The sequence below is a fragment of the Cyprinodon tularosa genome, unplaced genomic scaffold, assembly GCF_016077235.1.
Source record: "Cyprinodon tularosa strain WSP-4 unplaced genomic scaffold, ASM1607723v1 ctg13, whole genome shotgun sequence".
NCBI classification, from domain to species: domain Eukaryota; kingdom Metazoa; phylum Chordata; class Actinopteri; order Cyprinodontiformes; family Cyprinodontidae; genus Cyprinodon; species Cyprinodon tularosa.
This window is the reverse complement of record NW_024038114.1, coordinates 2,294,471-2,365,645: the sequence shown is the minus strand read 5'-3', so window position 1 is coordinate 2,365,645 and position 71,175 is coordinate 2,294,471. Positions and strand designations below refer to the sequence as shown.

Sequence of the window (71,175 nt, the reverse complement as noted above, 5' to 3'; positions counted from 1 at the left end):
TATAGTTCTGTTTTGTTATGAGAAAATAAGCTGAAAAGGAAGGAAATGCTGTAAGGTTAGGTAAGGTTAACTGGTGGTTGGCAGGCAACTTGAATGCACATTGCCGCCACCTATTTTATACTCTATCTTTATCTGATATTATAAAAACAATTTATTATTAAATAATATCTTAAACTTTTTCAGTCTTAATTTGATAAATAATACACATTCTCCTACTATCACATTTATCCATCAATTATATTTTCTTTTCTTACCTATCTATATATTCATTAAATCAATATCCCTTTAGTATTAAAATTCTAAAATACATTTTTTTTTATTATGAACAGCTGGATTAATAATGAGATTCTCCTGTTCTTCCTCCATATCCAACCTTGTAACTATGTTTTCCCAACTAACATCTTTGAGTCCAAAAACCTTTTGCGTTTGTCTCTCAGTGATTCTGAGTTGATCTGTCTTGTGCTTGGCATTTAATGACATACACTATGTATAAAATTAGTTTCTGTGGTGTCAGAGTGAAGTTTCCTTCTCTATGTACTTCTCTTTGCTTTGGAACTTGATTCTGTGCTTGATTCATTTGTCTTGTCCTTTGTCCTTGAACTCTCTTCACGGCTCATATTCTTGACATTTTACCATGTTGTATCTCAACTGTTTTCTTTCTCACCTCACATCCTCCGTAGTTAACTCTGTAATGGCCTCCACAGTTGCAGCACGATTCTTCAGCTTCTTCCCTGCACTCCTCGATTCTGTGTTCTACAAACTGCTGCCACGTGTCCGTAGCGCAGACACCAGCAGCGCCTGAGTTGAGGTGGAATGAAAGGCCTAACTGGGAAACTCATAAAACTTATTTTAACTCTTTCTGGTAAAATTGGCTTTGCTCTCTATATTTTGTTAACCTTGCCTCATTTAAAAAAAAAAAATCTTTAATCCATCTCAACTTGTTAACTCCTTGTTAACTGGTATTCCTGTTATTACTCCTTTCACTGATTTGTTATCTCCTATTACTTTTATCTCTATCACCTCTTTTTTCCTTATGCATTCAACATCCAATGTTTAGTTTTTTTGGTCCCCACTTTTGAAAATTTTTAGCAAGATTCCATCTCTGAACTCCTTCACAATTTCAATTAGTCCGATCTTCTTATTGATTTCTCTGGAAATCATAATGGGGCTCACAGGACTCTGTTTTTCCTCAGTACCGAATCTAAGTATTATTTTTATCTCTTCACTCACTACCTTCCACTCCACTCACTCCTTCTTTAATCTGAAATTTTTTCCTCTAATTCCCATTTATGTTCTTGACTGTCAAGACACCTTTACTCCCTTTTACCTCCTCCTCGAACTCTATATCTCCCTTTCCCGTATGTAACTGTTGTCCAGTCTTTCACATTGTCATCTATATCTGAGTTACCATTTTGTTCCATTCCTGCAATGTTTTCAATGCTATTTTAACCCATTATTTTATTTACACATTCAACATGTTTTGTATCACTCAATAAATGTATCATAGTGATTATAAACAAAATCTGAGTTGATAGGAAATGTCAGATCTTAAATGTCATTGTAATTTAAAAGGAAGGTGATGCAACAATAAGGATCAATTTTGGTGTCTTATATAAGCTTTTTTTTAATTAGTGTTTGGTGTCTAATGTTGCAGAGAAAAAATATATGTTTTAGTATATACTTTATTGGCCTATAAATGTATAAATATTTACCATGTAAATCATATAAAACAGAGAAGGTGATTTCTTTATTTGGTGGGGTCCCCAGATAGTGCTTATCCTGTGCGGATAGGGCTTATTTCTAAGAGCCCTTTTATGGGGCCAAAATGGTAGCTTTAATATTTGCAAATGTGTGTGGAGAGTTGTGTGTCTGTATCTCGATTTGTGTGTGTGCAGTGGGATTTGAAAATGTGTAAATAAATCTGTAAATGTGTGAGGAGATTTGTGTGTCTGTACAACAATCTGCAAATGTGTAAAACTACTTGTGTGTAATCCGATTTGCAAATGTGTAAAAAATCCACAAATCTGTATTCAGATCTGCAAATGTGTACTGAGATTTGCAAATGTGTAAAAAATCCACAAATCTGTATTCAGATCCACAAATGTGTACTGAGACTTGCAAATGTGTAGATCAATCTGTAAGCACACACAGAGACACTTGTGTCTGAAGTATTTTCGCTTCAAGACCCAGAAATACAGACAAATCATTGGTTACAAGTCTCTTTACACACGTGATTTTTGCTACTCTTCTGCCGGGTGAGATGCACAAATGCGTAGAAGGATTTGTATGTGTATTTTTGCAATTTGTAACCCCTTGCGCAGGCTCGCAGGCTCACATGCTGCCCTGACCGCAGGCTCGCAGGCTCACAGACAGCCTCTACCTTTTTTTTCCTCCGCTGCGGGAGTTGACGTGACAATGATGATATATTGATACCATTCAGTCAGAAAAAATTTAATCTATTATCAAAGAAAAGGTTACGGAAAGAGGGCAGAAGCTGTGGGAAGAGCATAGAACTGGAAGGTGGCTTTATAGTATTCAAAGGAAAATTGGTGCAATGAGGAGAACGGAAAGGAATAGAAAAGAGGTTTATATCTAGATTAAGTTTCGAAAACACGGGGTTAAATGGAAACTTATTTAGAATGGGAACAGGAGGTTGTGGTTTTTGTTATCAAGGGGAGATGGTGGAGCATGTTTTGTTATAAATATTTTATGGAGAGAAGGGAATTATTAAGTTGGTTGCAAGAAAATAAATTACAGTTAAATATACAAGATATTTTGGGGAAAAAATCTACTCCTGATTATTTTTGTAATTTGATAAACAATTTTGAAAAAAAACGAAATTGATAGAAAGGATATAAGTTTATTTATGTAAATATTGTTAATATTTATTTTTATTTTTCAGTGGAAAAATACATAGCATCCCGATCCACACTCCACTGAAGTACATGGCGGTAATGTATGTGGCTGTATGTGAAGCAAGTTGTGCTGAACTGTTGCAGCAGAGAGAGGCTGTCTGTGAGCCTGCGAGCCTGCGTTCAGGGCAGCATGTGAGCCTGCGAGCCTGCGCAAGGGGTTACAAATCGCGAAAATATACAAATCCTTCTACGCATTTGTGCATCTCACGCGGCAGAAGAGTAGCAAAAATCACGTGTGTAAAGAGACTTGTAACCAATGATTTGTCTGTATTTCTGGGTCTTGAAGCGAAAATACTTCAGACACAAGTGTCTCTGTGTGTGCTTACAGATTGATCTACACATTTTCAAGTCTCAGTACACATTTGCAGATCTGAATACAGATTTGTGGATTTTTTACACATTTGCAAATCTCAGTACACATTTGCAGATCTGAATACAGATTTGTGGATTTTTTACACATTTGCAAAACGGATTACACACAAGTAGTTTTACACATTTGCAGATTGTTGTACAGACACACAAATCTCCTCACACATTTACAGATTTATTTACACATTTTCAAATCCCACTGCACACACACAAATCGAGATACAGACACACAACTCTCCACACACATTTGCAAATATTAAAGCTACCATTTTGGCCCCATACCCTTTAGAGGTTAAGTCTTAGTTTTGTATTGCACTCAACAATTTTCCTCATTATCCTTAAAATTACGGCCTTGTTACTTTTCCTTCATGATAAATAAGACACAGTTTTATACTTTTGTTCTCTTTTTTTATTTATGTTTTTTTCAAAGTTGAGAAATTATTGTGGAAAATAAGAGAAACAAACTGACATATGCTGTATTATTGTTCATTTCCAGAGACACAATATTTGTGCTCTGGGCTCCAAATGATTAGCTGATCTTACCTTTTACATAAAATAATTTCAAAGGCATTTTTGCAGCATCAGGCTCAATGCTGGATGTTAAAACCATATTTTTTTATGAATGTAGAGTGAAATTATCAATACGAAAGACCTATAAAAGAACAACTAATGAATTCTGTTAGCTTCTTATTCCATTAATGGAAAATATGTCCAGGTAAGATAAAAATAAGCCCCACCGTATTCCCGCTCCAGTCCAATAGGTGGCGATAGCGTGCCCTTTATCATCTTGTCTGCCAGCATCCCAGTAGTTCAGCATGGTAAATCATGTGGTAAACGCCTGCCACTCGGGACTTCAGATTAGTTCTGTGAATGTTTTCATTTCAGCCTAGGAGAGAGGGTTTGTCAACAACAAGTTAACCCACACTGAAGAAAAAGTCACAGCATTTGAAGAAAACGACTTAAAGGCTGATAAAGAGATGGACGATGAGCGCAGACGGATGGATTTTGCCCCGAAACCCAAAGTAGTTTTAAACCGAGCAGGTAAGAAACGGAAGCTGTGGTTTATGAATGAAATAGTTTAGGGTAGTGTTTCTCAAGCTTTTTTTGACTTGTATATCGCTTTGTGTATTTTATTTCACCATAAGTTCCCATCTCAGTCATAAGTATTGATGACTGTCCAAAAGTGGAATGAACAATAATTAATCATAAAATCTAAAAAAAAAAAAAATAAATAAATAAATAAATAAATAAATTATTAACTCAATCTTTTAATTTGAGCTAGCACTTCTTACGCATTTGATGCTTTTCATCTAAAAAAAAGAAAAAAAAAAAGAAAAAACATAAATATGCCAGGAAGTCAGTAAATAATCGAAATAAATACAGAAAATCATATTATAAACCTGTATTTATAAATCTGGAGCTCCTCTGAGTAACTCCCTTGTAATCACAATTAAACTTGGTGAACTGAGAAGAAAACACAAATTATAGTCAGGCTGACTTACTTTTACTTTGTTTTCATCAAGACACCTGAGCTGAGAAAAACAGCTGATCCCAGGCTGTTCCCTACATTCTTCTTTAAGCCTGTTGCCTATGATCCCTGACGTCAAACGTCAAACGTGTCCATGTTAAATGAGTCCAACCGACAGATCTCTATTTATTCACTGGGGGGGGTTGCTGATTGTCTGTTGGGTTGTTTTTTTTGTTTTTTTGTTTTTTTTGAAAAATAAAGAATATCAATGACAATCTCAAAAATACGTCAATAATGAACATTACAAGAAACAAGAAACAAATACTCCTATTAACTCCAATAAAAATTAGAGGCTAGAACAAGGAAGAGGAAGGGGGGGTATATATATATATATATATATATATATATATATATATATATATATATATATATATATTAAGGAGGGGGGACTAACTGAAATTATTCCAATAATTCAGACAATTTATTTGCTTTAAGGTTCTGCGTCTTTTTCAGACATCGGGAGGAAAGTTCGTTTTTGAGAGCAGAGAATGAGAGGGAGCATTTTGCATAACAACATTTATGGATATAATATATGGTTATAATCCTCAAAGTATTAACTAAGAATTCCACCTTTTTTCATTAATATATAAACCAAACGGAATTATTTGTAAGGAATTAAAGTCCACATTTATAGATCTAGAAGATAGAAGGATCTGAAGTTGATCCCATAGGTTTCTTACTCTTTATATTCATTTAACATATGATTAATAGTTTCAAATTGACTTGTACAGAAACCACAATTCCCAACATTGAATTAAAATCTCTCTCTTAAGTGCTCATTTGAAGGATATATGTCATTTATTATTTTAAATTTTAATTCTTTATATTTAGGAGGAATTGGGAAATTCAAAAATTTGTCCTAATTTTGGTTATCGTAGATTTGTTAAAATGTTGTAAGAGAAATGTACGTTTAGTTCCACCAGGGTACATATTATGTATAGAATATTGATTCAAGAACCTATTGGTGCATTTATTATCTCTAATGTCCACATGCTCAATTTGAAGCTTATGGAGTCTCGGAATAAAGAAATCAGATATACTGTTTTTAACTGACATAAGAAGAACATTAGGTATACTACGTAAAACTTTATTGTAAGTTGTTAATGCACAATATATCATCTTTCTTTTTCCCCCTTCTAGACCTTCATGGCGTCACTTTGAAGATAGAAGATCCAGGTGACCAGTTGCTCTGTGACCAAGAGGGGATCCATTTGGCGAAAGAACAACCCCTGCAGATTAAAGATGAGCAAGGGGAACAAGGACATAAGCAGATAAAGGTTGAACACAAAGAGCGAGAACATCTGCAGATAAAATGGGAACAAGAGGAACAAGACTGTCAGGGGATAAAGGCAGAGCAGGAGGAGCGAGAACATCAGCAGCTAAAGGGGGAGAAGGAGGAGCGAGAATGTCAGCAGATAAAGGGGGAGCAGAACAAACTCCACATTAGTCAGAGTGTATTAAAACAGGAAACTGATACCATGACAGGGATTCTTATAAATAAGGAAGAATCCCACTCTGAACCAGAACTAAAAGGGAACAAAATCCTTTCTCATGAATCCCATAATGCAGATATCCATTATCATGAAAACTCTGGTTCAAAGAGCCAGGGAAAGCAAACTAAAAACAAAAAAAGGAAGCAGACATCAAGAAATAAAACTCACCATCAGTATAGCCCAAAACCAAAAGGTTGCGAGAATGCTCACAAGAATATGTTTTCTTGTAACAGTCTTTTGACTAAACACATGGAAATTCACACGAGCGAGGAACCCTGTATGATCTCTGTTAAAATGAGAACTTGCACGGGTAAGAAGGTGCTCTCATGTGATCTTTGTGGAAAGACTTTCAGTCATAAAGGTAATCTAACTAATCACAAGAAAACTCACTCTGGTTCATTTGCATGCTCAACATGTGGATTGGAATGTGGTCATAAAACCTCTCTAACCGTTCACATGAAAACTCACACAGATGGGAGTCCTCTTGCATGTGACCTTTGTGGAAAATGTTTCACTCGAAAAGAGACTTTAATTGTTCACATCAGGTCTCACACTGGTAGTAAGCCTTTCTCATGTGGGACCTGTGGCATTGGTTTTATTCGTAGACCTGCTTTAACTGCTCACATGAGGACACACACAGGTGAGAGGCCTTACTCATGTGAGGTTTGTGGAAAAGGCTTTTTTATAAAGTGTGGGCTAAAACATCATCTAAAAATTCACATGGAAAAGAAGCCATTCCTGTGTGGGGTTTGCGGGAAAAGTTTTACTCAGAATTGGAAGCTAAGAGAACACAAAAGAACTCACACAGGTGAGAGGCCTTACTCGTGCGAGGTTTGCGGAAGAGGATTCTCTTCGAGTAATGCGCTAAACGGTCACTTGAAAACTCACACAGGTGAGAAGCCTTTTTGGTGCAAGGTTTGTGAAAAGGGGTTTGTTCGAAAGGGTGTGCTAAAGGATCACCTGAAAACTCACACAGGTGAGAGACCTTTCCTATGTAGAGTTTGTGGAAAAGGGTTTATTCGAAAAACTAGGCTTACTGAACATGAGAGAACTCACACAGATGAGAAGCTGCCGTACACGTGCATGATTTGCAGAAAAGGATTCTCTTCAACGACTGGGCTAAAATACCATTTAACTACTCACACAGGTCAAAAGCCTTTCTGTTGTGAGGTCTGTGGACAAGAATTTGCTCTGAAAAAATACCTAACTGATCACAAGAGAAATCACACGAGCGAGAAGCCTTTCCTCTGTGGGGTTTGTGGAAAAGGGTTTATTAGGAGAACCAGGCTAAATGAACATGAGAGAACTCACACGGGTGAGAAGCCTTACTTGTGTAAGGTTTGCGGAAGAGGATTTGCTATATCTTCTGGGCTAAAATATCACTTAAGAACTCACACGGGTGAGAGGCCTTTCCGGTGTGAGGTTTGTGGAAAACGGTTCATTCGAAAGAGTGCGTTAAATGTTCACAAGAAAATTCACTCCGAAGAGAAGTCTGTGTGACGGTGTTGGTGCCTAAAAAAATCACTTCTCTATATACAGTAAATCTCCGATATATTAAAAAACTCAAAGAACTGTTGCTTCTATCTACTTTTGTGTAAAGTTTTTGTAACTCTTTGGTGAATGTGTTCTCCATTTGAGAAATATTACTTGACTTTCTATCATTCCAACCCACAAAATAAGTAATAAAAGCGTTTGATTAATGCTGATGGGGTATCGGAGTAATGTTGATATTAGTCAATACTTAAAACTGCAATATTGGTATGGCATCAGAAAATACAAAGTTGTATCAGGACACCCCTGATATATGTATGTTGTTTATATTTACAAGGAACAGCAAATGAGCCACCTTTGAAGCTATTAAGCTTGTAATTGGAGTAAAATTAGCACCCTAGGAATTAGGGCTGGACCATAATTCAAAAGTCAGTGGTCAGTTCAAAGAACCATTTAATGCCAATGTTTTTGTTTTTTCCATGTACACAGTTTTAAACACCAAGTTTATTTTGTTTTCCAAATCTGATCTGAAAGCTTAGCTTTCTACAGGTTATTTAGCAGCCATAGCTGTCATGATCGGTATACGAATGTGACCCAATAATGCAGAACACCACGACACAGGAAACAGATGAAAAGTTAACAGAGTTTATTGAATACAATGTTAATGTAGTGTTCAGGTTCTGGTCCTGGGAAAGCGGGTTCACCGGAGTCTGTGAGGAAGACAGTTTGGTTAATTGGACACTTAGAGGGTTGTTCTTGGATTGCTTCTGGTTTGTACCTTGAGGGTCCTTGAATTGAGCTTGGAGAGGAAGGATGTTGGAACTGGAGAGAGTCTGACTTGCAGAGTCCGTTAGCTGCTTCAGCGTCTTGCTTCTAGGTAGGTAGCTGACCTTGAGTTTGGGTTTCCAGCTCTCATGTCCAGAGCTGCATGGGAACTCGAGGAAGTCTTCAGGTTTGGCTCTGAGGGCAGGCTCGGCGGGTTAAGCTCTACCAGAGCTTCACGGAGGAAGATCAGGTTTTCCTGGAAAGACAGAGACAAGATTAGGATCCTGTCAGGATCTCAGAGTAAGCAAAGTTCTCAGAGGTTCTGGGCTTAGGTGCTAACCAACTGGCTCAACACTGCGGCGTTGAGGCAAGGTCTGAAGACAGCTTAAGTAGTGGGTCCTCCTGATGATGGTAACGAGCAGCAGCTGTGCAGAGGGCTCTGCTCAGGAGGATCCACGGCGGACTCTGCTGGAGAAGAGAGGTACTTCTCCAGCTTCCAACAGTACCCCCCCCCCCCCCAACGACCGCCCCTTGGCGGTCCGGAGGAAGTAGATGGGCAGGAACGCTCGTACTCCTCGATCAGGGAAGGATCGAGGATGTAAGAGCCGGGAACCCACTGACGGTCTTCAGGTCCGTAGCCCTCCCAGTCGACGAGGTACTGCCAGCCGCGACCTCGCCGACGGGAGTCCACGATGCGACGGACGGTAAATGCAGGATGGCCATCGACTTCCAGGGCGGGTGGTGGGGAGTCGGATGGCGGGCACAGAGGGCTAGAGACTACGGGCTTGACCTGAGAGACATGAAAGGTGGGATGGATGCGTAGACTCGGAGGTAGCTGGAGACGGACTGCGGAGGGACTGATGACCTGGGAAACCTTAAACGGACCGATGAATCTGGGAGACAGTTTCCGAGACATTCCCTTGAGGGGAATGTCCCGGGTAGACAGCCATACCTCTTGTCCGATGGTGTACTCAGGAGCGGGACGTCTCTTAGAGTCGGCAAAACGTTTGGTGGTCTCTGATGATCTGTTGAGGGTGGTGATGGTTTCCTTCCAAATCTTTTGACAGCGGCGGATGTGTTGGTTGATGGTCCTGACTGCTATCTCCTTTTCATCAGCGGGAAAAAGTGGTGGTTGGTATCCATGACTGACCTGAAATGGTGACTGGCCGGTGGAAGCAGATCTCTGGGAGTTATGGGCGTACTCGATCCAAGGGAGATACAGGCTCCAGTCGGTGGGGTTGTTGGAAGTCAGGCAGCGGAGGGTGGATTCAAGGTGCTGATTCATGCGCTCTGTCTGGCCGTTGGATTGTGGATGATAACCTGAAGTCAAAGCAGACTTACAGCCCAGAGCTGAACAGAAGGCTTTCCAAACTTGTGAGATAAATTGAGGACCACGGTCTGATAGGATTTCCTGGGGAATGCCATGTAATCTGAAGACGTGTTTCACGAGAAGCTGAGCAGTCTGGAACGCCGAGGGGAGCTTCCTGAGAGGGACTAAATGACAGGACTTGGAAAAACGGTCAACGATGGTGAGTATTGTGGACATACCTCGAGAGACGGGGAGACCAGTGACGAAATCTATGGCAATGTGGGACCATGGACGTGAAGGGATCGGAAGAGGTTGTAGCAGACCAGAGGGTGGCAGATGCGAGGCCTTGTTTCTAGCACAAATGGGGCAGGCCAGCACATATTCCCTTACGTCCCTGTGGAGAGTGGGCCACCAGAAGCGTCTGGTGATGAGAGCGATGGTTCTACTGACTCCAGGGTGGGCCGAGAATTTGGCTGTGTGCATCCATTGAATGAGCCTGGACCTGACGGAAGACGGAACATAAGTTCTGTTAGCCGGACCGTTACCTGGGTCGGGTTCCGTGGCCAGGGCGGAGTTAATGAGATCGGAGATTTCCCAGTTCACGACTCCCACAGTACAAGAGGCCGGGAGGACTGGCTCTGGTGTCTCGGGTTGATCGACGGAGTATAGGCGCGAGAGGGAGTCTGGTTTCACATTCTTTGATCCGGGTCTGTAGGAGATAACGAGATTAAATCTGGAGAAGAAAATGGACCACCTGGATTGACGAGGGTTGGCCTGTTTGGCAGACTGGATGCTAGCAAGGTTCTTGTGATCTGTCCAGACTAGAACCGGGTGCTCAGCTCCCTCTAACCAGTGTCTCCACTCCTCCAACACCAATTTGATGGCTAATAGTTCTCGATCTCCAACACCGTAGTTCTGTTCTGCTGATGACAGTCTGCGAGAGAAAAAGGCACATGGATGAATCTTTTGATCTGAGTCGAGTCTCTGGGAAAGGACGGCTCCAACGCCAGAATCCGAAGCATCGACCTCCAGGATGAACTGTTTAGAAGGGTCAGGCTGGATTAACACCGGTGCTCTGGAAAACAAAGATTTCAGTTTGTCAAAAGCAGACTGAGCTTCGGGAGTCCATTGAAAATTCCTCTTAACCGAAGTCAAAGAGGTCAGAGGTTGAGCCGTCTGGCTATAATTTCTAATGAAACGAGGGTAAAAATTGGCGAACCCCAAAAACCTTTGAAGCTGTTTTCGAGTTTCAGGAATCGGCCAGTCCAATACCGCCTTTATCTTGTCCTCAGCAGGCTTAACCTGCCCGCCCTCGAGCACAAACCCCAAAAAGGTCACTGATGGTTTGTGGAACTCACATTTTTCTGCCTTGACGAATAACTTGTTCTCCAGAAGCCTCTGTAACACCAGGCGGACATGTTTCTTGTGATCAGTTAAGTTCCGTGAATAAATGAGTATGTCGTCTATATAGAGAAAGACAAACACATTTAAAAAAATCTCTGAGATCATCATTCACTAGTGCTTGAAAGCAGGCGGGGGCGTTTGTTAAACCAAACGGCATCACCAGGTACTCGAACTGACCTAATGGTGTCTTGAAAGCAGTCTTCCATTCATCACCTTCTCTGATTCTGAGGAGATGATATGCGTTTCTCAGATCCAGTTTGGTGAAGACTGTTGCCCCCTGAACAGGTTCAAAAGCTGAGGCTAGGAGAGGTAGAGGGTACTTATTCTTTATAGTGATTTGGTTCAACCCTCTGTAGTCAATGCATGGTCTTAATGAACCATCCTTCTTGCCAACAAAAAAGAAACCAGCACCCGAAGGAGAAGAGGACGGGCGAATAATTCCAGCAGCTAAAGACTCGTTAATATACTTCTCCATTGTCTCTCGTTCTGGTTTGGAGATGTTATATAAACGGCTGCTGGGTAACGGTGCTCCAGGTAACAACTCAATTGCACAGTCATATGGTCTATGTGGTGGAAGGGACATAGCACTGACCTTACTGAAGACCGGGGCCAAGTCATGGTACTCAAAGGGAACTGAAGATAGGTCAGGAGAGTCCATCTCTCCCCCCCCTCTAGGAGGCCCCACCACGGGGGCTGCCGACCGAAGACAAGTCTCATGGCATGACGTAGACCATGCCTCCACGTGACGTTCAGTCCAATTAATGCTTGGATTGTGTTTCTCCAGCCATTCGAATCCGAGCACCAACGGGGAACATGCGGAGGGAATGACAAAAAATTTGATAGTTTCACGATGGTTACCTGAGAGGAGGAGCTCGAGGGGTTGAGTTTGAGTAACTTGGTGGAGATCTTTCCCATCAATGGCAGAGACACGGAGAGGTTGAGAAAGGGGAACAGTTTCAATCATCAACTGTTGAACAAGGTTAGAGTCTATGAGGTTCCGTTCACAGCCTGAGTCAATAAAGGCAGAAAAGGAGAGGTTCTGATTATCACAAAACAAAGTGGCAGGAAGCATCAATCGAGGAGATTTCTTAGAGTTGGTTTGGCCCGCCAGACTCCTCAGATCCTCTGGCGGGCCCTGCCTTTTGATTTAGCCGGACAGGAAGCAATGAAATGTCCACTTTCACCACAATAGATGCAAAGTCTGCTCAAAAAACGTCTTTGTCTCTCCTCAGGAGTAAGCCGAGTGTGTCCCACCTGCATAGGTTCGACCTCCACACCATCAGAATGTGAAGCCTGAAAAGGCAGAGGGAGGGACTGGGCTCTTGGTCGCTCTGAGGGAGGAGAAGAAACAGTCATAGTATTTGAAGCAGATGTAGAGGCATGAGACCCAGAATTTCTTAACTTGGAGCTGCTTCTGGCTCTAATTCTGTTGTCCAATCTAATTGTCAGTTTGATTAGATCCTCAAGGGAGGCTGGCTCGTCGAGAGTTGCCAGTTCGTCTTTAATATTCTCATTTAAGGCCATGAAATAAGCTCCCTTCAGAGCACTTTGATTCCATCCGGAAGCTGCTGCCTTAACCCGGAAGTTGATCGAAAAATCAGCCACAGATGAGTTTCCCTGCTTAATACTGAAAAGAGCACGAGAGTCAATTGTTTGATCAGTTTCCTGATTAAAAACCTGGGAGAATTCAGAAATGAAATCAGAGTATCGGCAGTTGAGACTTTCATCTGAGGGAAATCTGGCCTGGGCCCACTCCAAAGCTCTTCCTGTTAGTTGAGAGAGAATAAAGGTTATTTTCTTAAAGTCCGTCGAAAAGCTGTTTGGAGAGTTCTGGAACAATAATCTGCACTGAAATAAAAATCCTCTGCAATCCTTCATACTACCAGATAATTTCTCAGGAAGGCTTGGGCGGAACTCTGATGACGTCACTGCTGGTGACCTCGGAGGGGGAACTGGACCCGGAAAAGGTTGCGCTGCCGGTGTGGCGTTAGCACTGTTCATGAAATTAGCATAGCTCTGAAGCTTTTGATTGTTAGTTTCCACGAGACAGTATAACTCACGGAGAGTCTGAGCTTGTCCATTAATTTGTGCATCTTGCTCCTCCAATCGACGGCGGATGTGTTCTGCTGGGCCTTGTGTTTGGCCGCAGTGTTCTGTCATGATCGGTACACGAATGTGACCCAATAATGCAGAACACCACGACACAGGAAACAGATGAAAAGTTAACAGAGTTTATTGAATACAATGTTAATGTAGTGTTCAGGTTCTGGTCCTGGGAAAGCGGGTTCACCGGAGTCTGTGAGGAAGACAGTTTGGTTAATTGGACTCTTAGAGGGTTGTTCTTGGATTGCTTCTGGTTTGTACCTTGAGGGTCCTTGAATTGAGCTTGGAGAGGAAGGATGTTGGAACTGGAGAGAGTCTGACTTGCAGAGTCCGTTAGCTGCTTCAGCGTCTTGCTTCTAGGTAGGTAGCTGACCTTGAGTTTGGGTTTCCAGCTCTCATGTCCAGAGCTGCATGGGAACTCGAGGAAGTCTTCAGGTTTGGCTCTGAGGGCAGGCTCGGCGGGTTAAGCTCTACCAGAGCTTCACGGAGGAAGATCAGGTTTTCCTGGAAAGACAGAGACAAGATTAGGATCCTGTCAGGATCTCAGAGTAAGCAAAGTTCTCAGAGGTTCTGGGCTTAGGTGCTAACCAACTGGCTCAACACTGCAGCGTTGAGGCAAGGTCTGAAGACAGCTTAAGTAGTGGGTCCTCCTGATGATGGTAACGAGCAGCAGCTGTGCAGAGGGCTCTGCTCAGGAGGATCCACGGCAGACTCTGCTGGAGAAGAGAGGTACTTCTCCAGCTTCCAACAATAGCATGCTAATGTTTTTGAACCAGAAACACTTCACTTCTGTTTAAAGTTTATGTAACCCACTGGCTGATAATAAATGGTTCAGTTGTTCTCTTACCTATTTTTGTTGTCTTTTATTCTATGTTAGAGTAATCTCACTTGATCAAACCTTAATGAATTGTATTATTACAAGATGAGGAATAAAAGTAAGCATGATTTTTACTGATATTGTATCGAATCTATATAGGTATTAGTCAATAATCAAATCTGCAATATAGGTATCACATGGGAAATGGGAAGAGTTGTATCAAGATATACTTTATTCCATAACTGGTTTAAACACAAATAAATAGCGTTGCTTTTATGGTCAACTCATTACACATCATTGCATAAATATGACAGAATAGTCCTTCAAAGTGAGTTTCCTGGTGTTTAAACAAATAAATTCTTTATATGCATAGTGAGGGTGTCTCAACAAAGCTAAATGGTAAGGAGCAGGATTTCCTTGATAAACTCGAAGTTTCCTATATCTTTTACATCCAATCGGACCTATAATCACACTTGTAAGAGCATCTTTTAATTCTCCTCTTGTAATGAAAAAAAAAAAAAACTACACTGATTTTTCTTTGAGATTCACCTCTCCCTGCTGCAGCCAGTAGCCAAATAAACCTCCCCACAGCCTTTTGAAGACACTTAAAACAATAAGAAGAAGATGACCATTTAACCCTTCATAGCGCAAATTACCTTTTTGGATTACCTGCATACCCCTTACAAATTGAGTCCCCCCCCTGTAAATTAAGTTTGAAAAAAAGTCAAGAAAAAGGTAAAATGTTAAAAAGTAAATTAAAAAAAATTATAACCCTAGTTAACAATTATATTTAGGTTTAAAAACTAAAAAATGTCAGTTCCAGTATCAGCATGAATGCCTCTAAGGTTATGTTGTACCAAATAAATGTTTTTTTTTCAAATAGATATTTTTCTTAATATATTCGGGCAAGCTGGCGTTTCTTGTTATTACATTGACATTCTTTTTTACCATCAAAATATCCATATTTTTTTTAATTTACAAAGGTATAAGGTATTTTCCTGGATTCCAATAACACTATTGGATTGAAATGTTGATTTTCAAAGTATTTCACCGAGTGCCCTATAAAGAGTTGAGCCTGTAATGAAAAATGTATCTATAATCAGAATATTGTTTAGATATTTTAGGAAATAATATTCTATAATGTATATTAAAAAACACAGCTATTATTATTATTATTTTTATTATTATTATTTATACTTTTCCTTTTAACTCGTATTATTTTTGTCCAGTAGGGGGCGGTACGCTCCATCACAGTTTGTTTTCCATCCTCTTCTGAACGAAAACCGGAAGCGGGGCAGTACTGCTTCCGTAAAAGAAAAGAAAATCAGAAAATGGACGAGATATGAAGTTGAGAAATGTCATTGCGGCAGTAGCTTTTTTTCCCGAGACAGTTATTTACCGACCAGCACACAGCTGTTGCGTTTTAAAAAATAAATAAATTAATTTCTTTCTTGATCAACATTCCAACAAAGCGATGGTGACGCACTAGTTAGTTACACCCTAACACACGTTAAAGAAGAGGACTACAACTATGATCAGAGCAGCTTTTATTTTTCCTCAGATCATCCTGGAGAAACGCATTTGGGCTGTAAATACATAGAGGATACCATGGAAAGAATGGCGGTTACTCCTGCTGAAGAAACATTTACTGACTTTGAAAAGGCTGAAGAAGAAACGGATGATCAGAGCAGACTGCCAGATTTCAGACGGACACCCCAGATAATATTACACCGAATAGGTATGAAACACCCTCAGTAAAAACCAGTACTGGAGATGAGGAAGGATGACATCCTCCTTCTTAAAAAAAAATCTTAAAAATCATCCCCCCATACCATCCCCTGTGACATTTTATTACTGAATGTGTAACATTTCTACTCTATATTAACAGTCAATATGACACAACATGTCATATGTAGCAAGTAGCAAGCCATCTTTTATCAGAATATGTCAGCAGATAGATACATTTTACACTAGAAACACCACAAAGACAGACATCAATGTCTTCAAAGCTGCTGTAATGAAAAATCATGAAAAAATCATTGAAAAAAAATCAGTCAACTTACATGCAAACAATGGGAATGTAACTAAAGTTTTATTTCTCAACATGTCTGCTGTGTGGAAACATTTTTCATTTCTAGCTTAGAATTGATTAAATTAAAACGATTCAAAAAGCATAAAGAAGAGGAAGCAAAATAAAATCAAATGATTAGAAATACTTATTATTTCGGTTAAAACATTTCTTAAATGGCATAGATGTTCACCCTTTATGGGTATCTCTCTTTGACTGGATAAACAAGTTTGCTTGCTTCTGGTATGATTTTATTCACCCTTTTAATAACTTTTACTGTTTTTCTGTCTCACTTTCCTGACCTTATATTCTCAAGCTGCCTTTTAGGATGTATGCAGCACATTAACCTTCCTGCACAGAGGAATTTATTGCAGCCTCTTTAAAAAAAAAAAAAAAGAAACAGCAATATGAAGATAATAAAATGAAAGCAAATAAAGCTCTGGTTTCAGAATAGTTTCAGCAGAAAATCCAGTTCAGTTTAAGCTACACAACATTTTCCTTTACAGTTTTTGAAAATTATAGTAGAAAAAGGCTCTCTTAAGCTCTATTTTGACCCTTATTTTCTTTCTTTCCATTTTCCATTTCAGACTTCCCTTTAAAGGATGTTGTAAAAGAAGAGATTACTGAAGAAGAGCATATTTTTAACTTAAAAAGCAGCTGTTGTTTAAAACAGGAAGAAGGAGGACAGCTGAGCAGAAAGGGAGAGCAAGAAGAGCTGGAATATCAGGAGATAAAAGTTGAGCAAGAGGAGTTTGCATTTCATCAGATAAAAGAAGAGCAAAGTGAGGAAGTACATCAAAGGATAAAACACGAGGAGATTAAAGATGAGCCGGATGAAATGTCTCCTCACCATGAAGACAAAGTACTTTGGGAGATAAATGAGGATCAGGAAAAGCTTCAACAACAGCTGATAAAAGAAGAACTGGACAGCGAAGATAAAGATCATGTTGTAGTGAAGCTGGAGACTGATATCTTCTTGGTGACTCCTATGAGCGATCAAAAATACCAACAAGAATTCAGTAGAGAGCTACTTACCTCCCAGCCCCAGGATCACAAAGGGAAGAATCATAAATACTTAGGATCAAAAAGAGATAAAGAGTTGAAGCAAAATAAGAGGTGTTTGAAATCTAGACAGCCAAATGTCAGCGCTGATTGTACAAAACAAAATGGGCCCCAAACAACTCAGGATCAACATTCGTATTCTTGTGGGATGTGTGATAAAAGGTTTATTGAAAACAGCTTATTGACTGAACATTTAAAAAATCACACAAGCGAGAGGCCTTTTTCATGTGAGATCTGTGGAAAAGGTTTTAGCCAACCAGGGCATGTAACTGTTCACATGAGGACTCACACAGGTGAGAAGCCTTTCTCCTGTAAGATTTGTGGAAACACTTTCAGTCAAAAAAGCTCTTTAATTATTCACTTCAGAGTTCACCGGGATGCAAAACCTTTCTCGTGTGATATTTGTGGAAGACCTTTCAGTCAAAAAAGCTCTTTAATTCTTCACATGACCTCTCACCCTGGTTGGAGGCCTTTCTCATGTGAGGTCTGTGGAAAAGGCTTCTGGAGAAAAAGCTCCCTACCCGTTCACATGAGAACTCACACAGGGGAAAAGCCTTTTCTGTGCAATCTTTGCGGAAAAGGTTTCAGACAAAAAAGTTATTTGGCTGCACACATGAGAGCTCACACGGGTGAGAGGCCTTTTTCATGTGAGGTTTGTGAAAAGGGGTTTACTCGAAAGTGCCATTTATCTGATCACATGAGGATTCACACAGGCGAGAAGCCTTTCTCCTGTGTGACCTGTGGAAAGAGTTACAGAATAAAATGGCACCTAACAAAACACATCACAACTCACAATGATCAGGACTCTTGGGTACAACCTGTGGAAGAAGATGAAGCCATGAAAACTGATTAAATTTAAACAAATTTGACAGTAATTGTATCAAACCTATGATTTTTGTCTTAACATATAATTTATTAAATTAAGAGAACTTCGCAAAATGGAAAGATTCTTTATTTGTTTCCAAAAAATGTCTGATTTATTCCCTAACTATACTTTAAGAAATAATATGTAAGAATTCCTATAAATCACCCAAAAAAGCATCATTTCTGTCAACAAGCAAGAACGTATTTTAATATCCTGTCCAGGGAAACAATAGCTGTGTGGTTTCTGAGGCTCTTTGGTTCTTTCAGTCGGCACCAACCCTCAAAAGCTGGACTGGTGTTCATCATTATCATTCTGCTAAAGCGCGGAGAAGAAGCCGTTTCTGAGCCCTATTATGGAGCTACGATATGTGGAGCTACTATATGTGGCAACATATAGTATGCCTGAGCTACTACAGCCTACTTTTCCTTTTTATACAGTCTTTTTGATCTAAAGTTGGAATTGTAATCAAAATAAATATATATTTTGGACCTGTCAAATGTATAAAACAATTATTCATAAACTACATATCTTGCAGTAAAATTAATACCTTTTTTCCAAACCAGTGTAGATGTTCTGTGGATATATTATAGTTAAAAAAAAGTTAGAAGATTTGATAAAAACGTATCTATGACCTTATAATATCTTATTTCCCTGTCAGCACAAACAGAGGCTACGCTGGCAGATATGAGCCCCTTGGAAAGAGTGGAGAAATTTCAGTTTTGTACCTTTCCTTATGATACATTTTGTTCTCAAAATGAAGTCTTGAATTTATTTTAAAAAAAAGTGAAAATACATTTTTTTAATTACTTCTATTTATTTATTTTACTTTTGTGTCCTTCAACAATGCAGATATCAGTAATCCATCTTCTAATGTTTATCACGAGTTTTAACATTAGGCTGGAAAGATTCACTACCCTCTACAGCCACCAGAGGGAGTCATTTCGTCTGACTGGTATACTTAATGATAAATATAAAGATTATGTGCGCTTGTGCTTCTTACTTTAATATTTCTGAGTAGTAATAAGGACTTCACGGCAATAATAAAATGCAATAATAAAAGCTAAGTCAGTACAACAATATTAAACCCTAATCCACTTTGAAAGTTTAAATAAAAACTGACCAAGAATTACCAGCAGAATCGTTTGCCAGTAACATAATGAGGAAGGCACATAACTTTTGATAATACACTTATGTCAATTAATAAAAATAACTCATACAAATTTTGATGTTTTGTACAGTGCTGTTAAGAGTGATCCTTTGTTATTAGAGGAAATGCCAAAAGTGACCCTTGTATTATTATTTCAATATTGCAAACAAAACTGCATTTAAAGGCACAGTGATCAGGATTAACATGTTGGTTAACATTTTTTATAAAAATAGAAAAAATACATTTCAGAAATGAAAAAAAATATATAAATTAAACTGATTTCAGACCTAATTTCTGAATTATTAAAAAAATATATTATTTTATATTATCTATTCTTAATTCCTTTGCCAAATTTAAAGGTACCAGCTCACTTAAACAAGAGAGCTTAAAAAGACCTGGTATCAAGGAAAATTGATACCGGGTAATTTTTTTTTTAAGCCATAAAAATGTAATCAGCATCAGTCCATCAACAACAGTGGTGAGAGATATATTTTAAAAGCGCTGTAAAAAAAAAAAAAAAAAAAATATTCTTGATCTCGTGAAAGGAAACAAATGTATTGATGCCATCTAAAAAAAAATCACATGAACAAAAAAATGCTGAGTGCTCAAACACAGCAAATTTAGAATATAGGATGTAATATATAGGTATTTCAAACAATGAGAAAACATGCAACACTATGGTGTGATAAATATAATATTATAGAATCTGTCCAGTTTATGTTAATTGAAATATCAGCAATAAGTAATAGTAAGACCTCTTCAACATTGATGTAACTGATTCTCAATATTTTCCTCATGAAACAATACAATTCTGGAGATTATATGCTTAAAACAAAAGTTGAAATTAGTAAAAAAAAAAAAAAAAAAAAACACCTTTGTCTGTGATTTTTTTTATCTACTCATTCCGGTCCAGTAGGTGGCGCTGTGCTCACTTACAGATTCTAATCCGCCACTAAAATGGAGAGAAGAAAATGCTTGAGATTAGACAGTTGAATGGAAGGCGTTATTATTAGAGTTTTAGGGGATGTATTCTGTGGATTTTGTTGTAAGTCCACCTTTAGTTCAACCTTAAACAGTTTAACAACAAATAAAAAACAGCTCCTTTCAGTCTCGAAGCAATAAGCGGGAAGCTAAACCGCGTCAAAGGAGAGGAAAAGGATTACAGCAGCGGATTAGGACGGGCTGCCTGGATGCAACATTAGCAGCTTCTCCGCCTCAATTCACCCTACAGACTCATCTAGGCTTCGTAGATGAAACGGCAGGAAGAATGTCTTCAGTTCAGTCCCAGACAGATTTAATCGACGCGCAGTTGCGTCCAACTGCAAACAGTTTCACGGACACTCAAGGAATCTTTATCAAGGCCGAAGAAAACATTGATGATCAGAGCAGAATGCTCGATTCCTCCTGGAGCCCCAAGATGATCTCACAGCAATATGGTATGAAACACTCCTACAATTATCAAAGAACACCTGGATGCGGTTTAATGTGATGCTTTTATAAGCATTATTAATTACGGAGACCCAGTGTGTTGATTAAAAAATAATAACGGTCCACTTGAAATAAACTGTTTTAAAGTCTGAATCCTGTGAGATTCACACTTGAAATAAACTGTTTTAAAGTCTGAATCCTGTGAGATTCAGACTTCCCTTTTATTAATGAATAAAAAAAATAAAAAAGAGAGATTCAGACCTCCAGGTTCAAAACGTCCTAAACAAAGCTCATTACCAGTGGCGTAGCTATAAAATTTTTATAAGGGTGGCCAGGGACAGGCGCCAGAACCTCAGCATCAATCTGTACACTGGTTCAACAGGAAAAAGAAGAAGCACAATGTCCATATTCGCTAAATAAACACTAAATATACTTTCCTGCAGTCTTTTTCTAACAAATAGACGTATATATTTCAACATCCATGCTTTCTAGATTAAAGGTGCAGTGGAAACAATTCTTTCAGATTTGAGTTCTGGGGCGAACATCTTTTCCATTGTCATAACTTACCTACTTTTATCAATAATCATTATGCATTAAATTAACATTTACAAGTACTAATATCTACATAAATTGACTATTTTATACGTTTTTCCAAACTTGTTTGTGAAAAGTGAAAAAGTGAAGCCTCAATCGAGCAAGCAGACGCGACACAGTGGGGACACAGCAGACATGCATGATCTGCATTATCTTCATTGAACAAACTATATTTGCAGCGTTGTCTGTAACAACTACAGGGTGTTTTCTGGTCAGCATCCATTTGTTAATGTCTTCAGTCAACCTATTAGCTATATTTGCAGCTGTCTGGCTTGAAGTAATCTTGAGTGCATCTTTCCTGCTCATGTGAATGTGAACATCATGCGCGTCACTATAAAGTGAATCGATCTCATACCCTAGACATCGATTTAGCAAAAATGTAAAGGAATCGATTCAAAATCGATTAAATCGATTTTTTTACCCAGCCCTAGTTTTTACTATAATAGTTATCTATGATTTTACTGAAGACTCCTAGATGACTTGCAGAGACACATCATCAAAATCTAGTTCTGAAAAGAGCATGAATTCTGTACTTATCATCTTTAATATTAGCACATTGATGTGCATAATTAACAAAAGCGTTTTTGTTGTCAAGTAATTGTTAATGTATGAAAAATTTAAATGTTTTGAATTTTCCAATTGAGAATTTTACTGCTGCAACCATCTGTATTAGAAGGGAAAAATGGTAGGGCTGGCCTTAGGGGTGGACAATGTTTGGCTAAAGGGGGCCATGGCCACCCCTGGCCCCCCATCTAGCTCCGGCCCTGCTCATTGCTTGTTGAAATTGGGAGGAAAACTGAATACTCAATCGTTTGAATAAAAAATGTCCTGTTTAATTCCGCTTGCCAGTATTTCTGTATCATAAGAGATCAAACCTGTAAATGTCAAATTAACAGGGCTTGGATATATTTAAGCGATGCGCAATTGAATAAATTGAATTGCATAAAGCTTTACTGTCTTTCATTTAGGCAATTCATTTGCAGCAAGTAAAGAAAGATTTACAGTAGCAGAAAAATGTTGGTATATAAATTGAGCATGAATAATTGTGATGAAATACAACAGACCATCTAAAATAAAGGGGGAAACTGCAATTAAAAGCTGGGGTCAAAAAGGCTTATTAAATGGGCTTGGATCAGCAGTGGTTATAAAGTCTTAACAGCTAATGTAAGTAGAGCAGTAGTCTTATTGCTGAATGAGACTTCTATGACTATTGTGGCATCAGCCATCTTTTATGGAGCCTTCTGTTGGACCTGTGGCTTATCTGTAGCTGAGAGAAAGGCGCTGGATAAGCTGATCAGGAACGCCAGCTCTGTGAATGGATGCCCTCCGGACTCAGTGCAGGAGCATCATTAGCACCATTAGATAACAGCTACTCAGTCAAGATGCTGGGAGGAAGGATCTGTGATAACGCTCGCTGGTGCATTTAGGGTGCAGCAGTCTGTCACTGAAGGAGCTCTCCAGTTCTGCAACAGCTTCATGTATGGGGTGGGAGTCATTATCCAACAGAGATGTTAATTTAGTTAGGATCCTTTGTTTCCCACCTCCTGCACTGAGTCCAGAGGGCATCCAATCACAGAGCTGGCCTTCCTGATCAGCTTATCCAGCCGCTTTCTCTCAGCTACATATAAGGCACTGCTCCAACACACAGCTCCATAGAAGATGGCTGATTCCACAACAGAGTCACAAAAGCCCCATTTACACTACCTTCTGAAAACCGATCTGTGCTTAGATTGGATCAATTAATCGTGTTGAGCTCGGTTCCTTAAGATCATTTACACATCACGCTAGCATGGTTCCTCACCTCCTAGTGACGATCTACAGTACTACTGCTCTCTAGAGGTAAACAAGCAAACCAACATGGCGGCGCCCGTAACATTCAAGAAGTTATGTTTTGTTAGAATTTGCAATATTTCGTTGTCTGTGGAGAGTCAGGAGAAGGAGGCAGCCCTGAATTTACTTGACAGGGTCTGCTTTTGGGAAGTGAATACGACAAACAATAGTAGGGAAACTAGTATTTTCATGAATGTCTGAAGTTTCATGATTAAAGAGGCTGACTGTAAGGAGATGATGCGGTCTACTCATGTGCTCTTTGTAATCTGAGAACCAGGCCAGAACCGAACCATGCCAAGCCCTACTGTTGAACTAGTGCCACTTTAGCGTGGTTCGTTGTGTCTGGCACAATCCGGTTCAGTTGTGCCTGCCACACACTCAACAGTTATCTCAGTTCACATGAGAATTCTCGGTTATCTCGGCAAAGTTTGAAAAGGGTAGTGTAAATGGGGCTCATGTCAAATCCACTGAACGGCGTGAGAACTTCTGACCTGAAGTACATTCAGGAAAATAGGCTACAGGCCTAAAGATGAATCAGTACTGAACTACTGAGGTGTCACTCTGCTTATCAAACAATGTTTTAAATAAAAAGTGTCAAATAAAAAGTCTATTTTAAAGATATTTTTCAGTAAAAATATACAAAATGTCTCTAAAAGTGGCCAACAGTCAAAGGTTTGACCAAAGGCTTGTCTGAGTTTGTCACGTCATACAACCTTTTAATGAACTTTTACATTTTTACGATTTACAACCCATATAAAATGCCTAATCTTTTCCAAGCTCAAAACATTTATGTACTGAGATATGAAGACTACATAAATGTTTTATTTTTTGAAAATTAATCTAAAAGGGAATCATCAGGTTAATCGATAACTAAAATAACTGGTAGCTGCCTGTCCTGTTTTGACCCTTGGTTGTTACAGTTTTACAGAGCTTATTTATTCAGTCAAGTTTAAACATTGCAACATTTTCCTGTACAGTTTTTAAGATGATTTTCTGACCTTTATTTTCAAATTCTTTTCTGTTTGCCTATCCAGACACCCCACAGATATCTGTCGTGAAGGAAGAGGTCTTTAATCAAGAAGGTTCCTCTAACTTGGACCAAGAGGAAGTAGAACCGCTCAGGATAAAAGAAGAGGAGAAGGAGCTGGAGATAAAAGAAGAGCAAGAGGAGCTATCATACCAGAAAATAAAAGTAGAGCATGATGAACTAGCATATCAGGAGATCAAAATAGAGCAGGATGAGATAGAATATCAGGAGATAAAAGAGGAGCAGGATGAGTTGGAGTATCAGGAGATAAAGGTGGAGCAAGATGAGGTAGAGTATCACGAGATAAAAGCAGAGGACAACAGTCAAGATAAAGATGAAGTTGTGGTGAAGTTGGAGAGTGATGTCTTCACAATCACACCTATTGGTGATCAAAAATACCACTCTGAATTAAACAGACAGCTCATCTGTCAGTACCCTGCACAGGCTGAGGTCCAAGAGCAAGTAGGAAACTATCATGAAGATTCGCCATCAAAAAGAAATGTACAGCGAAAACAGAAATCTAGGCAGCATAAGGACAATGCTAAGAATACAAAAGAAAATGGGATCCAAAAAGTGTATTCTTGTAGAATTTGTAATAGAAATTTTCCCAAAAACTGCCTATTGACTAAACACATGAAAAATCACACAGACGAGAGGCCTTATTTATGTAACATTTGTGGAAAAAGTTACGGTCGGAAAGAGCATTTAACTGTACATATTAGAACCCACACGGGTGAGAAGCCTTTCTCGTGTAAGATTTGTGGAAAAGCTTTCAGTCAGAAATGCATATTGACTGATCACATGAGCATTCACACTGGTGAGAGGCCTTTTTTGTGCAAGGTTTGTGGGAAAAGTTTCCGTCTAAAAGCCGATGTACGCCGTCACATGCTAACCCACACGGGTGAAAAGCCATACACTTGTGAGTTTTGTTCAAAAACCTTTTGTCGTAAAGGTCGTTTAAAACTTCACATGAGCAGTCACACAGGGGACAACCCCTTCTTATGCAATATTTGTGGGGATCGTTTCTGTGACAAAAGTAAATTAACGGATCATATGAAAATTCACATTGGAGAGAGGCCTTTTACTTGTAAGATTTGTGGGAAAAGCCTTAGTCGAAAAGGTTGTTTAACTTTACACATGAAAATCCACACAGGTGAGAAGCCTTTCTCCTGTGAGATTTGTGAAAAAACGTTCTGTAAAAAAGATTTTCTTATTGTTCACATGAGAACTCACACAGGTGAGAGGCCTTTTTCATGCATGGTTTGCAACAAGTCCTACATTCAAAAAAGTCACTTGACCGCCCACATGAGAACTCACACAGGTGAAAAGCCTTTCTCCTGCTCATTGTGTGGAAAAAGTTTCCATTACAAACTCAGCTTGACTGAACATTTAAATATTCACACAGGAGAGAGACCATTCTCATGCAAGTTATGTGGAAAATGTTTCCGTGAAAAATGTCATTTAACTGTTCACATGAGAACTCACACAGGGGAGAAGGCTTTCTCTTGCATGGTTTGTGAAAAACGTTTCCGTGAAAGATATCATTTAACCGTTCACATGAAGATTCACACCGGTGAGAAGCCTTTCTCATGCATGGTTTGTGACAAGCGTTTCCGTAAAAAAGGGCATGTCACAGTTCACATGAGAATTCACACTGGGGAGAAGCCGTATGCGTGCAAGATCTGTGAGAAACTTTTCTGTAAAAAATGTAATCTAAATCTTCATATGAAAACTCATACCGGTGAGAATTCTGTCTCATGCTAGTTATCGGGAAAAACATTGCATGGAGATTTTAAACTTAAACACCATGATTGACACAGATGAGAGGCCCTTTTCATTAAGGATTTATAGAGAAGAGAGCCAATTGAATCAACCGCAGTGAAGTTTCACCAGTTTGCTAAAAAGTAAGGCAACTGTAAATAAGAGGATTTGCTCAGGCTAGAAGCCTTAGTGATGTATGATCTGTGGAAAATGTTTAGTTAATTTAGTCCAACAGCCTCTCTTGAGTAGAAATGTTACAGCATATTTCACACAAAAAAAAGTTTTCTTGTGTATATGTAATGTAAATATTTCTTAAATAAAAAATTAACTCATAAGTTAACTTTTAAACTTCTAATAAGTTTTCAAGTGTAAGATGAAAACTTTTGTGTGGTAATCATTTCCAGAAAAGATCTAAGTTTTGTTAAATTGCCTAAGAAAAGTTTTTTTTTCTTGATTCTGCTCTTTCCTGTTAAAGCTTATTTGTGTACATTTCTAGTCTTTGATGAATGAACCCAAACTAACTGGAGACATAAAAACATACTTAACAAAATGGCGGCCTCTCTCAGAGTTTCAGTGGAGTAGAGTTTTTAAAGTCCTTATAGTCTGCATTAATTGAAAATCTGGTTGATATGCAATCAAAGTACAAGTACTTTGACAGGCAATGTAAGTTTTCACAACTGTACTGTGGTAGCCAATCAAAATTTCCCCACTTTGCTTGATGGGCCCTTGAGTGGTCCTCTACAATTACTTTTTAAACATCAATCTTTGCACTAAAATATTCTTTCTGTCATGATTTGTAAACATTAAGATCTAAAGAGAAGTGTTATCTCCTGGTCAGTCCCTGTAATTCAGTGAAAGGGTGGAGTCAGAGTAAAAAAAATATGCCCATCCAGGAGAAGCCCAGTGGCTGGAAGTTGAAAAGGAAAGTAGGCTGCCATTCGACCAGCTTTTGACTGGGAAGGGCCATTTTGAATGGCTTCTACTGAATCACAAGATGACACAAATAAAATGCATACTCCAAGCCTTGTTGCCGTGCCTGTTGTAAGGAAGTTGCAGCTCGTCTCTGTCCAGCTGCTTTTGATGTTACAATTTAACATTTATGCTTCATACTACACCAGTTTTACTGTTTCAGATGTGTGCAAATCAGATTAATAAAACTAAATATCCATGAATTGAAATTTTTGTTGTATTATTGAGCATGTTTTTTTTATGTTTCTAATGGGTTTTGAATTGTACATATAAAGCAACAACAGAACAACACTTGTACAAAATGACAGTAACATAGGAAGAAAAAAAAAATCAGGTAACATATGTAAATAAGAAGCTTGTAAGTGAAGTAATGGATGGATGGATGGATGGATAGATAGATAGATAGATAGATAGATAGATAGATAGATAGATAGATAGATAGATAAACTTTATTCCGGACTCATGGTCCAATAAATACATACATAAAATAAGATAAAAATAGTTAATGATAAAAAACGCAATACTAGTACCATTATCGACTAAATAGGAACTTTAAGAAGACAGGAATACCAGTGTCTCCACAGTTTAGACTGATATCTGATTGCACTACGTTTGGTATCAGTAAGTGACAAAATAATATCGTTTCCAGATGCATTTAACCTACAAATAAACTTACCGTATACATTAACTTTCGTAAAACAGCTTGTAGGGTATTGACTCTTGCTGTGACAATTAATAATAGAAGTGGATAGATTAATACTGAAATGTTACAGTAGGGTTACAGAGCCTATGATTCAATTATATCTTACTGTTTCCAGCAGGAAATTGTAACTGAAAATATTTTAGAAATGGCTGCCAGACCTTATAGAACCTCTAGGTTGATCCCCTGCTCATGAGCTTCATTTTCTCGAGTTTTAAATGTGCCATTACATCCTCAACCCATCGCCTATGTGTGTGAGGCCTCTCTGACTTCTACTCACAAAAAATAAGACGTCTGGCCAACAGAGATGAAAATGCAGTGGCATCTGATGTACATCCAATATCATCATCCCTTCAGGGGTCACATCAAATACAGCAATTTAGGTGCTTATCTCTCTGTCACAAATGTAAGAAAATTTGTAAAACATAAGAGACCAGAACTGTATCAACTTTGGGGATGCCCAGAACATATGATGGAGGGTATCTGGAGCCTGACAGCATCGGGAGCAAGTCGGATCGACTTCCAGGTATATTTTGGCAAGCTTTCTCTTTGACAGATGAAGCATGTTTAGCAGCTTAAAGTGGAGCAAACATTTTCTAAGTGTATTTTCTTAATTGTGCTTTGCCAGAGGCTGTCCGACACCCCCTATCCCAATTCCTCTTCCTACTCTGTCTTAATATGCCAAAGTGAATGATCCTCTGGATATCCTCATATAATCTGTTCACTCCTCTTTGATATACATCTTACTCCAACCATCTGTCTATCCAGTCATTTGATGAGATTAACGGAAAAGAAGGAAGATGTTTCCGAATGAAGACACGCACCTGTTAATATCTGAAATAATGCAAACTGGTGAGATTATACTCATTTTCCAGCTGCTTGAATGGCATAAGCATACGTCTCTAAAAATAACTCTTGCATGTTTTAGTCCATTGCTGAGCCATAATTTAAATGCTGTATCCATGAGTGAGGGTGGAAAGAGTACATTGACCGAAATGGGCATAGACTGCATTGCCTGTCTATATTTGAAGTGTGATCTGAATTGGGTCCATATTCAAAGTGAGTCACAATTGGGTTGTTTGTACGCTGCTGCTGGCTGAGTGGCAATGGTGCACATACTAAAAAAGGTAGTGACTCAGGATAAGCACCATATTGCTCCATTTCAACCCATACAGGTCCACCTAACTTGTAATAAGAATAGACCAAATATATTAGTTTATATATATTCGCTGCCCAGTAATATTTCAAAAAAGTCGTTATCGCCAGGCCTCCAGCCTCTTTCTGTTTCTCAAGATGTGCCCTCCTTATTGGTGGGGTGTTCATAGATGAAGGTGGATATAGATTTACCCAGCTCTCTAAAAAAATGACTGGGATAAATACAGGCATTGTTTGAAACAAAAATAAGAACCTGGGCATGATTATCATCTTGACAAAGTAAACCCTGCCAGCAAGTCATATAGGCAGCACTAACCAACCATCCTATAAAAAAGTAAAAATGTTTTGATTTGCAGTTCCCAGCTTTGTCTGTAGGTAGCAGTGATGTACCTTAAAATTAATCTAGCATCCACATTCCAAAATCAGAAGCAGAGTGAGCATAAATTAGCCACAGAGAAGCATTGACTTTGTTCCTCAGTCATTTTGAAGATGTCATAGTCTGTGATTCAGTTGTACGAAGGGTGAATTTTCCCAATTCGGAATGAGCCTCATGAGGGTCATTACCCTGACTGCCTCTTACCGGAAAACCATACTTGCAGCTTTTATACCACAAACCAGGTTGTACCTTTTCAGTCCTGTTCTCGTTCTCACAGCAAGACAAACAGCTTTATGGCAGCCCAATATAAGGCCACAGACATCAATAGCCACACTACTCTGCACTAATCACAGTTTATCAGGAAAAAAACTATGATTTTGGAGGTTTTCCATCAAAAAAAAAAAAAAGGCAAAGAAAACCTTTGAAGTTTAAAGGAAAGGAAGATGTGAATTTATTTTGGATGGGACTTAAACATGAGTGAATTTGGGCAAGCCGTGTAATTTTTGGCGAGACCTGGGCGTGTTGTGGGTGACGTAGAATGATTTCTGCACAAATTATTAGACATAGAAACAAATTTGGTTCCCCCTATTCAGATAAGCAGATTGCATGTTCTACAGGGAGTTGAGTGGTCATCAAATAAAGAGGAAGTTTAAAGCCATAGAGATGGAGGAATTAATGATAACACACTTACCTACTTTTTGCAGGCTCTTTTGATGTTCTATTTTTTAACAAACATGCCACAATATTGAACTTCAGTCTCTTTTTTTCAATTTGGCTTAACTAAATAAAGATTGGCTATTATCCCGTTGCATTAATCTGTGGTGTCCTGTAGAGTTTTTTTCTATATGAATTCTGTATCATTATTCCACTATTGTTATTTTTGAATGTAGAAATATGTTTACTTGCGTACAGATTATCTCCTCATCATCTGGAATCATACTAAAGCATTCTTTGCGGCAGAAATGGCTGCATATATGTTTTTGTGTCACTTTGCACTTGACTTTCAGAAGTACTAAAAAGACACGACAAACTGAGTTTCCAAATTTTAAGATTGCTTTACATGAGGTTAATAGTTAAATGTACCCATCCTCCAACCATGAATTTGTAGGTTTTAGCTTTTAGAATATGATCTGCATATTGAAGGAAAACATGCAAAACTGGTTTGCTGAGCTGCAAACGTAAATCACATTGCACCCACTTTAAATACCCTCTCGGCACATACAAACATGTTTGCACCTGTATTAAGAGATGCAAACCTTCTAGAGATCAGATCTTTAGTGTTTAAATGCAAGATTTTTTTTTCAAAATGCCAGCAGTATTATGTTAAAAAGTAGGTTTTCCTCTTTGATTACCAACAGTGAACTGAGGAGAGAAACCCAAGTTTGGATCAAGAAGAACCAGAGTTTCCTGTGATGAAAGAAGATGAAAACGTTGGACAAGCCAGAATATCTGCAGGTAAAAAAGGAGGAGGGTGAACTCTGCCTCAGTCACCATACAGATCACATTGTCCTAAAGCAGGATTGTGATATTTGTATTGATACACAAACTAGAGAGGAAAAAATTAAAATAATATAAAAAAATATATATTTTTCTTCATTATAAGATTTCTCATGGAGTGTTCCCTTCTGCTGATTATTTTAAAGAAAACATTTTGGATTTTCTTGCAAAAATTGTTGATTCTGCAACAACTATTTGAAAAACCTGAAAACGTACGACTTTATATATGCAAGTATCTTATGACCACATCTGTGAACTGTCCCTGTTCTTGGCATCACTGAAACATATAGTAAATGGACATGAGTGAAACTCTTTAAGATGTACAGGACCCAAATTGAACATTAATGTCATAATTTCAATCTGTTTTTATTTTTATTGGTTATTATTTTTGTTGTTTTCAACTTATTTTACTGGCAGATCATTTTTTCTGTCTTTAAAGGAAGGGTTTGTAGAATTTCAAGCACAACTGTATTATCATAGGACATCCAGGCAGCATTGCGCTTATCACTAGTTGCTGTTGTGCCATGATCGTGGTTTTGGACATTGGGAACCATCTTAACATGATAACCTGAGAAGAAGATGCAGTTTTGGCTCATGGAACAGCTGTGAGACCCCCCCCCCCCCCCCCCTTTTTTTTTTTTAGCCAAGTTGCTAAACATAGCAAACCCCTCCCAGAGGTGTGACCTGCCACCTTCCTCTGTGTTGAGAGCAGTAAAGCACACAGGTTTTTATTCTCTCTTTCCCATGAAGCTGCCTGAGGGTCCACATCGGCCACCATGGAGATCTAGGAAAAAGGCCTAGATCTCCAGAACGATCAAGGATAAGTCATGATGGGTGACATCTTCAGAACCGAACTGCTGCAAAACAGACTTTTTGCAACATATTTCTCTTGAGTTTCAGAACTTACAGTGCCAGACCGGAAGAGAAAATCTCCTGAAGATCTCTTGGTGTGAGCCGCATGAAAAAGACCCCCGTTGCTGTGAGCCTGCCTTGCTAAACTGCTGCTGGATGAAAACTCAAGCCCACCAAATGGACATGAACAGAGGTTTGCAGGTCTGACACAATTAGGGACAGAACAAACAATATGTCTTTTGATGATTGTTGGAGCCAAATGCTTAATTTATGATTGAATATTTATTATTTCTGAACGTGACATGTTTTGGTTTGAAGTATGAGTTTAATTATGAAATAATGAATTTGTTTAGTTGTATTTTTGCTGCTGTGCATAGTTTACTCTGTTTCTCGCCTCTGCCCCTTCATTACAGACAGGTGACTGCAGCACCTGAAATATATAGGAGTTGGCTATTGGGGCCGGAGGGGCTCTTGGATTCAGGCACGCAGCCATTCAGGTTTTGACCCCTATTGATTATTGTTGTTTTTTCGAGTGGTATAAAAAGGACCAAAATGAGCCGATATGATCTGCCTCTCACGTCATACTGCGGTAAGAAATTTGTTTGTTTTTTTTGGAAAATAAAGCATCTTGATCAAGAGGAAAGAAAGTTTGTTGGATTGCATGCTCACTTTAAAAAACATTTGACAGCGCTGAAGTGAGTCGAACTTTGATGCTTCTGAACCAAGAGCCACGTGATTTTGATCATTTCATGTGTTTACTGATATGAGTAAAGACAAAGCTAACAGGATGGACTGCATGCTATGCCATGTTACAGTAATATGTTTTGAGCTGTTGCTGAAGCTTTGACAAGATTTGCTTCACTAAGGGTTTAAACACTGATAACATTAGTGTTCATGTGTTTTCTCATATGCTTATTACATTTCGATTACCAAGTATGACCAAAAGTCATTTAAGGGAAACCTTCTGTGTATTTGCTGCTAGCTATTTCAAAGAGGGTACAGAATCATTTAACCAAAGGTTACTGGTTCCTGATTAAGCAAATCATTTAATAAAACATTATTTGGCCAAATAATGTTTTATTCACCTCATGGATTTGCATTGTGAATTGGTCTGAAAACATTCCAATTTCTCTAAAGTAGTGAAAAGCTAATTTGATCACATCCCAAATTCCTTGCAGATAAACTTTGGTTTTCAAACACTAAATCCATCTTAAACTGTAAAATGGTTTTCAACCACGTTTCCCCTTCCTCTTTGTACATAGTAGTTGAGATTAGTTGAGTTTCACTAGTTTTAGTTAAGAGTGTTAAAATGAAATGTTTGACTTGAAGCTGAATGATTTTTGCTAATAAACTCTTATGTTTTGAACAGAAGTTGTGGTGAATTTATTCTATATATGTGCAGAATTATCCATTTGACCATAATTTGAGCTTGAATCACTCTTTCATTTATTGCTAGTAGGGTGTGTGTGTTCATAAACAATATATTACACCCGAAATATCTGATTAAATAATATATTTACCACCCCTATCGGGTTGGGCAATAAACATCTTAAAGTATCAGAACATATGAATTCCCAGCTGCATAGGCATTGAATGTAACAGTTATGCACAACACTGCAATATGTCATATTTATGGATAATTTAATAAAATGATCTTGTATGGAGAGCCATTACATTCTAATTTAAATTAATAAATACATCAATCAATAAATTACTTAAAAAAAACAGTTTGCAACATTTTTACATTTTACTAATTAAATTTAAGATAGATTTAATTACTTCCGGATTTATCTATTTATTTTTGTTTATTTATTTATTACATAATGGAGTTTTATTTTTTTTTGACAGTCATTTTGTAACAATTCTTTACATGTTCCAGTGACTTTTATTTCTTAACCCTGTTCTTCTTTTTAAGCTTTAATATTTATTAATCTATTTTTGAGTAAAGTGAAGAAGTGGAGCTGGTGGAAAAGGGTAAATATTGCAGTGTTCACCTAGCCTGACGTAGTCAGACTCAATTCTAGTCAGAATATGAGTCTGATACTGCTCCATAGAGCTGTGATTATGGGGCGTGTTTCGAACGAACCAGGAAAAAAAATGCCTCTGCACTCAATTGGATAGACCTACAACCAATAAGAGCAACGGAGTGCGTGACGTATGTTAAGCGAGGCATAGTTGTTGTCCACAAAAATCAAAGCGTGCAGTTGCACGCCTATAATAAGATGAGACTTGATCGCGTTTCTCTGTTCCTCTTTTAAAATTAATTTGCTGTCGATATCTTCTAGAACAGACCTAATAGCAGAATCTACTCACCTAAACTCTCCAGCGGCAGCCATTGTTGTTGTCACCCAAGCGCGCATTGGTCACGTGGTTGATTACGTTACTGTTGGTCATCTGTCCATCATCGTATAAAGCCCGCCCTGACAATTTGATTGGATCGCCTGACAGTGGGCGATAATACTCGCGCTACTATGGAGCAGAGCCAGACCGAACTTCCCCGACCTCAAACTTTGTGGGCGGGACTAAGTTCGGAATGGCACCCAGGCTAGTGTTCACCTGGACACCAGACTCAATTGGAAATGCAATGTATATTTATTTACGAAAGGGGACAGAGCAGCTTTAAGGCTTAAGGCCTTCAGTGTCAGGAGTAATATGCTGCATATTTTCTATAAGACTGTAGTGAAGAGTGTGGTCTCTTCTGCCATCATATGCTTGGTTAATAACATTGGAGTAGTGTCTTCAAGGACACCAGCAAACTGATAGAAAAGACTGGGTCTGTTCTAGGAACTTCTCCATAGCCTCTGGAGATGATTTCACTAAAAGGATCATATAATGAAGAACATGTGGACAACAGTGTGCATCCCCTTCAGAAGCCTGTTAAACAACAACAGATTGTATGAAAAGGCTTCTCTAGATCCAATATAAGACTGACCACGGTAGAAAATCCTTCCTGCCTACAGCTAGCAAAAATGTATTACAAAGTTATTTATTTCTAGTAGATTCATTTGATACTTGAAAAAATAAATAAATAAAATTTTATATATATATATATATATATATATATATAACCAATGTACATTACACATCACCAGTACAGAACTGCATTAATTGTATTACAGAAAGTGCATAAAGCATATCTTAATACAGAAGAAAACCAAATATAAACTGAGAGGGAACAATAATAATGGTAAAAATAATAAAATAATAATAATAATAAAGGGGCAACATTATGTTAGAAATAGATTGAAGAACAGATTTTATTTACTCACGAAAGAAAGAAAATTACCAGCACATTTTGTTCTTACAAATTCTAAAGATTTAAGATAAAATTTTGTCTCATTTTTCCAATGGGATTTTTAATTTAACTTATATTAAACTGAACGCAGAAGTAACTTGATTGCGGAAGTGACGTTCAAGTAACGGTGTCTAGTAACGTCACTGTTATGCGACCGATAGGCTGCCACTTAGCTACGCAGTTGTTTGTGTTATCGGATTTGTTGGAATTTTCCACTACGGAGTTTGTCCATAATAAAATAGTGAATTGAACCGTGGACTGGTGGATATTATACTAAACAAGAACCGGAACTGAGCTTTCTGTGATACAGATTTCCAACAATTTCCTGTGGTGTAGTATAGAGTTCAACCGTTTTTTATTTTGGACTTTGGGGAGTGGATGGGGTTAACCGTAAACTAGCTGTTAGCATATTTTGCCCAGATTAGCTGCTGGTGCCCGGAGCAATTTTAGCCTTTCGTTGTTGAGATGGAGTTTCATGGAGTTGGTGGGGGAACAGGTGGAGTTGTGGTGAGCGGCGGTAACGTCCCGGCCTTTTTAACTAAATTGTGGACCCTCGTGGAAGACCCGGAGACCGACCCTCTTATCTGCTGGAGCCCGGTACTTACTTCACTTTAACTAGCCTAGCCTAACTTAGCTTAGCATTGTAGAGCTAACTGCACGTAGAATCTGTAGTCTGGCTCTGTTGTCATACGAAAGACTTCAGATTTTAAGCCTCGATTTTACTTTAAGAAAAAAAGTATTCATATTTGGATGTTATTCCACTATTTGTGCCCTAGTTATCTTGAATTTGCAATGCCAGACAAACGAACCGAGCATGATATCTTATTAGCTTTTGGATAATGAGATCTGTTTAGTTAGCTTTGGTTTAACTGATTTGAGAGTGACGATCTTGCCTGCCGACATAAGAAAGCATGAAAATCCCTTGGCTTGGCTGTTGATTCCTGTCTCTGTAAAGTTAAATGGGCGATCAAATGTTTAAATTCTTAAGGAAATACTTGGTTTTGTATGTAATGGTTTCCAGTCCTGCTCAATCTAAAACAGAAAAAAATAAAAAACATATTTAAACATGTTCTTAGCTCTATCAACGTGGTTACAATTTCAAAAATAAGTTTAGTCAAGTTACTTAAAGAAATTTATAAATTCTGACACAATTGCAGAGGAGATGGCTTAACTTTGCATTTAGTTAAATAAAGATAATATTGAGCTGTCATGTTTTGTGATTATCTAACGTTCAGCTTATGCTCTTATGCTTTATCATCTAAATTGGCTTATGTACACATATTGAGAAATTCATGTTTGTAATTTATAATTTAGTGTCTACAAATTAATGATCTTGTTTCCTCTCAGTAGATGTAATTTGTTTAAAGAACACAATCTGTCAATTTCTATTTTATTTGGTGCCTATCTCCACTGGTTATTGTGTAATGGTGTGCCTAGGGCCGCTGGGTTTAATTTCCAGTGTTTTTTGGGGAAGAATTAGGTGGTACAACCATAACAGGTCACTGTCTTAACTAGCTGTACAAAAGCAAAAATCGTATTAACTATATCACTTTCCTATTAGATTTTTATGTATTCCATCAACACACATTTGTAGTGGGTGATGCACATCCTAAATCATAATGGTACCTGTAAGAGAATATTTTTTTTTTCTGTGCAAAAAAACATTTAATTTCACATTCTCCTTGAGCGCAAAATAAAATCACTAAATAGCGAAAAAAAACAAAGAAATAGTTAACACTATGGTGAAATCATAAATCCTAATGTACAACAATACAATTGACATCCTGTGTTCAAGGGGGTACCTTTGGGAGAAAAATTAACAGCGCACTGTTCTTGACTTGTAGATTTTGTATCTTTTCCCAGATGCCAGGACTGCGAGTATGTCCTGGAAGGGGCCCTGGCTGTTTTTAGCTGTAGTTCAGCCTTCCCACACAATCCTCAGTGCAGAAGTTTTCTATCCACACCTGTCACTGTCTATAACGTATTTTACAAAACAGTTCCCCTATATGGTGTTTAAGGTGGATCCCTTTTAAAATGCCTCGGCAGTTCATTACTCATCATCATCAATAAGTTGGCCATCTTCGTAACCAGTCAGAGCTTGTTGTATTTATTCATTGCAGTAAATTTCAAGCGTTATTTTAAAAACAAAATGTTTCTGAGACATCTAACTTTCCATTCCTTTCATACCTTCCTTCCTACCTCCTGTCCTTCCTATCTTTTTTATTGCCATGCTTTTGTCCTGCCTTGTGTCCTTCTGCTTACTTTTCTCTTTCCTTGGTTTGTTTTTCCTTCCTTTCGTGTGTCCTTACTCCCTTTATTCTCTTCCTTGAGGTGTTCTTTCATTCCTTCCTTGTTTCCTTCCCCTTCTTTTTGTCCCTGTTTTACTGCCACTTTCTATCTTCTGTTTAACTTTCCTTATTGTTGGTGTCTGTTTTTTTGTATTGAAACCACAAACAAAAGCTTTTTTCTCTACATCTTAAATGTACATTAAACATATATTTTGCTCACAGATGAGCTAAAAAGCAGGATAACCTTGTCAGGTATTCGATCTGATAGTGAATTTACCCAGTTTGATGAATTAAACAGCCAAATTCCCCACACTCGTGTGTTTTTATTGTGGCTGAACTACTAAAGCTCTCAAAAGGTTTCAGGGGCATTTTGTTGTGGTAAAGAAAGAACAGAAAAACTTTGGTTTGATTAAAGTCGAACTGTCATAAAAAATGTGAATAAAAAAAAATAAATAAATAAAAAAAGTGATCTTCTTTTGCATCCGTGGTGTGTGCTTATAGCCATTTTTCACACCAGCTCTGTATACTTGATGAAAAAGCATAAAATGAAATAAGAGCCATTTTAACAGCTTGCAATTGAAAGCCACTTATAGTAGTAAACATAATTCACCATCATTTATATGATGTTTTGCATTAGATAAATATTGGATATCTATTATTTATAGTTTCCTGAATCTTACTTTTTTAATTGGGGTGTACAGATATAAAATACATTAAATGTTGCTGTTTCCTGAGTGAGAACTCTTACAGCAGGATTTCTGGTACGATTGGAAAACATGTATGTCTTCAATGAGGGTTACATTAAGTTACATGGATGTTCTGCATTAGCTGAACATGTTCCCACTGATAAATAGCAGTTAAAGGTTCTCTGATAAAACATAGCCTGGGTCAATACAGCTAACCTAGTCTTTCTCTTTCACGTCTAAATTTGTGGTTCTATAATTGTATTTGAAATCGTCCTTTTAGCAATAGATTGATTTTACTCTTAAGATTCTTGTGGTTATATCACAAAACTTTGATCTAAGAGAACTATGTGTTAGAGAATTGGCTCCTGGTTCTTTAATGTTTGAGCTCTAAGTGGTTTAGTGGTTAGGCTGGTTTTAGTGTAGGGGTACAGAATAAAAATGGGTCAGAACACAGGGAGGCATAAAGGAAAGATTCTACCTGGGGAGAAATCGGATCTACACTCAACAGTCTTGTGGAGCTCAGATCGCCGCTGCCTTTTACAGCACCTATTTGTAAAGCAATCGTGTTTAGCTGCAGCTCTTCTGTTCTGCCATCACAGATAGTTAAATGGAAAAACACTGATCATGCTCAAGATCTTTGTAAAGTAGTTTGTTTATTGTCAAAATTGCATGTTTATAATTGGACCGTAACCTTTACTTAAGAATACTTCTACTTTTGGTTATTCTGTTAGCTTAAGCTGTTGTGTGCAGTTTAATGTGATACATTAACAACCGTAGATAACAAACATTAAATATTTTCAAAGTTTCTTTTTTACTATAGCTGGGGCTATTTATTTCTTTGATTTAATTTGTTTGTATTTCCCCTTCTTTCCAGAGTGGAACTAGCTTCCATGTGTTTGATCAGGGTCGGTTCTCTAAAGAGGTTCTACCAAAGTTTTTTAAACACAACAACATGGCTAGCTTCATTCGGCAGCTCAACATGTGTAAGTTTCAGTATCAATTTTTATCAAGTCAAAGACGAATCCTGTTTAACAGGCACTTTTTTATCACAGTAGAAAATGCTTCAGATAACTTTAAAGGAATGGTGTAGGTTGAAATGGAGGAATTCTTTGTCTATATTGCTCCTCAGATGGTTTCCGTAAGGTGGTGCACATCGAGCAGGGCGGCTTGGTGAAACCAGAGAGAGACGACACAGAGTTTCAGCATCCATACTTCATCAGAGGGCAAGAGCACCTGCTGGAGAACATCAAACGTAAAGTCACTAATGTAAGTAGCATGCAGATAAACCAGTCGCACTCAGTCGAAAGGTCTTAAATTTCACAACACTTTAAAACTCTTATTTTCATTACACGTCTTCTTTACAGTTAAAAACAATCTCCAATGATCAGTAATAAATGACATTCTTTGTCACGTCAATGTCTGATAAAATAAATGCTAAGTTTGGGTGGTTTGATTTTCAAAATAAAATGTATTTCATACCATAAATCACTTATTGAGTTTTGTTTAATAGAAACAAACTACAAAAGACAGAAATTGCTTTTCCTTAACTCGTCATTCATCCCCTCTAGGAGTTGATCTGAATTCATAGTGCAACTAAATACAAGCTGTAAAACAGTCTGTCATTCCTTGTAATTATTAGAAATGAAAGCACACAGATGATGATGTTGTTGTTTGCAGCTTGTGGTAATATACAGAGTGCTTGTTTATTATCTTGGGGAAAATAAGGAACAGATTGATGTGAATCTGTAGATAACATTATTAAAAATGTCATATTCAGAAAAATTTAACTAGATCATAAAGTTAAACTTTCACCCAGTGCTGATAAATACCAAGCCAATGTGGAAAGCTTTCACCACAGGCCTAAAAGAAACAGTTGTTTCTGCTCAGCAGTCTGGGGATGGTTGTAAATAATTTTCCAGGTGTACCATACTCCATCATATTCTGAAGATAAAGCTTATTTTCAATAAAAAAACATTAATGGATCATATTGTTATTGATTATATCAGTAAGGTTCCCCAGATTTCACAAACTGTTAACTAGATTTCATACTCTACCCACATTAGTCATACTGATAGGTGTTACAAATTCTGACACTGTAAAAGGGAAAAAAACAAAAGAATTTTTTCCAGCCTGGGATTAATTTCCCAGCCTGGGATTAATACAGAAGAACTACTGGTCGATCAGAGCATGTTTTATTTAATTAGTAATTGTAAAGAAAAACAGACAGCAGATAAAAAATAACTTTAATCCAATTTGTATTTTGATTATAATCTTCCCTTTCAAGTTCCTCCTTGGTTGTTCATATTATTGTTTACCTTAAAGGAGAAGTTCACTTTTTAACACTTTAAGCCCATTTTCTGTAGTGTCCAGGATGAAATCGAATGATCGACACCAAACTTTTGACAATTGGTCCTGTCTCTGCTTTTTGGCTCATTTAGAATCACCCCCTGGCTGCTCCAGAATGGCTTCCATAGAGCATGTCCGATAATGTCCTTAAAACAACCTTAAACGTTCTTTTTTTAAAATATGCTACTCACCGGGTCGTCAGCGCTGTTCAATGACGTTCCAAAAAAAGTTTCGTGAAGAAAAACCGTTCCTGTAGTGTTTTATTTAGCATTTTGTAAATCCCATTGAGTTCTGTAGGAATAGTCAATATTCCGCTGCCACCGGAAACGGAAATGGGGCCTGTTTACACAGTTGTAGTCTTTTCGCTTCACTCTGTGTACTCCGACGTCGAGGTGCTAACGTCTCTGTTAAACACTTTAAAAAACTCTGAAAATGGAATACGAAAGGTGGATTCTTGATTCTCGACATCGGAGTACACAGAGTGAAGCGAAAAGACTACAACTGTGTAAACAGGCTCCATTTCCGTTTCCGGTGGCAGCGGAATATTGACTATTCCTACAGAACTCAATTGGATTTACAAAATGCTAAATAAAACACTACAGGAACGGTTTTTCTTTACGAAACTTTTTTTGGAACGTCATTGAATAGCGCTGACGACCCGGTGAGTAGCACATTTTAAAAAAAGAACGTTTAAGGTTGTTTTAAGGACATTATCGGACATGCTGTATGGAAGCCATTCTGGAGCAGCCAGGGGTGGATTCTAAATGAGCCAAAAAGCAGAGACAGGACCAATTGTCAAAAGTTTGGTGTCGATCATTCGATTTCATCCTGGACAATACAGAAAATGGGCTTAAAGTGTTAAAAAGTGAACTTCTCCTTTAACATGCTCATGTCTAAAGATATAGTAAAGTATAAGTGGTCCTCCTAATTGTCAATCCTTCTGTTGATATGTTTACGTAAGGCCATCCTGCATGCTTTTTCAATTACAGTCAAGTAAAGGCCAAAGTGGTACAAAGTACAAAAAGGAATAAAAGAAAACTCCTTTGGTTCTGTCTGGTTTAAAAACTTGAAATGCATCTTTTATAATAACCCTTTTAATATTTAGGTGGTTGTTTTTTTTTCCCTTGGCAGACAAACTGGCACATCAGCACAGCGATGTTAAATCCCCTGTACAATAGTTCAGTAATACCTGTGTAACTGACTTATAATGAAACTGATCGAGGTCTACCTTGATCTGAGCAATCACAGCATGCCTTAATCAGGATTTGGGATCAGTTCAATCTGCAGTAATAGTAGAAGAAATGACAATACATGTTTACACTCTACCTACAAATACTTAATATTGACAGAAACCACTTTGTTGGTTTTCTCTCTTTGTGGTAATGGACTATTCCATATTGTGTTGCAGGTGTCATCAGTCCGTCAAGAAGAAATGAAGATCTCAACAGATGAAGTCAACAAAATCCTCAGTGATGTCCAGCAGATGAAAGGAAAGCAGGAAACTATTGACTCCAGGATCATTGCCATGAAACAGTAAGAATCAGAAGCGAAACTGCATCATGTGCTTACCTTACCTCACCTAGTTATTTTAGGTTGAGTTTTATTCAAACAACCTTTGAGGTGTTAAATGGTATATTAGACACCCTTTTAGAGAAAAAACGATTTTAAACCAGAAAGTTTGCTTATAGCCGAGCATACACTCTACGATTTTTTCCCCCCCTTTTCGGGCCGACTTTCCAGTTGTGCGAGAATTTTTCGATTGGGCCGACTTTCAGCCTGATCGTGCATCATGTATTGTACGGGGAGTAACGAGGGGCAATCATCCTCTCACGACCGCCTTCAATTCAGGAATCGTAAGGTCGGGAGAAAATCAAACTTGTTTGATTTTCAGTCAGCCGTCGTGGGCAAATCGCTCAGTGGGCATGCACAAACAAGGATACTTCTTCTTCCTCTCAGATGAAAACAAAAGCATGGCTGGGGTGCAATGAGTGAAATGGAGTTCTTTCTGTAAAATTGACAGACCGTAGTAGCCATGTTTGCTCAGCCATGTCTTTGTCCAAATACACTGTTGCCTTTTATTTTTAGGGCTCTCAGCACATAATTTCACAAATTGCCAAGGCAGCGCTTTTCACTCTAGTGAGCTTCATATTCCTCTTCTACTAGTGGGGCTTCCGGATAGACGAGTCCGAGTAGCACCATCTCACTGTGGAGCTGAGGCCGACGTGGGTTTTAGACGTACAGTGTGAGCAGGTAGATCGCACAGAGCGTCGGGTCGCACAGTGTGAGAACATACATCGTGAGCTGTGAACTCACACTGTATGACGAGCTGTAGCTGCGTGCAACAATTGAAAAATATCGGAAAGTATATGCCCGGCTTATGTTTTTATAATTTTTAAAAATCATTCCTTTGCTCATTTCTACTTATTTAGTTAACATCCATTAAACAATTATTCTCTGTAAGCACCAGACTTCAAATCTAACAAATTAGGCTATAATTCTCTGTTCTCCTGTTAAATCTGGGCCTTAATTTAGCATCCAAAGTGTTTGTGCTCTTTTAACTACAACTGTCCCTCCTTTAACCTCCCCATATCCTTTTCTGTTTCAGTGAGAACGAAGCTTTATGGAGGGAGGTGGCCAGTCTGAGACAGAAACATGTCCAGCAACAGAAAGTTGTCAACAAGGTATTGAAATACACAGACCAATCCTAAAGTTATAGTGAAGGATGTTGTTTTTCTGGGTTGATCATCTAAATAATTGTCAATCATTCTGGTGATTGTTTATGCAAGGCTTACCGGAGTCTGACATAGTGGAAAACTTGCTTGTATGAGTGATGCAAACAGCAACTTGTAAACAGATCGTGTAAGAGGAGAAATGGGCTTGTGCATGCTTTTGGACCTGTTTTAATAGGCGTTCCCTCTCGGGAGTGGGTAAAGGGTTGTGCATGTGCATTTTTAAAGTGGAGAGGGCGGGTCTTTTTAAAAATTTGATAAAATCCTCCACTATACCTTTAATGATTGAAGAAGGAGGCTGCTTAGATTAGTTTGGCTCATACAGCATTGAATAATGGTATGCGTTTTAGTAAATGTTTGCTTAGCCAATGAAAAGTATGCTGCTCAACACATTGGACAAGTGCAGAGTGTTCTCAGCTTTTTAAAACAAGGATTTTGACCAAATTTTATTTTGCACTGCTGGTCAGATGGATAAAAGAAGGTTACTACACCCTAATTTAGAAGGCAGAAATATCTACTAGGTTGGGATTATTTAAATATTTTTTTAAGATGCAGACAATAGTGATTGGCTTAAAAAAATAGATCACCATCCTGTCACTCTGATTAGCAAAACCCTAGTAAACTACAGTTTACTACCTGCTGGCCAGGTGTCTTCTAAGCCTTTTTAATGGTCGTCATTTCTATCTTAGCAAACCCCTAGCACTGTCAATGTTGGTCCCCAAACAGACAAAGTCTAAAATCTTTATTTCAAACAAAAGTCTATAGTAATTATTTGACCATTTTGCTGAATCTTATTTTCTTCTCTCAGCACCACAGTACTCTGCTCTTCCATACATTGCCTTTTCTTTGCATTCTCTTTGAGTGTTTTGTAGGATGGATTGGTAATGTTTCTGAAGTTGTTTGAACCTAAATGTTGTCCATCAAAATTGGTTTAAAATGGCGATGGCACCATTGAAAACAAGACAGGCATCATCCACAAGGGGCAGATTAGGTGAAACCACAGATATTTTGTAATTCAAGCTGTGTATTCAAACAAAGCCCACATTCTGGGAGAGTATAAACGATCTTTGTTTTATGCAAGCTGCATCGTTTTTTTATGATGACATTGTAGCTTTACCTACCTCTGTTACCCACATGCACCTCCTAACCTCCATGTTGCCATGGTTACCTTGAACCAGTTATTTGCGAATTCCCCGTGTTTTAGTTAGGGGTTTGGATGTGATTCTGTGGTGGTGTCACAGGGTCATCAAAGGGCCTGGCATATGTACTACAGTGTCCTAGTTGGTGCTGTTAATACTTGTGTAGTGAAAACTTTTTTCTAAGCTGTTTGTTAAATTTAATGTGTTCCTATTCATGTGGTCTAGGCCTTAGATGAACTATAGGGCTCTTTAAGGGAAATTAGACATTTGCACAAAATTAACTAATCTTCCCACACCTACAGAAACACTGTAACTTTTACCCACTAGTCAAGCTAAACCGATACCCTCCAGGTCTGCACAAAGCCACGCTAATATGGTTTTGAAAAGGTGTTCTCTGAACTAATTAGAAACTGTCTTTTTGTTTGGTTTTTTTGCAGTTGATCCAGTTTCTGGTGTCTCTCGTTCAAACCAACAGAATCATTGGAGTCAAGAGGAAAATGCAAGTCTTTTTTCAAACACAGCTTGACATCTTAAATCAGAATGGAAATACAACTAGATTTATATGTGAATACAGCAAACTAGGATCTATATTTTGTAAACAGTCGGATAATACTTTAGTAATATTGTGGATTATTGTAACATAAATTAAACTCAGCTAACAGAATTCATTTTTTTTCAGATAATTTGTTTAGAGTTTCAAACAATATGATCATACATGCACCTTATAACGTGGCCTATATGTGCTTTCTCCACCTGCAGTCCTCTGATGCTCAATGATTCCAGCTCTGCCCACTCTATGCCGAAGTATAGCCGGTCCCTTACAATGGAGCATATTCAGGTAATGAGCCTATTTCTACAGCTGGTAAAATAAGTATTGACCATGCTACCATATTTCTCAGTAAATATATTTCTAGAGATGCTACTGACCTGACATTTGCACCAGATATCCAGAAATGAAATTATGTGTAATAAAGTAAAATGGAACAGGGAAAAAAATATTGAACACATATACTGAAATTACCTTTGTTGGTAATGATGGTAGGGGTTAGGGGTCATTCTATAGGGGTCATTCTATGACCCCTAACCCCTAACATCATAGAATGACCCCTAACCGATGTAAACAGCAATTTTTAAACAGAGCGTGCATGAGGAGAAAAGAGCTACAGAGTTGAGCATGTGCATTTATTTATTTATTTTTTTTTTAAGTGGAGGGGGGGGGGGGGGGGTCTTTTAAAAAAAAAGGTTAAATCTGGGGGAAAAAAAATGTAAGACTTAGAAGGAGTCATTTCAAGATTTATCAGAGCTACTAGGGTCTGGCAAACCCTTAGCTCCATCTCAGATGACTTCAACCAACTATTTCCTATTGATGCAGAATCCTTTCATCTCCATGTTTGCACACTAACCAGAAATATATATTTATATATTTTGGACCGATCAATTGATTTAATATCCTATTGTATAAATTTACATACTATATATATTTTCAGTAAGGTAAGTACTTTTATACCACCCTAGAGTTTCTGCTGCTATTATTTTTGAAAAATTGTTCTTAATAAAGGTTGAAGCTATAACCTTTAATGCACTCCTTGTATTTCCATGGTCCAAAGTGACTACTACTAGCATATTTCACAGTTTCTTTTTAGCTAACATAATTTATAGGTTAACTCCCAGAGGGAATGATTAAAATAAAAGCAAGGTTTTAAAATGATTTCTGTCATTTACATAGTTTTCATAATAATTAAATAGTATAAATTTGATAAATCGAATTTGGTGTGTTAAAAATAATCAGACATTCTTTCAGGCATCATATAATCCAGTCCTACTCTGTGGGGATCTGTGTAACACTTATTTTCTCGATTGATGTTAATTTCAGAACGCAGCTGCCAATCTGCTCGCTGCAGACTCGACCTTAAATTCTGGACCGATCATCTCAGACATCACGGAGGAACCCCCTTCCTCCCCAGAAGAAGCAGTCGCTGACTGGACTGACCTAGGGTGAGGACTTAAGAGATCTGCCTCCTTTATTTATTTTTCATGCAGATATATATGTAAGGCTTCCCTGTATATCTGCAGCGAGAACCATGCAACTTTTATCAAAGAGGAACCATCCAGTCCCGAGGTGGAGGAGTGTCCTGTTCTTGAGGTTGAGCAGGACTCCCTCCCAGCAAACGAAGACACCCCTCTCTCCCCCACCACCTTCATCAACTCTATTCTTCAGGACGAGACGCCGTCGACGCAGGTCACGTCCTCCACCGCCACCACAGCTAATTCCACCAACACCCCAGCAGGTAGAAACTAATATACAGTCCTACAAATGTTTCGAAGTATTTATGGAGTGCTGTTTAAACCTTGGATCATAGGTCTGGTGGAAGAACAATTAACTTTACTATAAGCTATTAGATGTATACATATATAATAGCTGGCTAGGTGACATACACAAATGTTTGCAGTTTCTCTATCATATGGAAGAACTTAAAGGTTTGACTAAATTGCTATGCTTGGAAGAAAACGATTACTGCACATCACCCTGAATGCAGCATTTCTGTGGTGAAACATGGTGGTGGCACCATCATCTCAGGGGTATGCCTTTCTCCAGCTGGGATCTGAGGATTATTTTTCATCCATTATAATGGAGTTGGAACTTCTTTGGAAGAAAGAGGCAAAAATTTCAAGTTTGATGATACATATATTTGCAGATGTGAATTTCAGAAGACCATGCATGCTTATCCTTCTACATCCAAATGTTGCACAATTTTTTTTGCTTCTCATTAAATTCTGTTAAAGTTTAAAAACAATCCACTTGACTTGGTTTCCAAGGTTTGAAGACGTTTCGCATCCCCTCCAGGAAGCTTTCTCAATTCAAATGAATGACTATGACCTGGATGCCTGAGAATCTTCATCAGCATATTCTCATTAAATTCCACTTCCAACAGATTAAATGTGAAAAGATGTAGCAGTATAAATACTTTTTGCTAAGCCCTGAATTAGATCTTCTAAATGTATTTTGATCAGTCGCTTTAAATTTTCACCCTGGTAACCTTTGGTCCATCTGTTTTGCAGCCATCCCTGTTGTTGTGGTGAGCCCTTCCACCACTGGGGTTCCGACTCAGCCAGCTCCAACCATCAAATCTCCGGCCCCTGTTGCCTGCTCCAATCCTGCTTCGGCCCCCAGCCCCGCCACACCTAAACAGAAATGTCAGACCATCGCACGTCTAGACAGGTTACTACTATAATCATTGGGGACAGCAGGAAGTGCTGCTGTTGCCTTGCTTCTGTTAGCTGCTGCTGTGTTCTCATAATAAACCCACCAGTAGCCATAACTTGGGAGCCTTATCTGCTTAGGGCAAACATCAACTATTTTCAGCCTACCAACCAATTAGAAACAGCTCAATAGCTCCCTCCCGAAATGTCATATAATCTCAGAACAACTTTTTTTTTTTGTACGTCACTTCATTAGTGGTGCAGCTGCAGTAAAAGCACAGCCTCCTTAGAGTCTTTTTTAGACATTTCTCATCAGATAATTGTGAAGTGTTTCATTAAAAATCCTTGTGCTTCTCTTAGGTTCCTCCCCCCACCGCCTGCAGGTGGACTCTCACCTGATGTTTGGCGCATCCTATCGAAACTTCCTGAAAAGTGAATCTTTCAAATGATTATCTTAGACTGCATGTAAAAGATGGAGCCAAGCCTTTATTTCCCCCCACTTCTGACCTGTAGAGGCTTGTTTCTGTGATATTTAAAAATAATCAGAGTCAGACAAACTGATTTAAAACCAACTTGATTCATAGGTTGTCTGTTAGAATGTAGAAATCATCTTGCTATGCAGAGGGACTGCTGGGTCTCTCTGAGGTCTGCCTGCTGCTAAACAAAACGCTAACTGCCAACTTCTTGCACAAAAAATTACAGCCTCCAATTTTCGGACATCATTGTGGCTAAAGCTTTCTTTTATATAGAGTCTGAGATGATTACTGAACTTGTAGGGTATATATTTATTTCTATCTCTGGTGTCATTCTGCATTTTCTCTTTTTGTCTTTTATTTCAATAGTAAGCAAAAACAGCACTACAATTTCAGAAGTTACACAGTTGAATTTAAAGTGCAGCATCAATTTGTTGCTTAACTTTATATTCAAGGAAATATTTTAATATATAGTCTGCTCAGTGTTTAAGAACTCACACTTTTTGCACCTCAGTCATGTTTTTCTTTTTGTTTGTTATACAGATCAGAGATCATTTTAATAAGGCTAGATTGTGTTTATAAGATGCTTTGAAAAATCAGATTTCCAGTAGAATTGATCTGAGTTGAGGGATCAAAGACCTTAATTTTATAAGCAGCTGGACATGAGTTAGACAAACAGTTTTCTTAATACGGACAAAAGAAAAAAATGTAGAATAACATCAGACCCAACGTGACATCTCATGCCTGTCTCTCTCCCTCTGATTTTGTCCCAGGCATGAACTCTCTGACCACGTCGACAGTATTGACAACGGCTTAGAAAACCTGCAGAGTATTTTAAACTCTCAAACCTTCACCTTTGACCCGTCTCCCTTCATGGAGGTAACTCTGTCTGTATTTAATTTATTCCAATTCGTGAAGCTCTGATTATCAGTATGCATATTTATTTATGGAAATGTTTTGTGTGTCTTCAGTTTTTCAGTTCATCCGTTCCTTCTGGAGACTTTGACCTTGAAAGTTTGGATAATGTAAGTTTGATTTTACATATGTATTACACCTTTAGCTTTCCTCCTTATCCTCCTTTCCTTCTTATGACAATAGACACCTAATCAGTATCAATAGAAAATATGTCTACCAGGGTGTCCCATATTAAGATGAACTCATTGTGGCATCTGAGGGAGACAGAGGAACGGTATAAGAGACCAAACAGGAAAATAAAAGGAAATAAAAGAAAAATTAAATTTGGGTTAGTCACTCATGTTTCTCCAAATGATAAATAATTTACTTGAAGTCATTCTTATTCTAAGCTATCAGCATAATCTGTTTAATATGCAGGATGTTGCTATCTGAAATTGTGTTAAAATGTCAAGAGGCATCCAAGAGGCTCAATGTCTTTATCATAACAACTTTTTTTTTTTTTTTTTTTTTTTTTTAAGAGACTGCCATCTCTGATGGATTATTCTGACCCACTAATCCGGATGAAAATCTGGGGGGTTTCTCAGATGCGTCACTAATAGGACTGTTTTAAAATTTTTGCACCAGTTTGATTTAAGAAACTGTTTGTTTTCAGCTGCTTTCTGATGAAGTCCCTAAAGAAAGTGAAAATGGAACAGGTAACTACTGCTTCTCTTCATTTTGAACAAGCATTGGTTCTAGCATTGCTTTTTTCATGGTGACCTTTTCCATTTGTAATTGGTGCAGGGAAGCAGCTGGTGCAGTACACTGCCGCACCCCTCCATGTGACCGAGCCAGTGGTTCTGGGGGAGGCAGACACTGACCTCCCGTCTCTTCTGGAGTATGAGACGGAGCCGCTGTTTAACACCGACACGGCAGCGGGCGACCCACCCGAGGTCTTACTGAGTCCCAGCCAACTGGACTCTAGCCTCTAACATCCTCAAGAATGTAATGACTCCTCAGTAACCACAGGGCACTGAGCCCCAGCTCAGCAGCAGCAATAGACAATGACTAAATTGATGGGTTGTAGATCAATCATTAGGTCAAAGGTCATGTTTTTATCAAGCAGATGTTATTAATCGATATTAATCCATTTCTATACTCTAGGATTATTTTAGGTTTTATTTTGTGTTTGTCACCTAAATCGAGACCTTTATTTGTTTCTTGTTGTACAAAAAGATGAAAAGTAAAAAAAAGAAAAAAACTGTGAGAATCCTAATAAAACGGGGTCACATGTACCTGCTGGTGTATTCAGGGACAGATCTGGGAGCAGACGCAGTACATATGATGTCACAGTAAAGGTGAGCCAGGAGCATGTGACCGAGACGCTTTCTGCTCTGCATGTTTAAGTCGAATTTGCTGGCTGTTTTTTTTTCACTTGTATAATTTAAACATAAAGAGAGAATCAGAATATTTTTGGAAAAGTTTATTACAGAGTGTTTAATCGTCCTGTTTGTCCATCATCAATGGAAGCAGCAGAAAGGGACGCTTTGATTGAGATCTGAACAGATTTCTCTGTCCTCACGAGCCATGCTGCAGGTTTCCTGCAGATCTTCTGACTAAGTTTTATCTGGACCCCTGATTAGGCATGGGCCGGTATAAAATTCCTATGGTATGTAAAAATACCACTATGCACACAATTTAAAACAACAACGTATGACATTATCTAACTGTTTTGATTTAAAACGATGGCGGCAAATATTTCCCTGAGGCTCAAACTTACTGCATCGATGTTCTCTATTAAAATAGATTTTTTTCCTTTTTAATGCATAGACTTCAGCTGAAATGTAGAATAAAAACTTGCTAGTTTCAGTAATTTATTTCCAATATTTAATGTACAATAAGCATTTAAGTCCTTATTGTACCAAATACTCCCTTATGTGTCTTTATTTTTATTTTTTTTGGCAACTGATGGTAAAAGAGGAAAGGGGTTCTGGAGTTTAATGTGTGCCAGCTTATTGTCGGAGTGCAGCAGCATGTAGGGGAGGGGTAGCACTGCATTACTCTATGTAGCTGGTGGAAATCTGTCTCTTATACCTTATGTTTCATCTTCTCAAAAAAAACAAAAAAAAATGAAGAAACATAAAGACCGAATATTTCATCGTTTTGTGGAAACTTTACTTTTTAAAACCTTGGTGGACTTTAATGCTGGCAACCGGCCCATGCCTACTCCTGACAGTCTGCTGCACTCGGCTCTAACACTGCTGGAGTTTGAAAGAAACATGGAGTACGTCCAAAAAGATGAGGGGCAGAAAAGTTCTGGGAATATGTATGTTTAATTTGTTTTGCTGAAGAGAATTGATGGCACCATTCACTCAAAAAATGCAAGCTTTTTAAATACACAATTTTCTCTTATCAGAAAGGTTCAATGTATGATAAACTGGTCTAAAATGCTTTAGTCTGTCAGCAAATCTCAATTGTTTGCAGTCCTGCACATTTTGGATTCTGTCTTTTTCCAAACTGTAGCTTCAATAATACAGCTCTACCACTAGAGAACAATGTGTAATGGTACTTTACTTGATTCCAGTTTTAGATCAGTGTTGCTAAAACCAGGAGCAGATTTATGGTAAAACTTACTTCAGGATATCAGGTGTTGCGTTTCAGTTTTAATGAAACATTCAAGACTGTTGTTACTGTCAAAAGCAAGGATTCTTGTTTTCTGTTATATTCGTAAAAACTCTGTTTTATTTGGAGAAACTTCAAACTTAAGTACTGATGGGTGATTAGAGCTTAAAGTGAAGTGTAGCTCCTACTGACAGATATTTAATTTAAAATGTATAAGGGAAGCTGGAGTGTGATTGAGCAGGTGTAACTTGAGCACCTCAACGGCAAATAGGTATGTTACCATGTTTGACCACATTGCTTAAACAAGGGCTGCACAACATTAAGGAGAGAGATTGCAATTTTATTTCAAAAATTCAGTGATGGCATTATTGATTTGGGATTAAGCCTCCTTTTCCTCCATTTAATATTCTTGTCAGCACTCCAACCCTCTCCAAGCGGTTTAGCATAGAAAATCTTTGAATCAGGCGGGGAGATGCCTTAACAGTGGAGGGACATCCAACTGGCCAAACTACAAGTACATCATAACAACTTATAGTTATTGAAAGGTGGATTTATTTTTTAAATTCAGTTCAAAGAGGTAAACTCATATGCATTACACACAAAGACACGTTTCTAGTAGTTTTTATGGTTATGTCCTTTAGTCAATGTATAAAATTATATATATTATATATAAAAATTTCAGCAAAACAAAAAACTTTTAACACTTAAGTTTGAGCCCTCCAACTAAGTCCTTGCACTCAATACTAGGTTGGGCTCCTCTTCCATGAATGATGCAGCGTGGCATGGAGATGATCAACCTGGAGTCCTTCTACCTCGTAATGAAAGCCCAGGTTGCAACCTTCAGTTCACCTGTGTTTGGTTTATTGTTTCTCATCCTCACCTGACATCTCAACAAATTTCCATAGATTGTCTTTAGTTTGTCATGTCAGTTTCATGAGTTGCCATTGGCAGCAATACAATCTGTCATTGGTGAGAGGCAATGTGGGCTACTTGGAAATCAAATCAGCATCTCCATCAGTCCAATATTTCCTTCAACACAATTCTATGTTGGTTCCATTGGTCGCAGCAGTCTGAACAAAACACCTTTATCTTTGACCTGTTGTGACTGAGTCAAATCAGCAGACTTGTCCATGCCTTGCAGCTGTTTCTTGATATGCATTTTTGGATAAATTCTGTTTTGTTATGTAATATTTTCCTAGAGACTCATCTTGATTCCACTGGATGCAAGCCACAGTAAACCAAAAATGATTGAAACATGCTTGAAACAAGCACTTTGTGTGTAATAAATGCATATGAGGTTCATTATTGATCATTAAAAAACTAAAATCAACTTTTTGAATGCGTTGTCTATTAAATGCTTCAGAGTTTGAATCATTTTATTCTTGCTTTTTCAGGCAGCTTAATCTCAATACATTTCCCAAAAAAAATCCCAGATTTAAGAATTTCTCTAATTAAATGTAGCTAAAAAAAATAAATTAAGCACAGTCTTGGACAGTGAAGTGGCTCCTGTTGTTCTGAATCATCAATCCTCAGATGCCTACTGGTTTGTCAGATGCTGTACAGAATTGAGGCTCTCTGCCATGTAAAATTCACAATAAATAATAGATTGACTTTGCTTGATTTTGTTTTTACTTCCAACCAACAAGCCATCTGTATTTAATTTACCTGACAACTCTCTACATGTAGGAGAGAGGAGGGTTGAATGTTGAAGTGTTCTGGTTGCAAAACTTTTGTTAAATAAACCGTTTTAAACACAGCCGGCCAAAGTGTGATTATTTTAAATCCGCATTAATGTATTAAGACAAAACCTTCGTACTTTAAGAAAAGAACAATTTGATGTTCAAAATAGACAAAACTTTATTGTAGAAGTTCAAACATTTACAATTAGTTCTGTATGATGCCAAAAAACAAACAAAATTGTCAGTTGGTCGACATTCATCTAAAATATTTTTTTTTGTAATTCCCATTAAAGCGGGCTTTTGTCATTTCCAAACCTGCGTGAGTTGGTGGTGACTTAAGTGGGTGAGGTCTTTACATAGCACTAAAAAGATGGCAAGTGGTGAAAACACTTGGTTTATACAAACTTATCAGGCACATTTTGATGCCAAACAACATTTTAATGGCACTATGCTTTATTGCAAGTTTGGAAATGAACAGCAAGTTATATATAGGCTATTTTATTCGCTTTTATTTTGTGAACAATTAAACAATACACATTAATTCTCTTTCCTCACTTCTAGCTGGATCATGCACCAGTGATGGATAAATGAGAAGACCAAAGATGGTCTAAAACAAAATAAACGTCCATAAACCACGTTTTCTTTTTTAAATATTTAAACAACAAAAGGGAATAGTTGTCATTTGGAAGGAGGTGGGGGTCTACAGCTAGTGGGTGGAATCAGAATTCCTGGGCCATGCTGATTTGTCGGTACACGGAATTTGAAAACGAATTAGCCGCACGCTGGGCTTCATGTGGAAGTCAGCAGGTATCCTCCAGTTCCGCATTTTCAGCACCTGAGAAACAAATAAGTTTCAATGAAAGTTCCATGAAAAAAAAAATTTAAAATTATGAATTACTTTTTTTTTTCAGTTTAAAACCCCAACAAAATTATTCATTAAGACAAATGCAAAATGTTCAGATGTATAAGAAAAGCTGTTGAAATACATTTTTTTATTATTGATAAATGATAACCATAAAATGAAATAAGACATTTCAGACTGATAAGTTATGCAATATTCTTGAGCTTGTTTAAATTTTCACGGCTGATGACAATAATAAAATAACGTTTCCTTAAATGGTCTCTTACTCTGCTTTTACAAATAGTTCAAAAAAAGAGGTTAAAACCATAAGATGACCAATTGCTTTGAAGTGAATAATGACTCAGCAAAACTGGATTTTAAAGACCCGTTGAGAGACTTTGTTTCATTATCTAATATCTTTATACAAATTGCTTTTTATGCAATTACCTACAATGATTTCCTGTTTACAGTGAATCATTTGAAAGAATAATCCAAATAAACAGTGTTTTACAAAAGAACTTCAAATCTCACTAAATTCAGACAGAATTTGGATAGCTGTGAAGCTCCTCCGTTGTGTAGGCCCTTTACACTAAATAACTGTCACAGGACGTATTTTTCTTTTGCACACTAGTAAAGAGTAATATTTTCTTTTGGTTTGTGTGGAAACCATAAGGATGGTAGCTGCACAGAGCTGCGCTTACCCACCAAAATGGAGCTTGGACACACACGTGGGGATAATGTATAGATTCAGGGGAGCTGAATAAAATACATGCCACACTTTTCAAAACTGTCATTCTTATATACATTATAATATATCAAATTCCTTTGATTTGACAATAATTCACCCCTTTGTCTGCCTAACATACACATTCTCAATAAAGCACATTCCAAAGTCTGGCTGTAAATTGATCAGTGTAAATAAAATAAAAAATAAAAAACGGCCTAAAGGGGGGGGATACTTTTGTAAGGTCCAGATTAAGCTTGAGAGCAGTGGTTCTGAGTGAGCTGTCACTGACCTTCAGGACCCTGACCAGATGGGTTGTACTGTTCAGTGACTGAACCTGGAGAGGACAAGCCCAACCAAGAGAAGAGAACAAGCAAGCTTTCAGCAACTGATCTGAGGTCAGACACTCACAGAAAAACAAGCATCCCAGAGGCTCCTGTTAAACAGAAGCTAAGAATCCAAACCACCGTTTAGACTACATGCATATAAAAGTTTGGAAGGTGTTGGTAAACGGATTTGTTGATTAATTTCACTGTTTAGGATCTTGAAAGTCAGCGATTCAATGAAAACCTGGCAGAAATACAGACTTGTGATTTTTTTTACTACATTAAGTTAATCGTGAACTGGTGCTGAGAGTTTTAAACCTAATTCATGTGTATGTTAGCGTTTGTAAAGCAAACTTTCTATTTATGTCTTCTTAAAAACAAAACAAAAAAAAGCCTGTCAGAAATGTAAAAGACTTTTAAATATTATAAAAAAGTTAATAGTGGCTGAAATTTAATATGTTAAAAATAAAACGTAGATCAGAAACTAACCACAAAGTTCTGATTGGTGCATCTCAAATATAAAACTTACCAGCCATTTGTGTTTGATCCGTCCCTGCTAGATGTCCTATAAAGAAATGCAAACATTCCCTTTTTATTAAGTATGTATTATATATACATTAAGCCAAATAGATCTACAGAAAGGAGCAAGGTAATTTACATATGATGCAAGTTACTCTTAATCTAAAAAGAACCAAAAATAAAAACTTACTGGAGTCAAACGGAGTCCCTGATGGATGAGCTGTAACTAAAACACAATGAGAGTTAATTAGATAGCCTGACCTCCGACCTGGCTTCTGGAAGGGATTCTGAATTGATGAGCCTTACCTGTGTCTGTACCTGTGGAGTCTGCCATTACAGTAACCGGATCTGTGTTAGAGCCAACAGCTGAAACTGGAAAAGGGAAGAAACACAGCAGTGAGACGGGAACAGTAAGCGGTCAAACATCTGCACAGGCAGGCAGGCAGGCAGACAGACAGACAGACACTCAGGCAGGCAGGGAAGCAGACAGGCAGGCAGGCAGACAAACAGACAGACAGTCAGGCAGGGAAGCAGACAGGCAGGCAGACAGACAGAAAGGCAGGCAGACGGACAGACAGGCAGGCAGTTGTACCTGGGCTCAGCGTGTTGGTGACGGCTGCTGCAGACTCTATGTTCATAGTGATGGGAGACAGCTCTGTAACCCACAACCATCAGAGTTAAAAGACACAAACTTATCAAATATGTTAAATAATTCTCCATCATCGACCTATACCTGTAATATCACGGCCAGGACCTGAATCTGGATCGGAGCAGAACATAGAAAGTCAGTTTCATTCTGAGGATTTATCTCTTCTACTATTTTGATTGGGTCATCTTACTTGTGAGGTCAAGATGAAGAGCGGTTACTGTCTCTGTTCCACCTACAGACATCATCATCGTTATTATAATGAATAAGGAATATTTAATTTAACTTACTTTCATTTACACTTTAATCATCATCAATGAAATAGGGTAATTTGTCATTGTTTGAGGTAGGCCAGCATAAAGTTTTGATTTTATGCAGGTCTACGTCGCAGAATTGCAAATAGTATCAATAATACAGAGCTATGCTACTGGTAACCTCCTGGGCCCTAAAGAGCAAATTTTTTAGGTAATACAAAACAACAAAAACATGAAAGAAAAGCTAAATACATACACCAGCAATAATATCTTTATTGCATTTTTTATTGCTTCTACAAATCTACCTTTAGTGAGTTTATGGTTTATTTAACCAACAGCAAGGCTCTAAATAAAAACGCGGCAATTGGCTTCTCTTCCATTATAATGTAACTTTAATGGAATTTTCCTCTCTTCTTTGCAGGTCTGGGTGACTAATCGATAAAATCAGTTAACCCTTTAAAGCCCGATCCAAGAGTAAAACAAAACAAAAAATTTATTTTTTTTGGTTTGAAGTTCTTATTTGGCCTTTTAAAAATATGTAAAAAGAAAAAACAGAAATACATTTTTGATATTAATAATTTATTACTATGCGATAAGTCAAGATTATTTTTTGTGTAGTCTTCTGCCCTCTGTTATCAGGTATATCTGATTGTGTACAATAGGATTTTGAGCACAGTTTTTACCATTAAATTATGCAAAAGGTGTCAGACGCAAAACATTTTAGAAACCATATGTATCAAATATGATACATTTGGCAATACAGGGTAAACAGGATTTTTTTTTTTACATTTTTTGGAGAATCTGGATTATTTTTTAGCTTTCCACTCCTTCGGCTTCCATAGCTCAGAGGGATCTCAGTGTATGGATTTTTGTTTGCTTAGTGATGTTTGCTTATAACTAATAAACTAGCTCACTGTGTGATACCACTAGTCACCAACATTGAGTATGATATTTTTCAGTTGTTTGTTGTAAAATATTATTATTTTACAAACATGTTTCACCGCTTCAATTTAATTGTCACCTCCCAGATATGATGATTGAAATCAAAGCTTTTTTTTCGAGTTTAATATGTGATTATTGAACTTAAGTGAGTAAAAACAATCGATTAATCAGGTTTGATAAGAAAAAATAAAATAAAATCTGACATTAGATTTTGAAGCCATGTAACCCAGCCATACTGATTTGTAATCTTTGTAAATAAACAATGTTGAAGCCATTCTAGCCATATCTCAACTACCTAATCCAGGTTAAATAAAGGAAATGAATGATATTAATATAAATGTAGAGGGGAGTCAGAATCAAAAGTAGTTAAATGTAATATTTTTTTTATCATATAGCTTTCTTTTAAACAACACTATTTATAAATGTCTTTATTGGTACAATAAATAATTATTATTTAAGAAGGTGAATTTGTTTTAAATTACAAAATGGTCATTCTAAGAGAATGATTCACAGATAATAAATAAAGTCAAAACTATAGAAACAAAAACATTTCTATAAAGCAAATTTTTTACCAAATCAAATGAAAAATGAATGGAAGAAGCTGACAGAGTTGTTCTGCCACTGATTATTTTTTTTTCTGTTCTGTCATTATTTTTCAGCCTCTGTGCTTCAGCAGCAAACATTATCAGAGATCCAACCCATTTAGTTCTGTTTAACCCCCAGTGGTCACACGCTAGTGATACAGCAGGTCTACCTGTTAGATCAGTTTGCATTAGCAAGTTCTGGGTGTGAGCATCGCCGAGGGAACTCATTCTTTCTGTTACAGCTGCAAAGACAAAAAACAACGAAGTTTAATCTGAAGAAAAAACAGATGTTTATAAATGTGTTCAACCTTCAAGTAAAAGTAAGTTTAATCAAAGCCAGCTGTTGAGCTGTAGAAAGGGGTTGATTCTCACATGAGACTTTGAATAAATGTCATAATTATTTGGGTGAATAGAACATGTCTTCCTTCATTGAAAACACTGTATATGTACAAATTTTACTCATTCACATTTGGTGTAGCTTGCTAAGTAATAACAAATAGCAAATATATTAAAAAAAGGGTTAAACCACCTTATATTTAACTATTTTCCAACACAGCATAAATAAAAGACTGTATTATTTACTCCAATGCTCCAATGAACCCTGCAGTCAATCAAAACAATTACAGCCAGTTGGAGAAAACAATCAAATGTTATAAATAAACCCTGAGAAAAAGTATATTTAGTTGAGAATGATTATTTTTAATCCCAAACACTCCCTAATTGGACAAACAACTCCTCTCCCTTAGACACCTTGTATGAAGCTCTAAGCAAAATAAATATAATTTCCAGTCAACTTAATAGCCGAATAAAACGATTATTGAATGAATTGAAAAAGCAATTGTTGCTTTATTGCAATATGATCTCTAATGTATCTGTGTTTTCTAAACAAAGTTAGTTTTTACCCAGAAACCGACAAGAGATACTTTTCATGTGTTATTTTTTTCTTAAATGCCAGTATCTAATTAACAGCTGAGTTCATATTAGTGCATCACAGCCATCTGTGAATAAAACAGTTTTTCTTGTCCTTGGGTTATTTTTGTTATCTGTTAAAATAAAAGCTAAGAAAAGAGAAGGAGTTAATAAATTACCTCTGTTCGTGTCTGTCAGCATGGTTTGTCTACCATTTCCTAAGAAAAAAAAAAATTCAAATGTACACAAAAACTAAAGCACCAAGATAAAAAAGGACAAGTACTCTACCATTGTGGTCAGAAAATTGTGTTCTGTCTGAGGGAGAAAACATTTAAGTCATTAGAGGCAAAAAATGGATAAAGCTAAGTAATGGCTTATTGTTTTTTCTTTTTGTATAAGTTGTTTTTCAATGAAGGTACTACCTGTCTGCTCTTGGTGACCCCCGATGGCACTGCCTAATAAAGATGTTGAGGAAACTTGACATGAAGAGCAAAAATAGGGACTTATTTTAATTTAAGGATGATCTGTGGATTTTGAAAACCAAGATTTCACCTCCACCTACTTATAGAATGGGAGGAACCTGAGAAAGGCCTGGCCATTGGTTGATCAGATCCAGGGCTCAAAGAGGCACCGTGTGATGCTGATTGGTCAATGCTCCCTGCAGAGTGATGATGAGAATCTTCACCACCAGGAGAGATAAAGAAGAATATAGAAAACTCTTAAAATATGTTTTAACCCTGAAATAAAATAGCTGAAGTGGTTAGAAATGTTCTTCTGACGCATGTGGAGGAGGTGCAAGTACCTGCAGGTGAGTCCACCATGATCTGTCCACCAGATGGCACTACTGTCACATCGGTACCAATCCCTAAAGCAGAAACATTGTGAATTATATGTCCTTCCTTCCTTCCTTCCTTCCTTCCTTCCTTCCTTCCTTCCTTCCTTCCTTCCTTCCTTCCTTCCTTCCTTCCTTCCTTCCTTCCTTCCTTCCTTCCTTCCTTCCTTCCTTCCTTTGCTGCCTTTTCTGATCTATAAATGTTAAATAAGGTGAAAATAACTGCTTAATAATGAAACCTGATCTATTCTATAGCTGCTCAGATGATTCTCTGACTAAAAACCAACTAAAGGGAAGAATAAGCTGTACCTGAGAACACATGGTGGGTCGGATGGGTCAAATGAGCTGTTAGAATATAAAGAATAAAAAGTTTCAGATTTTAGTTTCACAGTTTTAGTATCAGCTTATTTGGAGGGAAATTTAACCTGGAATTTCAACATGACCATCTGTACTGAAAACATCCACCAAACCACCACCTAGAAAAAAAGAAAATCCAAATAGTTAAACCAATATAAGATTTATTGCAACTGTGTATTTGAGAAGGAAACTGTAGGAGATAAGAAATTATGGGCAACATATCACACATCAACCAACTATTGCTTTTAAAAAGACTCTAAGAGAGTTGGTGATGAATGAGAGAGAGGGGACTACTTGCAGCTTTATATCGTTTCTGCGGAATATTACACAAATTAGAAATATCCTGTCCAGGGGTGATGCTGAGAAACTAGTCCATGCATTTGTTACTTCAAGGCTGGACTATTGTAATTGTAATTTCGTTAAAGGTCATATCTCTCCTATCCTGGCTTCTCTTCATTGGCTTCCTGTTAAATCCAGAATGGAATTTAAAATCCTCCTTCTCACATATAAAGCCTTAAATGGCCAAGCTCCATCTGATATCAGAAATATGATTGGTCCTTATGTCCCTGACAGAGCACTTCGCTCTCAATCTCAGAATTTCTAAAAGTAGAATGGGAGGCAGATCTTTTAGTTATCAGGCTCCTCTCTTGTAGAACCAACTACCAGTTTTAGTCCATGAGACAGACACCCTGTCTACTTTTAATGTTAGGCTTAACTTTCCATTTTGATAAAGCTTATAGTTAGAGTGACTCATGTTATTCATAGCTACCTCTATAGTTATGCTGCTATAGGCTTAGATTGCTGGAGGACATAGGGACCCCTATTTCTTCATTCTGCTTCATTGTATCTCTATTCTCCCACTGCAGAATGTATTAGTTCAATCTCTAACTTTATGCTCTCTCTGCTTTTTCTAATAGTAGCTCTACTTTGTTTATAGATGTTGGAGATCGGCCTGTTTTTCAGTGTAGCCCTGTTTCTCTGACTGTGACTGGCTGGATGTGCTCTCTTCATCCTCTGACATGGGAGCTGGCTCGGAGCTCGTCGGCCTGGCTGTGTGTTTCCTGGACGGCGCCGCCTTTTACAGCTGCTTTTTGTATCTCTGCTTCTGTCTCCTTGAACTCCAGTCGGTCTCAGCAGATGGCCACTCACACTAAGCCTGGTTCTGCTGGAGGTTTCTTCCTGTTAAAAGGGAGTTTTTTCCTCTCCACTGTCGCTACAAGTATGCTTAGTGTGAAGGATTGCATTCGAATCAATGAGTCGATGCAATTAACTGGTTTTCCTTTGATAGAAAACTTTGAATCAATTGATTGTATGATCTGGTGAACTGTAAAGTGCCTTGAGATGACATGTGTTGTGAATTGGCGCTATAGAAATAAACTGAATTGAATTGAAAGTTAGACATCTTTTCAGTTAGCCATCTTACAAGATGATCAACTGAATGATGCTGCCACTGTATAAACACATTTAGACATCACCCTCTAAATGATTATCTGTGTCAATGAAATATCAAAAAAATTATTTAAACTTTTGTTTTTTAGGACATAATTTTGTTTTCATTTTGCAGACAAAACACAACAAAAAAATGAAGCTAAAACAAGAGCAACACAGTAACTCACCCATAAGGTTGTGCAGGTAGTCATGACTGGATGGATCAATGATTCCTGATGGAGCAGAATAAGTTTTAGGTGCAGGTTTTATGCAAATATTTATATAAAAACCCCCAACAATTTTCTGAAAATAGGAAAATATTAAGTTTTTTGTTTTATTTTTACATTTTTAATGCACCTTAATATAATTAGATAGACCAGACAACTTGAGTATTTATGTACATTAGATTTTGTTTTGTTTTTTCCAAAATCAGTTCTACAAGTTTATAGAAACTATCTGATCTGCATTTTCTGAACTCTTAAGTTGTTGATTTTTATATACTTATTTTTAACAAAAATACAAATGGATATAGGACTGATTATTGAACATTTAAAAATAATAACTAATTATACCAACAAAAGATAAGTATACTATGACTACTTATACTACTAATATTATTATTGATCTAAGGGTATGATGCCGGTTATATTTTTCTAACGATGAACGTTAATAGGTTCATACAAAAATGGTTGAACATCAGCAAAAGAATTTAAATCACATTTAGATCTGGATGATAAGTTTTTGTGTGCGCTAAGGCCTAAAATTTCTTCCTGACAGGTTTGAGTCATTCCTATTTATCATTAAACTTTATAAGTAGAAGTAGTCACACAATGTGGACCTTAGAAAAGTGTATAAAAACAGATAAGAAAATAAAACAAATAGAGTTTTGTACTGTACAGTGATTTTACAATATAATAATACACAAAACAAAAGATTAGCCCCATCTGATTGAAGCCTGTTAAAATTTCCTTGATATTAAAATAATTTCCATTTATCCCTCTGCTCACCGGTCTGACTTTCGACTCCAGCCCCAGCTCCTCCACCGTTCAGCAGCTTCTGCCCATTACCTGTAAATAACAGTTTGCTGTAAGTGACTCCATTGATTTTTAAGGGAATAAATCAGGATTTACAAGCTTTAAAACATTCTTTGATTGTCCTGATGTTTAGCTCCATGTTCCTTTTTGAAAACAAACTACCTGTGTATGTTGTCGGTTATATCACATGGTACACTATGTTTTAAAGTAATTTTTAGATAAATTCACCATTGGATTCTGAGTCTACACCATCTGGACCTGCAGACACAGACAAGGCTTTTATATCAGAGGTTTATAAGTGGAAAAGTTAATCAGTCAGTTATGTACTGCACTGGAGGCCCATGTAATGATCCAAGGGGGTAGAAGAGTAGTAGGATAAAAAAACACAACAACAACAATTTATTGACTTTTAAGTTCGATTTACTTGTTTAAGATGCTTTATTGTTCCCTCTTTCCATTATGCTGGAATTTAGACATAGGGACGCCAAACGTGAAATACTGATAATGTTGTCTGAATACAGCTTAGCCATTCCTTTCCCCTCCTTAGCTTTCTCTGCAGCTGATCATCCTTTACATTTCTTTTCTAAACTGACTGGTTGAATTGTTCCACTATGGCCAAAGATTGACCCTGAACCAAACAGCTCCTGTTGTGTAACTGCACCAAAAGATGAAATGACAAATAATAACTTTAGACAAATTACCGTTCACGTCTGTTCTAGATGAACTTGGTAGGCGTTCAGCTCCTAAAAAACAAAAGTGACTTCCATTGAACAGTTCCATTTGATCAACACCAGTAGATTTACCCGTATGACCCAGGATTCTACCAGATACTGTATATCTCTTGATTACCTGCTGAATGAGTTTGACCTGCAGAAACACCAGAGATTTCAGCAGGTACAGAACCTGGCGATCCTCCCAACTCCACAAAACCTGCAGAACCTACAGAACCCAGAGATCCTCCAGAATCTACAGGGCCTGCAGAATCTACAGAGCCTGCAAATCCCATGGAGCCTACAGAGCCTTGTGAACCTGCAGATCCTGCTGGGCCCAAAAAACTTACAGATCCTGCAGAACCTACAGAGGCTGCAGAACCCATGGAATCTACAGACCCTGGTGAACCTGCAGATCCTGCTGGGCCCAAAAAACTTACAGATCCTGTAGACCCTACAGAGGCTGCAGAACCCATGGAACCTTCAGAACCTGGAGATACTGCAGAGCCTGAGAGATCAAGATCAGAACAATAACAGGTTATGGGTGGAGGTTTTCTTGTCTAAACCCTGAATTAAAGCACATCACATTTTCAACCACATTCAGAGTCAGACTGGAGGAAACATACTTAAAGCTGGAGTTATGAAATGAATCAGTGGAATTATTGTTATTTGTACCTGAGGAGCTGTTTGGAGGTCCAGCTGCTGTATTGATAATAAAAGAAAATAAAAAAGAGTTAATTAAAATTTAACCAAAGATGCCTAGACTGCAGAAGGTTTTTCATCATATGTTTCAGTCAGTGATAGAAATATATCTTTTAACATTGCTGTTTGAAACACTAACCTATAGTGAGTGAACATTTCTATTATTCTAATGACTAAAGAACCACAAAGTAAAAAAAAAGAAAAAGAAAAGAAATCACCTGCTAACTGGACAGGGGAGAGATCAACTCCTTGACCTAAGAAACAAGAAAAAGACTTTTAGGTTGAAAATATATGAGAACATTCTAAGCTTATTCTCAAACCTATCCTTAAAAACACTGAATAGAGTTCAATTTCAAGAGAAATAAAGTTGATCATAAAAATGTATATTTGCATAAATGCTAAAATAGCAGCTATTCATGAGTTAAACTACAAACCTGACATAAACTAAAAAAAAAACAAAAAAAAAACAACAACATACAAACCAATCATGCATAAACAAGGAATCATGTCATAACTAAACAGAAACCAATAAAAATAACTAAACACTAACCTTAGCCAAAAAAATAAAATCAATTAATGAATTCAATCCTCACCAAATGTTAACTGAACAGCTATCCAACCAACAATTAAACAGATAAACATGATCTTCAGTCACCAGTTAAATACTGATCTCTCAAAACCAAACTGTAAATCAACATCAAAAAAAAAAATCACTTAATATCCAAAACCAACCATTGATCCTCCAAAAGTAATCTACCACATTTTAGGCTTACAAAAACCCAACAAATCTCTCACCCACATCAAACAAAAACAACAAAATACAATAAAATATTGACCAAAGACCAGAATTAACCCAACTCAAACAGGAGACATCAAACAATACTGAAAGGTTAATTTTAAAATAAACTTAAAATCCGTGACCAGCCAGTACTAACCCAAGACTTAGCACGACTTCATTTAAACTGTTGAGCAAATAGAAACATTGTAATAATCAAACTTAAGATTAAATAAAAATAAATTAACAACAGAAATGTTACTAAGCAACCGTGTATTCCAGGCAAACCATTATATATCCCCCATAACCCAAAGGGAGAAAAGAAAAACACATTTAGTCACATTTTAAAAAGTTCCCTTCAAATAAGGTGACCAACAAAACCAAACTACCAAACCAGTGACTTCTGGCAATATCCACATCCTCTTCAGCAACACAAAAAATTCTTGATAAATCAGATCGGATGATCTAAAAAATCTGCAGCTCAACATATATTCAGTTATTGTTAATTAGTAGAAACATTCTAATGAATTTTCTCAAGCTTTTTATTTTAATTTTAATTTTATCAAAGCAACATAAATCACAGCACAGGAGACATTTACACAGTTAATTTACCAACCCAAAAGCCTCCCTCCCCTCACACCCTCACTCATTCACATCCATTCACCCACATTGAATGAATTCATTCGTCCACAAATTACATTTTCAGAATAAACATTTGAAAACTTCCAATTTGTTTTTATGTTTTCTGGCCTTATTATTGGGTTCAACTGTATAATTATCTGAAGTTAAAAATAATGACTAAATGTTTTAAAGAAATTAATACTGAAAATCTATTCTTGACTTTAAAGATGCACCTTTTACCGAATACAATGATTAAATTAACTAAGTTGTGAATGTCGATAAACTCTCCTAGTAAAACAGAAACCACATCAAGCTTCATAGACAGACTAATCCTTAAACACATTTTTTCAACTTCATAAGCTTGTTTACCTGTAGAGCTTCCTGCAGCTCCAACATGGGGTCCCGCCTCTAGAGCCTGGCCACTCAAAGCTGACAACAACAACAAATTAATAATAGTCCCATTAGTATTTAGACATAAAGTACTGAATTCTGAGTAAGACACACAATTAATAAATAAACTTTTATTTTGTAGTATTTCAGTAAAGAAATTAATCTTTAAAGTAGTGAAAAAACGTTTGTAGATCTGTTTGAGTCTAAGTCAAATTTTAATCATGTCATGTATATATGCAAACTCAATACTATTAAGCCCCTCTGAATGTGTGTTTAGAAGTAGATTTAACTTGTGAAGATGGCTTAGATACTGTTTAGCTTTTAGTTATAACTTTAGTTAAAGCTTCTTAGAAAAGTCCTAAAAACATTTTTAAAAAATTAGCGGTTATTCAGTAAATCAAACATATGTTCAAATTGGAAGCAATATTCTGAGTAATAATTGAATCCTTAAAAAGTGTAAATTGAGCCTCTGCTAGAATCAGAATAACAAACCTTACATGAGTCAGAGGAAGTAATTTAGTAATATGGCTGCGTACCCAGGGCGCTCTCCTGATGGGGGTTAAAAACCCTCAAAGGACACCCTCCAAATACTTTTTTACATGTTTAAAGGACACTCTGCGACCCCTTGTGGTGTACTAATTGAATGCATTGTAACAGGATCTGGCTTCAGCTCTCTGCTGGTTGATTAAAGACTTTTCTAGATATTCCTAAATGAATTTAGGTAATTTAATCATCTTTGCTTTGAAGGTCTAAACTCCTTGGAGTGATAAGACTGAAACTAGATTGTTTGTTTGCTAAATGCAGTTAATCAATATTCTTTGATTTAGTTAATTTGTGAACGCAAAGAGGACATATTTAATGTTTTTTTTTTTCACATTAGACCAACTATAACATAAGATCATGTCTATTTTGTTTGTTTGCTTTTGTTTTGGGTCACATGTTCTTATACAACAACCAAAAACCTATGTAGATTAGTGGGACTAATTGAGCACCCCAAAATAAAGGCAATTTCTGAGGTTGAAAGGAAGTAATTCATAATTTTCAGAGGTTTTGATACATTCAAATCTAAAAAGTGTATTATGTGTATGTAATTCTCTCTACAATTTAACTTTCTGCAAATCCAATAGTATTAGCTCTATTGTTGTTTAGTATATCTCCACCAGATGCCCAGATATAGAGATATAAAAATAGCTTGTTCTCTTGGCAAGACAGACCAAATTCAGTCAAAATGAATGGAAAACAATTAGCAATTTACAATTATATTAGCTAAATACTAATGCTTAAAAAAACATTTAGTGTAATTTTCCACTAATTTGCTTTTATTGTGCACTACTTTACGCTGGTGTATTTCTAAAACTCCCAGAATAAAAGGTTTGTAGTTGCATTGTTAAAGGCTACAATCAACAAAATTTTAACAGTTTCTAGATTTTAGATTATAATTAAAACATTTGATTTTCCTTGTGCTTTTATATGTCATGCAGGTTTCTATTATAGTGTACATTTATTGGTAAATACTCTTCCCTGTACTACACACCTTTTTCAGCAGATGGTGCCGAATCCCTAACAACAGCATCCTGTGACAATAGTGCCACTATCTTTAGGAAGTGGACTGGACTAACTCAAATTAATCCTGGGTAGAATACCAGCAGGTTAATCTGGATTAAATATGAGCCCAAACTGGAAACAAGCACGCTTTTCAGGAGGGAATAACTTGATTAGGGCTGACTCACCTGAACCTCCGGCTGCTGGAGCTGACATGGTGGTCTTCTGAGCTCCGAGAGCTCCTGCAGGAAGGAAGATGAGGATCAGATTTTCACCATGAATAAACCTTGTGTTTCCATCAGGTAAAGGAAAGACTATTTAAAAAAAAAAAAAGATCTGTGGCGTTAAAGTCTGTAAAGGATTCCTGCAGATAAACTTTGGATTTAAGGTATGAATTGATCAAATATTCATGAAAGGCATGGTCATTTTCTGGAGGCAGAGAAAGTTATTACTGTCTTTACTAAAAGTGCTATTCCAAAGAAACAAATGTGGTTTAAAGGTTTAAATTATTCTAAAGGTTGGTTAGAAAATCAGGAAAAAGCCTTGAATCTTGATTAAATGATTTGGTGAAAAAGGGAGATCTGAGATTTAAATTTAGAATTTAGATTAATTTATTTATGCAGGTTTATATGTAAAGGTCATAACGTTTTAGCTGCTCACCATCAAAATTATCCTGACTCTTGGAGTCATCATCATCATCTGAAAAGGAAGACAAATCCAACATTTATTTCTCTAATTTAAAAAAAAAGGTTTAACTTCTATTTTATAGATGCAGAGGGGAAACATGTCAGTAAAGTCTCTTTGCATTAGGATTGTTGTTGAAATATTTACTTCTTTGTGTTCCTTTTAAACCTACCGTAGTTGAATAAAAACAAAAAAAAATGTAAATCAATATGAGTTAATTGTCATGCTTTTACTCTGCTTATTTGATACACCCCGAGTTTCTGATTATTGGCTGCTAAATTATGACCTTTTCTTCTGTTTAATAAAGCAAAGTCTATTCTAATTAAATCATCCTAAGTAGACAGTTTATGGGTATATAATGACTGTTATTGTAACATCTGAGTTACATTCAGATTTAACTATAACTGTATAACTTTGTGGTGATGTCAAGCATGTCACTAGAGACACAGCCATGTTTATCAATATGAAATATAGCTGCTTATTAAGCTCAATATCTGTTAGATTAAAAGTACATTTTAATTACAATATTCCTTAAAGGTATGACACAGTATTCTTTGAAGCTTACATTACTGTATTAAATGTTTTATTATTTATTTTTATATTATTAATTTGATGTAATACTTTTATTAGCTGTTTGCAGAAAATCACCTTAATTAAAAGCAGCAAACAATTAAGAGCATCCGTTTGCGTATTATTTATTTGTAAGTTATACATCATGTTTCACCTAGAAAACTGAGTTACTGATATAGATTAAATTATTAATAAATTCTAATTTACTGAATCGGGCTGTAAATAACTGACGAATAGGCATGGAAGGTGTCCTTAAAGCTTAATGTATCTGAGGTGATAGGGTTGAGAGTCAGGATTAGGGTTTAGGTAAAAAAAGAAAAAATAAATAAAAACAATTGAATATTGGTTATATGCATACAAATGAAACAAAACAAATAAAACTGTTTTTGTTAGAGACTTCATCCATAAAGAAAAAACTAAAATTAAAGCAAAATAGAAAAAGAGAAAATATCACAGTTCAAACGCTCTCCAGAATCTGACTGCATGTTGGCAGTGGGTGCCTTTGCAAAAATATCTTTTTATCAATAAGCAGCCACGTCTTTGAAAGGCGGCACAGTTAAGGGGTTTTCTCTGTTAGGATGTGACTTCTGATCCCCGTCTGCCATAATGAGGCAAATATTTAACCTAAAGATTTACCATCTTGATCTGCTGAAGATGTTATATTGGTTAAACTGTAATAGGCATTAAATAAAAAAACACATTATTATTAAGGTTCCTGTTTAAACATGTCATAAATCCACCTGTTGGTAAAATTACTCTTCGATTCCTGCATCATATCAGAAAGACATTTTGTTTTATACTGTTACAATAGAATTAATCTCTAAGTAATATTCTGCCTATAGTAGATCTACTACCACAATTTATTTATCCCCTTCTGGAATAAACTTTCCTCTGTTTAACAAAATAGAAAATATATAGACTTCAACAATCAAATATAACGTGAATCTTTGAAAGATATTTTCTTTGTCATTCTAATATGTTGCGCTGTCTTCCTCCTCTCAACAAAGTCTTCAATTTACCAAATGTCTAACCAACTATTGGAACAAAAGGCTCTAATAGTCAATCTCTATGATCCACAGAAGTCTATATAAAGACATTTCTTGCTAATGTGATTAAAATAACGACAGTCAGAAAATAATAGTGGCCTGTTGTCAGAGTTAACCTGGCAGCGATGTCAATGCAGTTAAAGATTATCGGATATTTAGTCACACAGTTTGATCATGAAGTGAGGATTATGCTCTAAATAAAGCTCTCAGCATATTTAATGTTTATGTTTAGTGATCATCCTCCACTATGCAGTTTAAAGGAAGATTCAATTTGAGCTTTTTTGTTCTTTAGGGAAAATACTTTGGGTTTTGTTGTTTTCTTTTCTAACACAGAGGCCTACCCTCCTCCTCCTCAGACACCTCCCCCTCCAACATCTCAGTGGCCTCCGTTTCCACCTCCTCCACCTCCTTCTCTGGAAGACACAACACAAGCTATCATCTTCAAAGGCCAAGAAAAACTTTTTCTTTTATATGAATTAGTTAAATAAAATCTAATTTTCTTTTTTTACCCTCCACAGGCGCAGTAGATGCCGTAGTGGCCAGAAGGATGACGATCGACACAATCAGTAGGTTTCTGTTTCATAAAACGCATTTATGGAGCATTCATTGATGTGTAATAATACAGATTTTTACAGAAATATGAAACTTCATAACAAATAAAGAAATTACAGCAATTATCCACATTATTATTATAAAATGTCCCCTTAAATGTATAATAAATCAATACAGTCTAAGCTTAAAGATGTTTAATAGTCTACGGAAACCACACAGTTTTAAACACAAAACTTGGCTTAATTGGACAAATTAAAAATAATAAATTACACTAAAAACAGAATAATTATAATACAACGCCAAAATACAGCTGTTTTTAATTATGTCCTATAATTAATATACTAGATTTAAAAATGTATAAAATAAAATAAGGTTTCACTGACTCAAATACATCATAGTTTTTTTAGTTGTTGCCGAAATATCTGCAAAAGTAGAAAAGTATAACTAAGAAGAAACAGTACAGTTCATATGATATAGAAATTGAAGTTTAATTCCTTCTCTATGCACTGAACGTATCTAGATGAATTGTATACTGTTTACAAAAAACACATTATCCAGGTTGAACATGTAGTTTTGAAATGTATCTTTAAAATGTTTTTTTTTTTTCAAAAAATCTTTCCATACTAATGATGGAAACTTTACAAAGCATTAGAGGGATCAATACATCCAGGAAATAACAATATGATATCGGTTGATAAAAGCAATACGGTTCCAATCAAAAGCATTGTACATCAAATGAATAAATCTCAGTATAATCAGCCTTTACTCACGGTGGCAACATGCTGCTTTCTGGTGGTTTTTCTCCTGGACTAAAGAGATGAAGCTGAAGAGCTGGAGCCCCTCCTTCAAACCTTTACATTTATACACAGACACAGAGGGGAGGGGCTGCTCATGCGGCCCCTAAAAACTACAAACTTCTTTTCCACAGGAAATTACTACCCCAGAAAATGGCTGCATAACAAAAAAATCCATCTACTTTCTCATCCTGCCACTTTTCCTCCGTGTGTGTTGCTTTTCCAGTCCAGATTTTATCCAAGCTGAACTAAGGGGTTTCCCATCATGCATCAGGTTAGGGGCAGGGTTCACCTGGACAGGTGACCACTAACAATCAGAAGCAGGAGATGAGGAACTATTAGCAGGCAGGCTAATGTGTTATTTTCTGTTTACAATAGGCAAAAATGTTTCTCAAGGATCTGCAGTGATGAGGCTGAAGTATTTCTCCATTACCCCCAAAATGACTGTATTAAGGCCCCGATTCCAGTTCAGTCTACTCTTCTGTTTTACTCTGAATTAAAGGAAACAAAAAACAT

General features: G+C 37.2%; 5 protein-coding genes across 18 annotated transcripts; 4 read left to right on the top strand and 1 right to left on the bottom strand.

Annotated features, from left to right (window-relative positions):
- Positions 1-6,529: 6,529 nt before the first annotated feature.
- Positions 6,530-7,840, top strand: LOC119778072 (zinc finger protein 615-like). The gene has a single exon (XM_038277156.1). The coding sequence runs from the start codon at positions 6,555-6,557 to the stop codon at positions 7,803-7,805; it is 1,251 nt and encodes a 416-aa protein (XP_038133084.1). The 5' UTR covers positions 6,530-6,554; the 3' UTR covers positions 7,806-7,840.
- Positions 7,841-15,811: 7,971 nt separating this feature from the next.
- LOC119777996 (gastrula zinc finger protein XlCGF57.1-like) lies at positions 15,812-18,960 on the top strand. Its single transcript, XM_038277000.1, has 2 exons — positions 15,812-15,932; positions 16,850-18,960. Exons 1-2 carry the CDS (start codon positions 15,812-15,814, stop codon positions 18,175-18,177), a joined length of 1,449 nt encoding a protein of 482 aa, XP_038132928.1. The 3' UTR covers positions 18,178-18,960.
- Positions 18,961-20,269: 1,309 nt separating this feature from the next.
- Positions 20,270-27,140, top strand: LOC119778066 (gastrula zinc finger protein XlCGF57.1-like). The gene is made up of 2 exons (XM_038277144.1): positions 20,270-20,772; positions 24,223-27,140. Exons 1-2 carry the CDS (start codon positions 20,604-20,606, stop codon positions 25,977-25,979), a joined length of 1,926 nt encoding a protein of 641 aa, XP_038133072.1. The 5' UTR covers positions 20,270-20,603; the 3' UTR covers positions 25,980-27,140.
- Positions 27,141-34,970: 7,830 nt separating this feature from the next.
- hsf1 (heat shock transcription factor 1) lies at positions 34,971-52,954 on the top strand. Of its 3 annotated transcripts, XM_038277122.1 has the most exons (15): positions 34,972-35,417; positions 38,669-38,777; positions 38,924-39,060; positions 41,549-41,673; positions 42,746-42,821; positions 44,446-44,507; positions 44,768-44,846; positions 45,882-46,003; positions 46,082-46,296; positions 47,069-47,228; positions 47,570-47,641; positions 48,456-48,561; positions 48,654-48,707; positions 49,250-49,292; positions 49,381-52,954. In XM_038277122.1, exons 1-15 carry the CDS (start codon positions 35,286-35,288, stop codon positions 49,566-49,568), a joined length of 1,680 nt encoding a protein of 559 aa, XP_038133050.1. In that variant the 5' UTR covers positions 34,972-35,285; the 3' UTR covers positions 49,569-52,954. The 3 variants fall into 3 exon arrangements, with proteins under 3 accessions (XP_038133052.1, XP_038133050.1, XP_038133051.1); XM_038277124.1 differs by lacking the exons at positions 49,250-49,292; positions 49,381-52,954 and adding an exon at positions 48,820-48,858 and having other exon boundaries at positions 34,971-35,417; positions 48,654-48,761; XM_038277123.1 differs by lacking the exon at positions 47,570-47,641.
- Positions 52,955-53,030: 76 nt separating this feature from the next.
- Positions 53,031-70,872, bottom strand: si:ch211-80h18.1 (uncharacterized protein LOC555593 homolog). 12 transcript variants are annotated; one of them, XM_038277113.1, is made up of 29 exons: positions 70,636-70,872; positions 69,823-69,887; positions 69,655-69,726; positions 67,674-67,712; positions 67,202-67,255; positions 65,451-65,510; positions 63,904-63,939; positions 63,659-63,685; positions 63,123-63,491; positions 62,975-63,016; positions 62,502-62,531; positions 62,247-62,306; positions 61,428-61,472; positions 59,880-59,930; positions 59,764-59,799; positions 59,425-59,487; positions 59,185-59,301; positions 59,045-59,077; positions 58,911-58,937; positions 58,802-58,840; positions 57,884-57,955; positions 56,127-56,168; positions 56,021-56,047; positions 55,880-55,942; positions 55,594-55,659; positions 55,478-55,513; positions 55,298-55,333; positions 54,735-54,794; positions 53,031-53,712 (listed from the first exon to the last, which is right to left on the bottom strand). In XM_038277113.1, exons 1-29 carry the CDS (start codon positions 70,644-70,646, stop codon positions 53,678-53,680), a joined length of 1,713 nt encoding a protein of 570 aa, XP_038133041.1. In that variant the 5' UTR covers positions 70,647-70,872; the 3' UTR covers positions 53,031-53,677. The 12 variants fall into 12 exon arrangements, with proteins under 12 accessions (XP_038133041.1, XP_038133040.1, XP_038133038.1 ...); XM_038277112.1 differs by having other exon boundaries at positions 59,045-59,098; positions 59,203-59,301; XM_038277110.1 differs by having other exon boundaries at positions 59,045-59,098; positions 63,659-63,682; positions 70,636-70,871.
- Between the last annotated feature and the right edge of the window lie 303 nt (positions 70,873-71,175).

Bases quoted from the DNA above. Each gene is read 5' to 3' on its own strand.
- LOC119778066 (XM_038277144.1), top strand. From the start codon at position 20,604: ATGTCTTCAGTTCAGTCCCAGACAGATTTAATCGACGCGCAGTTGCGT. The intron at 20,773-24,222 runs GTATGAAACACT...TTGCCTATCCAG, and splicing joins GATGATCTCACAGCAATATG to ACACCCCACAGATATCTGTC.
- si:ch211-80h18.1 (XM_038277109.1), bottom strand. The intron at 61,473-62,246 runs GTGAGCAGAGGG...CTGCTCCATCAG, and splicing joins TGGAGTCGAAAGTCAGACCG to GAATCATTGATCCATCCAGT. The intron at 55,660-55,879 runs GTACAACTGCCT...TCCCTTTTCCAG, and splicing joins CACCAACACGCTGAGCCCAG to TTTCAGCTGTTGGCTCTAAC.
- LOC119778072 (XM_038277156.1), top strand. From the start codon at position 6,555: ATGGAAATTCACACGAGCGAGGAACCCTGTATGATCTCTGTTAAAATG.
- LOC119777996 (XM_038277000.1), top strand. From the start codon at position 15,812: ATGGCGGTTACTCCTGCTGAAGAAACATTTACTGACTTTGAAAAGGCT. The intron at 15,933-16,849 runs GTATGAAACACC...TTTCCATTTCAG, and splicing joins GATAATATTACACCGAATAG to ACTTCCCTTTAAAGGATGTT.
- hsf1 (XM_038277122.1), top strand. From the start codon at position 35,286: ATGGAGTTTCATGGAGTTGGTGGGGGAACAGGTGGAGTTGTGGTGAGC. The intron at 46,004-46,081 runs GTGAGGACTTAA...GTATATCTGCAG, and splicing joins GCTGACTGGACTGACCTAGG to CGAGAACCATGCAACTTTTA. The intron at 48,562-48,653 runs GTAACTCTGTCT...GTGTGTCTTCAG, and splicing joins ACCCGTCTCCCTTCATGGAG to TTTTTCAGTTCATCCGTTCC.